Here is a 72089-nt window from a genome sequence, read left to right as displayed (position 1 = left end):
ACTTTATTGTTTCAGGTCATATATTTAGGTCTTTGATCCATTTTGAATTAATTTTAGTACACAGGGACAGGCTGTAGTCGAGTTTCATTCTTTTGCATGTGGCTTTCCAGTTTTCCCAACACCATTTGTTGAAGAGGCTTTCTTTTCTCTATTGTGTGTTGTTGGCCCCTTTATCAAAGATTATTTGACCATATATATGTGGTTTTATTTCTGGGCTTTCTATTCTGTTCCATTGGTCTGAGTGTCTATTTTTTTGCCAATACCATGCTGTTTTGATTGTCGTGGCCCTATAATATAGTTTAAAGTCAGGTATTGTAATGCCCCCAGCTTCATTCTTTTTCCTTAGGATTGTTTTGGCTATTCGGGGTTTTTTATAGTTCCATATAAATCTGATGATTTTTTGTTCCATTTCTTTAAAAAATCTCATAGGGATTTTGATGGGAATTGCATTAAATTTGTATATTGCTTTGGATAATATGGCCATTTTGATTATATTTATTCTTCCTATCCAAGAACAAGGAATATTTTTCCATCTCATTGTATCTTTTTCGATTTCCCTTAACAATGCTTTGTAATTTTCATTATATAGGTCCTTTACGTTCTTTGTTATGTTTATTCCTAGGTATTTTTTTTTTTTTGTTGCAATCGTGAAGGGGATTATTTTTTTGAGTTCGTTTTCTAATATTTCATTGTTGGCATATAGAAAGGCTATGGACTTTTGTATGTTAATTTTGTATCCTGCGACCTTACTGTATTGGTTTATTGTTTCTAATAATCTTTTTGTGGAGTCCTTCGGGTTTTCGATGTATAGGATCATATCATCAGCAAAAAGTGATAGCTTTACTTCTTCTTTTCCGATATGGATGCCTTTTATTTCTTTGTCTTGTCTGATTGCTCTGGCCAGAACTTCTAGCACCACGTTGAATAAGAGTGGAGAGAGTGGACAACCCTGTCTTGTTCCTGATTTAAGGTAGAAAGTCCTCAGTTTTATGCCGAATAAACGGCTTTATTGAGTACAGAGTGCACACCCCGCCCGGCAAGGTTCCCTGGCCCTGAGAAAAGATGGAGGCCAGAGAAGTTGCACGGATTAAACCGCGTGGGAGATATTTAAAGGGTCCCTCTAGGGAAGTGGAGCTACTATGACGTGGTGAAATTTCACTGGCTGGCAGACGATAGCTTCTTTCCAAATGGTTCCTGGGAAGTTTCCTTTGGCGGGCTTGATTGTGGGCGGTCCTAGCCAAAGTGGGCGGGTCTGAGTTACCCACATGACCATCCCTCCATCCACCGACCTTACAGTAGCCTTTCCACTCACGTCACTGTATGGCCAGTAGTTGTGGCCATCATCATCATGGCCATTCACATGCAGGTTCCCATTAGATTTGGGCAGACTGTAAAGAAACAGTGGAGCCAAAAAATGTTGGGCCATTCCTTTACTCAAGGCTTGCACCAGCTGAGGAGCAAACACACAGAGAAAACACTTCCCTTTTCATTCATTCAGAGATCACAAAGCCACTGACACATTCTCTGGTTCCACAACCAGGAGAATCTTCTCCAGTTCCTCCAAGAATCAAAGGCCCCACCAGTCTCAGCAGAGCTCACAAAAGCCCCTCACCTCTGTTCCCCATCTCCCTCTCTCTGCTCTCACTGTCTTCAAAATTTTCTGGCACAAAACCCCTCCTCCAGCAAACATTAGCAAGACAATGGCCCTTCCCAAGCAGGAAAGGTAATTTGCAATTTCAGAGATCACATACTTGGTGCAGCCCAGCACCATTTTTTAACACTAAAAGTGAGCAAACTCAAAAAATACAAATTTTACAAACTCACTTGCCCAACAGTCAACTTCTCTCATCCTGGACCATGACATTTTGGCTATGACGTTTCACATTCTCACGCCTGTTTTGGAACCTGCAATTTCATCTGCTTAGTAAATCATTTTTTATTCTTTAAAGACACCTTCTTTTTGAAAGCCTATCTTAGTCCCATACCCAGAGTTCCTAACACCTGCCTATACCTCTATTCTAGACTATATACTTTTTTATTGTGACAGCTATCACTATAGATACCTACCTGTTTTGGCTGCCCAACTGCATTACCAACTCCTATAGAAATTTATCCAGGAACTATGTCCTATTTAGTGGTCACCCCTTCCCCAGCATCCAGCACAGTGCCAACCACTTTGTATAAACTCATTCAGATTACTCTTGGGAAAAAGGCATTGTCACAAAACCTATCTATAAACTAGATGCCTGTTTGCAACCATTTTGCAATTATAGAATCCATCATAAATGAAAAGTTATATTTTACTGGTTCCTGAGAAAGCAGGGGAAAAGATAAAGAGCTGCTGTATCTTACATAATATGTTGTTTGTATTACAAATGTAACTACCATGCCCCAATCCCTGCCTATTTCATGCATTTAAAATCTTAAGGATCAAGCCAGGCAGAGAAAGAAAAATATCATATGACCTCACTCATTCGAGAAATCCAAGGAATAATGAGAACTGAAGAATGGAATTGAGACAGAGGAGGGATCAAAGGGACCAGAGGAAAAGAGAACAGAGGGAAAGGGGATGATAGGATGGGATAAACCTGAAGGGAAGGGGGTAGGGCACTGTAGGGAGGAGGGCAAGCGAGACATTGAGAGGAACATGGGGGAGAGGGGATGCATTCAGGGTGACCCTAGAATCTATGTAAACACAATTAAATAAATAAATAAGTAAATATTTTAAAAATAAATAAATAAATAGAATCTTAATTAAGGATCTCCACAGACCACTACATTCCTACACTCATCCACTTCAGTTAGGCTCTGTAACTTATCAGTCCCCACTCCATGAAGACGTTATCATGAGGATTTGTTTATTCTTCTAGCCTGCAGAGAAAAGATAGTGGGCATATTAGAGCAACACTTGAAGTGCTTCTTTGTTTGTTTTGTTTGTTCACTGCCTTCCAAAAGTTCATGAATCAAAGAAAAATTAGAGTTTTTCTTAGCTTGACAATTAACAAAGAGCAGGCTGCCCACTTAGAAAATCTGCTGGGGAGCACTACATTTAAACACCGATCACTGATAATGGTAATAATAAGTGAACAGAACCATAATCTTCCCCTGATAACATTGTGCAGAAGAGGTGGTAGTTTTAGTGAGAGGATGGGAGATAGTAAGACAGATTCCCACATGGGCCCTGACCAGGATCTATCCAGCAACCACCATATGGGGCTGATGTTTGAATCTACTGAGCTATCTTCAGTGCCTGGGGCCAATGCTCAAACCAATGGACCCACTGGCTGCAAGAGGGGAGAGAGAGTAGGGGGAGGGAAGAGAAGCAGATGGTCGCTTCTCCTGTGTGCCCTGACCGGGGATCGAACCCAAGACGTTCACACACCAGGTCAATGCTTTATCCACTGAACCAGCTGGCCAGGACCAAGTCAGTGTCTTTCAAGACAGAACACTTGTGCTTCAATCCTCTTTCTGCCTCTTAGCAGTACATGATCTTGAGCAGGATATTTCATTTCACCTAGCTTAATTTTCCTCCTCTATTAGATGACAATTATTCCTAACTCCTGTGAGAATTAACTAGACAGGTCAAATGTGAGAAGATGCTTAGTCCAGGCTCTGACATCATTGAGGCCACAAGAACTCTTCATTCAAAGCAATGAAAATGTTTTCACCAAAAGCATTTTCTTTATGTGCTAAAACCAAAGCACCACAGATCAGAAGAAATTGGTCCTATGGACTAATATTATCACTCTATCCTACATGAGTTCAAGATATACTGATTTTGAATTTCTCATTTCATTCTTATTTCTACATGATCAGAAAGTCAGTTCATTTAAGAAACTATAATCAAACTGTCAACCACATATACTAGGTTTTAGAACATTGGACTTCTTTTTCCCAAATAAGCTTTTGAAGAATGATAGCTAGAGTATAAAAAATAAAGTCAAACCCTCCAGAAAGTTAGTAGCTTTATCACTTTTATATCCCAGAAATACCTAAGCAGATTAAAACCTTTCTGCATTTCTTAAAAACGCATTTTGATCTGACCACCTGCATGCTGAACTCTACAATAATGGAATTTAAAAAGGTTAAGCCAGTAAATTCCTCCAATCAATGTTTTACAGAAACCATGCTGCCAAAAAAGTTCACCTCTCCATCACAGTATTAAAAAGCAACCACTCTGATCTGATGGGTCTAAAAAGTTCAGCTAATTTTTTAAAACACATGATTTAAAAAAAAAAAACTCAGATGTAAGGTTGATAATAATAGAAAATACAATGCTTGAACCAGGAAGAAATAATCTACTACCTTTGTGTCTTTTGATATGCAAAATGTTAAGTCCTGTCAAGTGGACTAGAGGCCAGAGCATATTTTTATTTAAAAATAAATAAAAAACTATTAATAAGACTTTGGTGTAGCCCTGCTTGATGCAAATTATACTGCTTGTCAAGACTATTGTTTAGTGACAAATAAAAAGTTTAGTAGATCAAGGTTTGGCCTTTCACTACTGGTTTTCTGCCAAACTGTGACCTGAAATGAATGAATTGGTATTGAGTTGGGCCTCCTGACTCTGTAATTTAATGCTGACAGTAATTAGCTAAGAAGAAGGTGTTATAATGAAAGCCCAGGGCACAGGTGTTTATGAGATTTTGCAGAGCTGCAATAGATGGCACCTTCTTTTTCAGTCTTTTTCATTTACTACCTCTGAAAAAGAAGAAGGTACAAGTCATAAAAGAAACTGGCTGCTTGACTCACTGATAAATCTCTGGACAGTGAAGACCTTGGGTTTAAATTAGCTGTCAGGCTTCAGCCATCTCACTCACTAGTTCACTCCGGTGTTAGCAACAGTGCAAAGACATTATAAATGGATTCATATGTCTTGATTAATGCCTTCTTTTGTAAACAGACTTTTGGGCATGGAGCTGTCCCATAGTAGATGTGCTGTTTTAAAGGTTAAACTTTACATCAGTGGCATATTCAAGACATCCTGCCTTTTCACAGTTCTTCCCTTTTCTCTTTGAATTTCAAATTCTCTTAGAATAAAGGAGAAAGAGGAACCCTAATAGCAGAATCAGAATCTATTGTTAGGAACTTCCTGTGTAAATAAAGAATCATTCCTGCACATTTGACTATTTCATAGAACAAAGGAAATCCTCTGTAGAAGTCCACATGAAAGCCTTTCCTTCTTGGTCCTTAAAAATTTGCGTTAACAGGGGAGGTCCACACCTCTGTGCCTTGAGCTTGGAATAATTTGCTTGATGGAATGGCGCTTTTTATAAAGTATTCTGATGTATACTGGTGCTGGTGAGTATCCAACTGTATAACCAAACACTGAAGTCTTGTCCTTTTCTAACTGCTGCCAATGTTGGTGTTACCGGAATATCACTTCACTACTAATAGAGGGGAGAAATGGGGAGAAATAAGGATGCAAGAAGACAGAGGACAAAAAGCATGCTAGTACATTTTTACTCCACCCAAAGCTTTTGTTCAGGAAGGATTAGTGATATTAATTTTTGTCATCTCAATTATTCACCATGAATTGGAAGCAAATCCTCGTTTCAATTGTTTATTGACATTGTCATTTACTCAGCTTTGTAAAGTGTTTCATTGACATAAATTAGACCTTTGTTTATTCTATTCCAGAGAGGAGCAAAAATAAATCCTTTTGATAAAAACAACTATTTAATGATTTTACTATCCTAGAAAATCAGCAATTCTACCTAAGATTAGTAGGTTACATTAGTCCATTTCTAAGAGTAAAAGAGTAAGGAGCAAGAATTATGTACAGAAAATCGGTTATGAATTCCAGGTAGTTTTTCAGGGTCTTTTATAGTTTATATACAGACTCTGCATAATTTAATTTGGATTTCCAGAATATCTATCCTCTCCATGCTCAAATGAAATTGACCAGATACTCCCCGCAAATTAAGGGCATTCTGGCCACTTGCTAGCATTCATCCCCAAATAGTGCATATTTTTACTTTATCCATACTGTCTTTCTTCTTCTGATATAAAATCCTGCTCTAATAAAGAGACTTCTATTTTGAGTGAAATCACTGGTCAGTTGATAAAAACATTCATCAAGATCCATCTACTCTTGTCTTTATGATGGAAAGCTAAGGAAGGAATTTTTGTTGCCACGAAAAGAACTGCGAGAACTAGAAATTTGCAGGAGACAAATGCACTGGGAGGCCTCCTTTTGGGGGAAAAATAGGGAACAGTGGGGTAAGCAAGATCCAAGAATGTGGAATAAAGGGAGCACATTTTGGGGTCTGAGGAGTAAAAAAACTCAGCCCTGGTTCTGGTCCTCTTACCAGGCTCTGACTATAGCACAGCTGTAGACTGTGCTTGAACAAACACAGAGAAAGTCGTGACACTTTCTAAATGGAATTTGAGCCCAGAATCAACCAGAAGCAGAACAAGCAAAGTGTGCCACAGAAAAGAGATAATACTTCTTTTGGAGAAAAATTAGGGTATGACATTTGAAAGAATTAAGGATTCTTTTTAACATATCCATGGCTCCAGAACTCTTTGTGCCCAGAAAGCTGAAGCGCTTAGCGATATATAAATAAGAATCATCCCCAAAAGGGCAATAGATGCCAGAGTATCTTTTCTGTAAAATTCCAGGTTCAAAATTATAGTGATAGGATAGCTTACATTTTAGACAGTAAAATGTTGGGGAGGAAAAATTTTCCTTCTATTCTTTTAGGCTCTTTGGCTGGTCTAATAATTAAATTAACATAAAACAGATTTAAAAATTCATTACATGAAGACCTCATAAGAATATGAGAGCCAAGGAGAAGTTGGACAATTGAAACTTATACAGGACGGGGCAGAGTAGGTTTACAGTTGTTTGTATGGAAAATAATACCATAAGTAGCCTGACCAGGTGGTGGCGCAGTGGATAGTGTTGGACTGCAATGCGGAGGACCCAGGTTTGAAACCCCGAGGCTGCCGGCTTGAGCACGGGCTCATTTGGTTTAAGCAAAGCTCACCAGCTTGAGTTCAAGGTCACTGGCTTGAGCAATGGGTCTCTCACTCTGCTATAGCCCCCAGTCAAAACACATATGAGAAAGCAATCAATGAACAACTAAGATGCCACAATGAAGAATTGGTGCTTTTCATCTCTCTCCTTTCCTGTCTGTCTGTCCCTACTTGTTCTTCTCTCTGTCTCTGTCACAAAATAAAAAATAATAATAATAAAAACTATAACTAGAAAGAAAAACCATAACTAATAAATAATAACACAAAAATAAACTGTGTTTTACATACTCACAATTGTAAACCTACTTTTGCCCTACCCTGTATGTTATCCTGAGCTAAGAAATGGAATAAGTACCTGCAGAATAAAAGGAGGGGAAGATAATTCACAGGATTATAAGAACAGATATTTTATATTTAGATGTTTGTCCTGACATACAGGTAGGTCATTCAAATAATAGTCATTTCTGGTAACAGCTCTCTTTCTGGGCCATCCCCCCCCCAATCTAAATTCTTTTAGGTAGTTAAGGGACAGGTAAATGTTATTTAGAATCTGCTGGGTCTTGATTGTCTTAAGCTCAAAATGATCCACATACCAAAGTGGCACATTTTGAAGTCAGGAATCTGTTCCCCCTCAAAAACACTGGCACAAAACAGGAATAGGGGTAAGTGTCTTTGAAAAGAAAAGCACATGTTTGATTTTTCAGGTTTTTTTTTTTAATATTGTGATAGGCTCAGTGATGATCCCCAGAGACCTCCAGGTCCTAATCCCTGGAGACTGTAAATGTTTCTTTGTGTGGCAGAAGGGACTTACTGCAATTGTGATTAAGCTAAGACTCTAGTGAAGTGGTTCTCAAAGTGTGTGCCAGGGTGCACTGGTGCACCCTAGAAGATTTCCAGGTGCACCCTATGGTATTCCAGAGAAATATGTGCCTGTTGGGGACCAAAAACCAACAGGTTTTTGGAGTTTAGATTTTTGGGGGACAGAGGTGTGGGGAATTGGCTGTAAGCTGACAGTCTACCCAACCCCTAACCTCATTTGCCTGATTAGGTTGCAAAGGCTGTTAAGCTATGGTGCTGGATTGTTTATCCTCCCCTCCATGATCCCCCGAAGACTGGAGGCAAGTTTCTTCTATCCTTTGTTTGGTGTTAAGATTTGCTAATGGCCTCACTTTGCCCTATAAATAAAGCAAGACACGGTTTTTGGACTCACTTTGTTCTTGCCAGCAATAATTATAGGGCCTTCCTGTCCCTGTATTTTCTTAATTCTGCACCGTTCCCACTTGGGACCTGGAATTACTAGCTGCGCTGGTTCGCAGCATGTGCCCAGATATAAAAATAAATATAGTTACTCTATTATACCATTTCATTATGAAAATACCGCTCTTTTTGTTAACACATCATTATTATATTTATTATTAACACATCATTATATTATTTTTAGATAAATACACACAAATGAAACGAATATATTTCTCAAAAAGAAGTGCAATATTGGCCTGACCTGTGGTGGTGCAGTGGACAAAGCATCAACCTGGAAATGCTGAGGTCGCCAGTTCGAAACCCTGGGCTTGCCCAGTCAAGGCACATATGGGAATTGATGCTTCCAGCTCCTCCCCCACTTCTCTCTCTCTGTCTCTCCTCCCTCTCTCTCTCTGTGTCTCCCTCTCCTCTCTAAAATGAATTTTAAAAAAAAACAAAAAAGAAGCACAATATTGAAGAATTCGATTCTGGAAGTGAGTAAAAGTTAAGTGCAAGTAAGAAAGCAAAATCGCAGCCTACTCGTAAATATAATGAAAGTTATTTAAGTTTTGGTTTCACTTGGACTGGAAGTGAAGATCATCCTTTACCACTATGTTTAGTACGTGGATATAAAATGGCAAATGAATCATTGCTTCCTCATAAATTGAGCAAACATTTTAAAACTATAAACTCGAATTTACAAGATAAATCTGTAAGTTTTTTCAAGAGATTGTCTGAACAGCAAACAAAAGCGGCAAATTCTTTTAAAAGTATAATGACTGTTTCTGATAATGCTCAAATCACTTCTTATCAAGTCTCAGAACTAATAGCAAAAAATATGAAAGCTCATACTTTAGGTGAGTAACTTATTTTGACTGCATGCAAAAAAATGGTCATGGCAATCCTAGTAAATGAAGCAGCAATGAAAATAAGCAAGATTCTTCTGTCCAACAATACACTTCACAGGCATATTATAGAAATGTCTTCTGATACCGAGGAAAATGTATACAGTAATTAATAAGCTTCAGTATTCAAATTTTGTATTGCAAGCTGATGAGTCAACAGACATTACCAACATGGCACAACTCTTAGCATTCATCCATTTTATTAATGAAGATCAAATAGTAAATCAGTTTCTTTTTTGCAAAGAATTAGGTGTGTCTACAAAAGGTGAAGATGTTTTAACATTTTGAATAACTATCTTGATAAATGGCAATAAACATGGAAGTCATGTGTAGGCATTTGTACAGATGGCACCCCTTCCATGGTAGGTTGTGTTACAGGTCTTACATCTTTTGTAAAAAATCAAATGAGATAGAAATGGTGCCGTGAGGAGCACGACCGAAAAATCTCCCCAAAATTTCAACAAGTTCATCAACCAGAGACAGAAAAATCTATCCTTGGAGCATCCGGGAGTTCCACACCCTGAAGGCAAAGGTAGGGTTGAGCGAAAAATTGACTAAATATATAATCAACCCTGAAGGAAATAAGTCGAACAAAGAAACACTCTGCCTTCCCCACTAACCTGAGCAAAGCCTGCTTTCACTTGGAACTGAGAGTCGGGAGGAGCTAAGGGTGTGGAGGTAGCTAGGCTGCGGCATGGACGTTTGTTCAAGCCGAGGAAAGAGTGTGCCTGTGGTGAATCAGTCCATGCGAGAAACAACCCGCGGCCGCCACGCCATGAGAGGCCCAACCTCCAGCACGCGAGCAGCCCAACAGCCCACGCACACCGAAAGCAACCGCCCACGCCACAAGCAGCAGCTGCCAGAGGCACACAGGGTGTGCGCCAAAGCAAACTTCCCTACACCCGAGCTTCTCTAGATGGGTGGGGCACCTCACCCAGCCATTCAAGCTAACAATCAAGCATTGGGGGAGGGGCACGCAGGCAGCTTGTAGTTCATTCTGGAGAAATTCGGCGGATCCAATCGCTGAAGTTAGCTTAACCCACAGGCTGCTCACCTCCCAACTGACCTACGCAGCTCTAACTGACAATATCTCTCTCAGTTCAGCAATCCAAGACAAGAGGCGTGATATTCTTTAGTGCCTCTTGCTAAAGGGGTGGGGGCAACTTCTGATTGGCAGAGCTTTCATACTCAGGGATATATGCTAAAAAGAGGAACTTGGCAGTGTTAAGACCTCCTGTACTGCAGGCAGTGACTAGGGCATCTTCTTCCCAGCCAAAACAGATTACAAAGTGTGGAAAGCCAGGCGAGAGTGGTCCCACAGAGTGCTAGGCATGCTGAACAGGCCTGGAAGCTCATAGAAAGTCACCTTGAGAGCAATTGGCTCCCAGCCCCGCTCGATTATGCTGGCAGCTCTGACTGCCAGAGCCTTACCCAGAGCCCTGCATTGAGTGGGGATAGAGTGGGGATTTGCCAGCTCTTTGAGCCTCTTACTCCCCAGGCAGAGGCAGCGGCAGGGGCAGCCTCATAGCTGAATCATTAGGCTGCTAATTCAGGAAGGAGAGACTAGGAGAGAGGCTCCAGGAAAACGGACTCTCTAATTGTTGGAGCCTGCAAACGCTAACAAGCCTTGACTACCAACGAGACTGAAGCCAAATATATGACATTGCCGTAGAGTCTCATCAACTGCAAATCCCTACCTAAGTGTGCCACAGGGGCAGAGCCTGGGGTACAGAGTCATTGACCAGGAAGAGGGAGAGGAAAGAAAAGTTAAGAAGAAGTTAAACTCTCAAATTCAAGAAAAATCCACAGACTTTATAATTTGTTCCACTATTTTTTTGTTTGTTTGTTTCTTTTTGCCTTTATTAGTATTATTTCTATTTCCTCCACCTTGGTCCTTTTATTCTCTGCCCGTATTACTCTTTCCTTTTCTTGAACGACATTACCCAAAAGTGTTTCATTTTATTTCTTTTCTTATTCCTTACTCTCCATGAGGATTACATTCCAAAACTCTTAACTCTCTATCTCTCTCTTTTTGTTTTCTTTTTCTTTTTCCTTCCTTTCCTTTCAAATTTTTCTTGTTTCTCCCTTTCTATTAGTTTCTTCTTTTCTCCTTTTAATTTTCCTCTCATTCAATACTCAATCACGAACAACTTATTTAATTTGGACTCAAGTTTTTGTTGGGCTTTTTTTGTGGCATTTTGGGTGCTTTTTACTTTGCTTTTTAACTCATTAGCATTCCTCCCAACCCAGGATCTCCATTCCATTCAGTCTTTGCTCCACTTAATACAATATTTTCCCCCTTTTTATGTTTCCCTCTTATCCCTCCATTATATCTCTTAGTTGACCATCACTTACAAGCAAATCATTTTATACTTGATCCAAATTTTTTCCTTTTTTGCATTTTATGGGTCCCTACTTCCTTTTTTGCCCATTGAACAGTTCCCCCCAACTCAGGTACTCCGTTATAGGCAGTTTTTGTTCCATTTAGCATAATATAATTCACAGCTTATCACAATATTTTCCTAAGGAGGAGGGAAGAGGAGGGGAAGAGAAGAAATAAAAGGGAGGGAAATAATAAATTATTATTGTTTTTTGGGGGGTTTCTTCCCATTTTTTTTACTTTTTTTTTTACTTTTTATTCCTTATTAATTCTCATTAGTGCTATCAACAAGACCACCCTCAGATGCCATTGAGAAAAAGGAAGTCAAATATCATGGATACAAAAGATAGAGAAGTAACACAGATAGATGTGGAAAAATATATGGAGAAAAAATTCAATATATTGGAAACCTTGGAGCTAAATGACAGAGAATTTAAAATAGAAATCCTAAAAATACTCAGAGATATACAAGAAAACACAGAAAGGTAATTTAGGGAGCTCAGAAAACAACTCAATGAACACAAAGAATATATTACCAAGGAAATTGAAACTATAAAAACAAATCAAAAAGAGATGAAAAACTCAATTTATGAACTGAAAAATGAGGTAACAAGCTTAGCTAATAGAACAGGCCAGATAGAAGGTAGGATTAGTGACATAGAAGACAAGCAACTTGAGGCACAACAGAGAGAAGAAGAGAGAGACTCAAAAATTTAAAAAATGAGAAAGCCCTACAGGAATTTTCTGATTCCATCAAAAAGAATAATATAAGAATAACAGGTATATCAGAGGGAGAAGAGAGAGAAAATGCTATGGAGAATATATTCAAACAAATAATAGACGAGAACTTCCCAAGCCTGTGGAAAGAACTAAAGCCTCAAATTCAAGAAGCAAACAAAACACCGAGTTTTCTTAACCACAACAGACCTACTCCAAGGCACATCATAATGAAAATGGCACAAACCAACGACAAAGAAAAAATTCTCAAGGCAGCCAAGGAAAAGAAGAATACAACATATTAAGGAAGGCCTATTAGATTATCATCAGATTTTTCAGCAGAAACTCTACAAACTAGAAGAGAGTGGACTCCAATATTTAAAGCCCTAAAAGAGAGGAACTTTCAGCCAAGAATACTATACCCATCAAAGTTATTCTTCAAGTATGAAGGAGAAAAAACATTCACAAATACAGAAAAGATGAGGGAATTTATCATCAGAAAACCCCCACTCCAGGAAATACTAAAGGGGGTTTTCCAACCAGATCCAAAGAACAAAACAAAACAAAACCAAAGCAAAAGCTCCACCAAGAACAAAATAAAACCAAATTTAAACTGTGACAACAAAAGCAAAAAAAAAGGAGGAGAGGACGGAGTTTAACAGTAGCAAAGGACGATGAAGTGCAGAAACACTCACAAGATAGGGTACTACAATAAATATGCTAGGTACCCTTTTCATTACTTAATGGTAACCACCCTTGAAAAAACCACCACAGAAGCACATGACTTAAAAAAGGTAGCAACAAAGGAAAGAAGTATGGAATACAAACAAACAAAAACAAATGCTAGAAAAACAAAAGAGAAGAATCAAACGATACAAAACTGACAGAAAGTAATTTATAAAATGGCAATAGAGAATCCACAAGTGTCAATAATTACACTAAACGTAAATGGATTAAACTCACCAATAAAAAGAAACAGAGTAGCAGAATGGATTAAAAAAGAAAATCCAATGTATGCTGCCTACAAGAAACTCATCTAAGCAACAAGGATAAAAACAAATTCAAAGTGAAAGGCTGAAAAACAATACTCTAAGCAAATAACATCCCAAAAAAGCAGGTGTAGCAATACTCATATCTAATAATGCTGACTACAAGACAGCAAAAGTACTCAGAGACAAAAATGGTCATTTCATAATGATTAAGGAAACACTGAATCAAGAAGACATAACAATCCTTAATATATATGCACCAAACCAAGGAGCACCAAAATATATAAGACAGCTACTTATTGACCTTAAAACAAAAACTGACAAAAATACAACCATACTTAGAGACCTCAATACACTGCTGATGGCTCTAGATTAGTCATCCAAACAGAGAATCAATAAAGATATATTGGTCTTAAACGAAACACTAGAGCACCTGGATATGATAGACATCTAAGGACACTTCATCCCAAAGCGAAGAGTATACATTTTTCTCTAGTGTACATGGAACATTCTCAAGAACTGACCATATGTTGGGCCACAAAAATAACATCAGCAAATTCAGAAAAATTGAAATTTTACCAAGCATATTTTCTGATCATAAAGCCTTGAAACTAGAATTCAACTACAAAAAAGAAGGAAAAAAAAACCCACAAAAATGTGGAAACTAAACAATATACTTTTAAAAAATGAAAGGGTCAAAGAAGAAATAAGTGCAGAGATCAAAAGATAAATATAGACAAATGAAAATGACAATATAATATATCAGAATCTCTGGGATGCAGCAAAAGCAGTAATAAGGCCTGACCTGTGGTGGCGCAGTGGATAAAGCGTTGACCTGGAATGCTGAGGTCACCGGTTCAAAACCCTGGGCTTGCCTGGTCAAGGCACATATGGAAGTTGATGCTTCCTGCTCCTCCCTTCTCTCTCTCTCTCTCTTTCTCTCTCCTGTCTAAAATGAATAAATAAAGTCTTTAAAAAGAAAAAAAATCAATTCCCGGCCAGGGCAAACAGGAGAAGCGCCCATTTGCTTCTCCACCCCTCCGCCGCACTTTTCTCTCTGTCTCTCTCTTCCCCTCCCGCAGCCAAGGCTCCATTGGAGCAAAGATGGCCCGGGTGCTGGGGATGGCTCTGTGGCCTCTGCCTCAGGCGCTAGAGTGGCTCTGGTCGCAATATGGCGACGCCCAGGATGGGCAGAGCGTCGCCCCATGGTGGGCGTGCCGGGTGGATCCCGGTCGGGCGCATGCGGGAGTCTGTCTGACTGTCTCTCCCTGTTTCCAGCTTCAGAAAAATGAAAAAACAAAAAGAAAAAAGAAAAAAAAGAAAAAAAAAGGCAGTAATAAGAGGGAAGTTCATATCACTTCAGGCCCACATGAACAAACAAGAGAAAGCCCAAATGAACCACTTAACTTCACACCTTAAGGAACTAGAAAAGGAAGAACAAAGACAACACAAAACCAGCTGAAGAAAGGAAATAATGAAAATCAGAGCAGAAATGAATGAAATAGAGAACAGAAAAACTATAGAAAAAAATTAATAAAACAAGGAGCTGGTTCTTTGAAAAGATCAACAAAACTGACAAACCCTTGGCAAGACTTACCAAGGAAAAAAGAGAAAGAACTCATATAAAAATCCAAAATGAAAGAGGAGAAATTACCACAGACACTGTAGATATTCAAAGAATTATTGTAGAATACTATGAAAAACTATATTCCACCAAATTCAACAATCTAGAAGAAATGGATAAATTCCTAGAACAATACAACCTTCCTAGACTGAGTCATGAAGAAGCAGAAAGCCTAAACAGACCGATTAGCAGGAAGGAAATAGAAAAAATTATTAAAAACCTCCCCAAAAATAAAAGTTCAGGCCTCGACAGTTATACTAGTGAATTCTATCAAACATTCAAAGAAGACTTGGTTCCTATTCTACTCAAAGTCTTCCAAAAAATTGAAGAAGAAGCAATACTTCCAAACACATTTTATGAGGCCAACATAACCCTCATACCAAAACCTGGCAAGGATGGCACAGAAAAAGAAAACTACAGACCAATATCTCTAATGAATACTGATGCTAAAATACTAAACAAAATACTAGCAAATCGAATACAACAACATATTAAAAAAATAGTACATCATGATCAAGTGGAATTCATCCCAGAATCTCAAGGATGGTTCAACATATGTAAAACGGTTAACGTAATACACCATATCAACAAAACAAAGAACAAAAACCACATGATCTTATCAATAGATGCAGAAACGGCATTCGATAAAATACAACACAACTTTATGTTTAAGACACTCAACAAAATGGGTATAGAAGGAAAATATCTCAACATGATAAAGGTCATATATGATAAACCATCAGCCAACATCATATTAAATGGCAGCATAAAACTGAGAATTTTCCACCTTAAATCAGGAACAAGACAGGGTTGTCTACTCTCGCCACTCTTATTTAACATGGTGCTAGAAGTTCTGGCCAGAGCAATCAGGCAAGAGAAAGAAATAAAAGGCATCCATATCAGAAAAGAAGAAGTAAAGGTATCACTTTTTGCAGATGATATGATCCTATACATCGAAAACCCCAAAGACTCCACAAAAAGATTACTAGAAACAATAAACCAATACAGTAAGGTCACAGGATGCAAAATTAACATACAAAAGTCCATAGCCTTTCTATATGTCAACAATGAAATATTAGAAAATGAACTAAAAAAATAATCCCCTTCACAATTTCAACAAAAAAAAATAAAATACCTAGGAATAAACATAACAAAGAATGTAAAGGACCTATATAACAAAAACTACAAAGCACTGTTAAGGGAAATTGAAAAAGATACAATGAGATGGAAAAATATTCCTTCTTCGTGGATAGGAAGAATAAATATAATCAAGATGGCCATATTACCCAAAGCAATCTATAAATTTAATGCAATTCCCATCAAAATTCCTATGACGTTCTTTAAAAAAATGGAACAAAAAATCATCAGATTTATATGGAACTATAAAAAACCCCGAATAGCCAAAGCAATCCTAAAGAAAAAGAATGAAGCTGGGCGCACTACAATACCTGACTTCAAACTATATTATAGGGCCACGACAGTCAAAACAGCATGGTATTGGCAGAAAAATAGACACTCAGACCAATGGAACAGAATAGAAAGTCCAGAAATAAAACCACATATATATGATCAAATAATTTTTGATAAAGAGGCCAACAACACACAATGAAGAAAAGAAAGCCTCTTCAACAAATGGTGCTGGGAAAACTGGAAAGCCACATGCAAAAGAATGAAACTCGACTACAGCTTGTCCCCTTGTACTAAAATTAATTCAAAATGAATCAAAGATCTAAATATAAGACCTGAAACAATCAATTACATAGAAGAAGACATAGGTACTAAAATCATGGACCTGGGTTTTAAAGAGCATTTTATGAATTTGATTTGAAAGGCAAGAGAAGTGAAGGCAAAGATAAATGAATTGGACTACATCAGACTAAGAAGTTTTGCTCAGCAAGAGAAACTGACAACAAAATAAACAGACAGCCAACTAAATGGGAAATGATATTTTCAAACAACAGCTCAGATAAGGGCCTAATATCCAAAATATACAAAGAACTCATAAAACTCAACAACAGAAAAACAAAAGTTCAATAAAAAAAATGGGAAGAGGACATGAACAGACACTTCTCCCAGGATGAAATACAAATGGCCAACAGACACATGAAAAGATGCTCATTTTCATTAGTTATTAGAGAAATGCAAATCAAAACTATAATGCGATACCACCTCACACCTGTTAGATTAGCTATTATCAACAAGACAGGTAATAGCAAATGCTGGAGAGGCTGTGGAGAAAAAGGAACCCTCATTCACTGTTGGTGGGAATGTAAAGTAGTACAACCATTATGGAAGAAAGTATGGTGGTTCCTCAAAAAACTGAAAATAGAACTACCTTATGACCGAGCAATCCCTCTACTAGGTATATACCCCAAAAACTCAGAAACATTGATACGTAAAGACACATGTAGCCCTATGTTCATTGCAGCACTGTTCACAGTGGCCAAGACATGGAAACAACCAAAAAGCCCTTCAATAGAAGACTGGATAAAAAAGATGTGGCACATATACACTATGTAATACTACTCAGCCAAAAGAAATGATGACATCGGAACATTTACAGCAAAATGGTGGGGTCTTGATAACATTATACGAAGTGAAATTAGTAAATCAGAAAAAACCAAGAACTACATGATTCCATACATTGGTGGGACATAAAAATGAGACTAAGAGACATGGACAAGAGTGTGGTGGTTACTGGGGATGGGGAGGAGGGGGGGGCATGGGAAGGAAGGAGGAGAGGGGCAGGGGGAGGGGGAGGGGCACAAAGAAAACTAGATAGAGGGTGACGGAGGACAATCTGACTTTGGGTGATGGGTATGCAACATAATTGAATGACAAGATAACCTGGACATGTTTTCTTTAAATATATGTACCCTGATTTATTGATGTCACCCCATTAACATTAATAAAACTTTATCTATAAAAAAAAAGAATGTTATTGTAATTCACTGCTTTCTTCATAGGGATGCCTTGATGGCAAAAACATTGGGAAAACCCTGGCTGGTTGGCTTAGCGGTAGAGGGTCGGCCTGGCGTGCGGAGGACCCGGGTTTGATTTCCAGCCAGGGCACATAGGAGAAGCGCCCATTTGCTTCTCCACCTGCCCCTCCTCCTTCCTCTCTGTCTCTCTCTTCCCCTCCCGCAGCCAAGGCTCCATTGGAGCAAAGATGGCCCGGCGCTGGGAATGGCTCCTTGGCCTCTGCCCCAGGCGCTAGAGTGGCTCTGGTCGCAGCAGAGCGATGCCCTGGAGGAGCAGAGCATCGCCCCTGGTGGGCATAGCGTTGCCCCTGGTGGGCGTGCCGGGTGGATCCCGGTCGGGCGCATGCGGGAGTCTGTCTGTCTCTCCCCGTTTCCAGCTTCAGAAAAATACAAAAACAAAAACAAACAAACAAAAAAAACATTGGGAAAAATTATGAGAAGTTTTAGATCAAGTGTTTTAGATGGTAAACTTTATTAAAACAATACCTGTCAGCCTGACCTGTGGTGGCACAGTGGATAAAGCGTTGATCTGGAAATGCTGAGGTTGCCGGTTTGAAACCCTGGACTTGCCTGGTCAAGGCACATATGGGAGTCGATGCTTCTAGCTCCTCCCCCGCCCCCTCTGTCTCTCCTCTCTCTCTCTCTCTCTCTCTGTCTCTCCCTCTCCTCTCTAAAATGAAAAAAAAAAAAAACACCTGTCAAATCACATTTATTTGAAAAACTTTATATCAATATGGATTCACAACACAGACGGCTGCTTTTACACACTGAGATGAGGTGGTTGTCAAGGGGTGAAGTACTTACCCGTGTACACAAACTATGACAAGAACTTCTTGCATTTTTTGAAGAGATGAAACAGTTACATTTTTGTAACTTCCTTCGGTGAGAATTTTGGATTGGCAGGTTACAGTATTTGGCGGATATATTTCAGCAGCTCAATATTTTAAATACTAGCATGCAAGGGAAAGAAGAAAATATTCTCATATCCACTGACAAAATGAAAGCATTTCAGAGAAAACTACAGATTTGGAAAAGAAAAGCTATTGAAGGTAATCTGGAAATGTTCCCATTGGTAAATAACACTTGCATAAATAAAACACAATAATAGTTGAACATTTAATAAGTTTAAAAGAAAAATTGGGTTTTTATTTTCCATCACTTAACACTGAACAATACGATTGGATTAGAAACCTATTCATGGAAGCTTCAAGTGATTTTGGTTTAACATTAACAGAAGAAGAACTGGCAGCTATATCCACTGATCGTGGATTGATGATTAAACCTAAGGAATTGTCTCTTGAAGTCTTTTTGATTTCTATAAAAGAAGAATATGTGGCAATATCTAAAAAAGCTTTGAACATTTTACTACAATTTTCAACATCCTATTTATGTGAATTAGGATTTTCTACCCTCAACACAAGAGTAAAATGAGAGGAATTCTTCAATGTATTGATGAGGAAATAAGAGTTTGCCTTTCAAATATATGCACAAACATTGAAGAAATTGCTAGGACACATCCGGCTCATGTTTCTCATAAGCACAAAAATGAAGAGACTTAACACATTTGCTCCGGGACCTACTGAATTGACTAAATCTTACTAAGAATGTATCTATATATATAAAAAGATAACTCTTTTGTCATTTTTTTATTTTTTAGCCCTTTTTTAAGAATTCTAAAAAGCATAACTCAAAAATATAACATAAAAATGTTTTTTAATGTCAGAATAAATTTAATTTTGTTATATTTATTTTGTTTAATTACCATAAAAGCACACTTGGACTTTATATTTTTTTCTTTAATATTTGACTTAATTATTACAACATATTTCTCAGAAATGTGTATATAGTGCACCTATAATTATTTGTAGGATTTTAAATATGCCCAACTTCAAAAGTTTGAGAACCACCCCTCTAGTGATATAGTATCCTGGATTTTCCAGGTGAACCCTAAATGTAATTACAAGTGTCCTTATAGGAAAAAGGCAGAGAGTTGTTGACAGAGGAGATGTGATGATGCATAAGAGGTTGGAGTGATTTGAGGAAGTGGCAAGAAGTCAAGAGACACAGGTAGCCCCCAGTAGCTTGGAAAGGCAAGAAAGTACATCCCTCCTGATAGCCTTCCAGAGAAGCCAGCCCTGATGACATAACTTCTGATTAATTTCAGACTTTTGGCCACCAGAATGGTAAGAAAATACACTTTCATTATTTTAAGTTACAAAGTTTGTGGCAATTTGTTACTGCAGAAATGAGACACTAATGCAAATATGTTCTGGGTTTAAATTAATATTAGGTAACCAGAGACAAAATAAGGTAAAATATAAAAATAGGTTGAAACATAATAATAAATTTTCTAGTCTTTTAAGGAACAAAGCTCCACTTGTAATCCTATTCACCCAAAGCAAAATTTGCCAGGAGTATATGGCTGAACATAAGAAAACAGTACAGTATTCCTAGTATTATTTTATCTGGTTAAAAACCATAAAATTTATTTTGACCAGTGTTTTGATTTCTGAAGGGATGTTATATTAAATATTGCTCAGTGATATTCCAATATTCTTCTGTATTCTCCTTGCATTGCAGGGGCTTTAAGTTTGGGAACTACATTTCCCAGAATCACTTGATTCCTAGTGAGGACTGGAATTGAAGATTCCAATTGAGAGTTCATCAAAAAGAAGCAGTTGCATGAGATTTGAAAGGCAGAAAGGGGCATAATCTACCCTTTCTCACACAAGTAATTCAGACTTCTACAGTAATGATAGCAGCAGCTGCTTTCTTCATGGTCTTTGTGGTCTACTGTCAGACTAGTTGGAATGTAGGCAGCAGCTTCCTACAATTTTCTGATTTCTGCAAACACCTCTACCCTCTGCTTTCTCTGGCCTTTCATTTCTTCTGGCCTTTCCAACAAATTTTGTAAAAACCTAATTCCCAGAAAACAAAATCTCTTCTTGAATATTCTGGAAATTTATTATCTAGGAGAATGCTTATTTTTCTTATTGAACCCTGATGTATATGAGAAGTTAGAAAAGGAAATTGTCCAGTTTTAAATTATTTAGTTATGTTTCTCAATTAAAAATAACTATAAAATCTGTTGACATATTTAAATTTCTGAAACATTTCTAAATTATAATAATTTAGAATTAAAAAGAAGTTTTCTTTCATGAGTCTTGAGATATGTGTGTAAAAGCAGTAAAGAATAATATGGAGACTATAGGGTTAGTGGGTGTGGTGGATGAAGTCACCTTATAAATTTTGTATTATGTAGGACCATTTGCACATGTCTGTGCTACTGGGTAGAAGAAGGGAAAGGCTGAGCCCTGGCAATATGTAAGAGAACAAGAGGCACTGAAGCAGCATCTTGTTTTTCTACTCCTCTCTTGAGTATTCTTTGATTACCTTTAAGTAAGTGGGGGTTGTGGTATTTTATGTCTAAGGTATCTGATACAATTAACAATTAATCTTTTATTCATATACCTCAGTAGCTCTATACTCAAGTTAGTTATCATCCTAATAGTATAACATTTATATCATGTTATGTATATTATTTTTATTTAATTTTATTTTTTTCGAGAGAGAGAGCAAGAAAGACAAAGAGACAGACAGGAAGGGAGAGAGATGAGAAGCATCAACCTGTAGTTGTGGCACTTTTAGTTGTTCATTGATTGATTGCTTCTCATATGTGCCTTGACTAGGGACTCCAGCCAAGCCAGTGACCCCTGCTCAAGCCAATGACCTTGGGCTTCAAGCCAGCAACCTTTGGGCTCCAGCCAGTGACCATGGGGTTATGCCTATGTTCCCATGCTCAAGCCAGCAACCCCATGCTCAAATTGGTGAGCTCACACTCAAGCTGGCAAGTCTGCGCTCAAGCCTCTGAGCCTGTACACAAGCCAGCAACCTCAGGGCTTCAAATCTAGGACTTTAGAATCCCAGGTTGACACTCTATCCACTGTACCACTGCCAGTCAGGTAGTTTTCTTGATATTTAAAAAATAAATCTCTTTGATAGATTTCTCTATTATATTTCTCTTCTCTGCCTATTTATTTGTATTCTAACTTTATTTCTTTTACTAATGCTCATTGTTTCTTCAAGTAGATTGAGTTACTTTTCAAGGTCCTTTCATTTCAGCCAAAGGGATTCCCTTTAGAATTTTTATTAAGGCAGTCTGCTAGCAACAAATCCTCTCAGTTTTGTTTATTCTGTTAATATCTTAATTTCTCCCCTTTTTTAGAATACTTTTGCCAAATATAGTATAGTATTTTTGGTTGATAGTCTTCCTTTCACCACTTCGAATGTCATACCACTACCTCCTGGCCTACATGGTTTCTTTTAAGAAATCAGTTGTTATTCATATTATTAAACATCTCTTGATACGATTGTTTCTCTTAGTGATTTCAATAGTCTTGTTTTTGTTTTTGTGGGGTTTTTGATTTTGGGGTGTTTTTTTTGCTTTCAAAAGTTTGATTAGAATGTAGACGTTTGGTTAGAATGTAGAATCTAGATGTGGATCTCTTTGAGTTGATCTGCTTGGATCTTGTTGAGCTTGAATGTGTTGATTTAAAATTTTCTTCCAATTTGGGATGTTTTTGAACATTATTTTCTTAAATATTCTTTAAGACCTTTTTTCCTTTTCCTCATCTTCTGGTAGTCTCATTATATATCTGAGTCTCTGTCCATTCTTTTTTCTTTCTGTTTGTCAGACTAGAAAATATTAATAGATCTATTTCAAATTCTCTGATTCTTTAGGCTACCAGTTCAAATCTACTGCTATTGAGTTCCTCAAATGAATTTTTTCATTTTTAGTTGTTCTTTTCAACTCCAGATATTCTATTTGATTCTTATTATTTTTATCTCATTGATATTTCCTTTAGTTCTATAGATATGGTTTCCTTTAGTGCTTTGATAATATATACTTATAACAGCTGACTTAAAAATCTGCCCAGTAATTTACAGTGTTCTAGTAATATCTGGGCTTCTTTGGGGTCAGTTTTTACTGACTTCTTTTTTTTCCATGTGCATAGGCCATACTTTCTTTTTCTTGACATGCCTTAAACTTTGAACTTTTGGTCAAAAGCCAAATATTTTAAATAATATGGCAACTCTGGAAATCATATCTTCCACCTAAGGTTTGTTGTTGTTGCTTTTTGTTTGATTAATGACTTTTCTGAATGAAATCTGTATTTGTTACACATGATAACTGATGTCTCTGCTTAGTTAACTTGGAATCAGCTAAGAACTGGATAGAGATTTTCTTAAATATCTAGAACCAAGAAATCTCCCAGCATTTGCTAAGGGGCTCTGTGTAGGTTATGCCTTCAATGCCTGGCAGGTAGTTTACTACACTGCCTTAGTCTTTATTTTCTGTCTGAACAGAACTTCAGGTCAGTCAGAAGTGAGAGATGAGAGCTTTCTCAGGTTATTCCTAGATATGAACAGTTTTGTACATATGCTGACCTTCTAGGTCCCTAAAAATATATTCAGGCTTTTCAAACCCCCATGAACATTTCATTACCCAGCTTTTTTTTTTTTTAAGTTTTGGGCCAGCTTCTTGTGGCCCAAATATTATTGTACAACCACCTCTGGCAGCTGCAATGCTAAATAATTACCACTAATTATTTTCAACAAATGCCTCAGGGGTAAAAAATGTTAGCACTGAGCCTGACAGATCAAATAAAGTAGACCTTGACAATGAGATTTCCAGAGAACTGACAGACAAGCCAAATAATGATAACTGTCAATGAATTGGGGCTTTTGAAGGATCTTCAAGCCCACCCTGCCCTTTCCTGGCTATAAGGCTATTGATTTTCTTGGTTACCATTATTTCAAGGCTACTGGGAAGGGGATAAGATAAGGCAAATTAAAATACCACAAAGTTCACACATCTTACCAAGATTTAAATAATTTTCTTGAATAAATGGTCCTCAAATTATTGCAAGTCTTTAATTACATTTTCAGGGTTCTGGGAATGTTGATTTTGACAATTGCTTTTATGGAGGAGTAGAGTTTCAAGGGTTCTTCACTACTTTAGAAGTGCTCTCCTAGATCATATTATATTTAAAAAGCATCTGTCTCCTTCCTGATATTAAGTTACATCACCAGGCCCTCTCCTATCCTTTTTGGCTTAGAAGGTACCAAGATCTGTCATCCCTTTGTGATCTCTGATATTTTTATTTTTTATTTTACTAGAGTAGACAAAGGAAAAGCAATTTAAACACATTTATTTTTTGTCTTTCTTATTTCTCAGCAGTGAAAAAGTAAATATAGAGAAGAAGGAAAAAGGCAAAATCTAAATTCAAATAGCCTTTCTTCTGCTGTAGCTTTGAGGCTTGCTTTTTATGAAAATTTGCCCAAAAGTTTTATTTACATCACTGATTTTCTCTCATCAGCCCCAAAGTGTAATTGGACCAAACTTTGCATCTATAATTATATATACTATACATAGTGAGTACATGTAGGGTTAAATCAGAACATACCTAAGGACCTGATGAATCTGAGGGGGTAATTATAGTAGGACAGAATCTAATGACATGAAAATTAGGCACTTTACATTTTGCATCAGTTAAAAACTACAGCATTAAGCCTAACAGTTTGATGTTGCCTGCCTATATTTTATGACATCCATGTCAACATTGTTTAATTTATTGCATATTTGAATTAATTTATTTTTGTGAGGCTGTATTACATATAGTATCCTTGTAAACTCGGAAAGTATAAAACACTGTGGTTTTATGTGTGTCAGAACCAGTACGAGCTAGACAGGACAGCCTGTCCTGACTTTATATTGTTCACTAAGACATACAGCATGGTATATAGACAAACAAAGGCAGGCTGAGTTCATTCATTCTATATCACTTTTCAAGACAGAACAAAGAACCAGATTTTTGTTATTCAGCTGAGGAAAGATGGTATTGATCATCACTAGGGAATATGAATGAAGTAAAATAATGCTATCCTGACACTATGAATTTTTATCAAGATGAATACATGAATATAGCTTCCAAGAGTAAACAGATACCAGTCCCATAGTTAAACCTAACAACATATAACAAATAAAAATAAATATGTTGGCTAAACAGTATAAAATATTTCTAATGATTACCTGTTATGATGATTCATGCAGCTTTAAAATGTCCATACAAAATACCATAAACTACCCTTTCAAATCATGCTTTTTTTTTTTTACTGAACATATAGCCTTTTTGTCTTATTAGGTTTTTTGTTTACTTACAATTCTTTCCATTCACAGCTGACTTTTTTTCAAATTTCACATCATAAATATACATTTATCACTATGAATTGTGTGATACTGGCTAGATATTTCACAAAGCAAAATATAAGGTAGAACATCTCTCATCAAGAAAATGAAAATGAAGTGGAGAAGAAGGTGGCGGGGGGAGGGTGGTATTTATTCTGTGTACTAACATTTACTACCCCACAATCTTGATCCAGGATATCTGTGGTGTCAATGGAATAAATGTAGTGCAAACCTATAAGAATTTTTATGAGCTAATTTGAACCAAACTGATGGCAATTGCTAGAAAGCAAAATCTCAATGGACTAAGAAAATGCTCCCGAGAATGGCAGCTCTGTACCTTACATTACATAGTCTAATCAAAGGCGGGGACAAAGGGGGCCATATGAAATTCATTGGTGATAAATTAGAGAGGCAGGAGAAAATAAAGGGAGAAATCTCTGGGATTGGATAAAAAGTAAAACAAATAGACACATACTGTATTTCTTTTACATAGGTCCGTATAGGATAGTGACAATTAACATAATAGCCCTGTCTGGGTAGCTCAATTGGTTAGAGTTTTACCCCATTAGCCAAAGTTGTGGGTTTGATCCCTGGTTGGGGCACATACAAGAAATAACCAATGAATGGATGAATGGATGAAACAACAAATTGATGTCTCTTTTTCTCTCTCTCTCTCTCTCAATAAATTATTTTTTAAGGGGTTTTTTTGTTTTGTTTTGTTTATTTTATTTATTTATTTTTAGAGAAGAGGGAGAGAGGGAGAGAGAGAGACAGAGAGAGAGAAGGGGGAGGAGCTGGAAGCATCAACTCCCATATGTGCCTTGACCAGGCAAGCCCAGGGTTTCAAACCGGCGACCTCAGCATTTCCAGGTTGACGCTTTATCCACTGCAACACCACAGGTCAGGCCTCTCAATAAATTATTTTAAAGAATTATTTGTTTAAAAAATTAACACGATAATAATGAGGAGCTTTGTGTTTTATGTTATCATAGATTTTTTTAAAAAGACAACAGACGGGGCCCGGGCCAGTTGGCTCAGTAGTAGAGCGTTGGCCTGGCGTGCAAAAGTCCCGGGTTCGATTCCCGGCCAGGGCACACAGGAGAAGCATCCATCTGCTTCTCCACCCCTCCACCTCTCCTTCCTCTCTCTCTCTTCCCCTCTTCACTGGAACAAAGTTTGCCCGAGCGCTGAGGATGGCTCTGTGGCCTCTGCCTCAGGCACTAGAATTGCAGCAGAGTGGCTCTGATTGCAGCAGAGTGATGCCCCAAGATGGGCAGAGCATCGCTCCCTGGTGGGCATGCCGGGTGGATCCCGGTCGGGCGCATGCGGGAGTCTGTCTGTCTGACTGCCTCCCCGTTTCCAGCTTCGGAAAAATAGAAAAAAAAAAGACAACAGACGAGCTTAATTAAGGTAAAGATCAACATTTTTTAGGGAGAAGCACTGGCCTAGGACATGACTATCCACCATAAACTGCTTTTAGTTAAAGGTTTTAATTTCAGCCCTTTTTATGTGGTTACTTTAGGTGTCTGAGTTTGTAAGGCCACCAGGTAGGCCTCCCCTAAGCTTGTCAGATTTAGTGTGTGGCCCCTTTTTCATCCACACTGGTCAAAAAAACAAAATAAAACAAAAACAAAAAAAACAGTGGGCATTTTTCTCTCCCCACTCTCTTAAAGTGACCTCTGTCTGACTCTCAGTTATATCCATTATAAGTTAATTATTCCTAAGGCTATGTTTCAAGTTATGTTTACTGAAATAGACAGCAGAATTAGCAGAATTCTAGTTTCTTAGCAGAATTCTCACTCAAACACGCCCAACAAATGCTTGAAAAGCCACTAAAAGACAAGAGACTTCAGGTCCAAGGAGGGCACTGTTGTAACCAGTGGTCCAAAGACAGAAAGGGGGCCTGTGTATAATGCTGGTTGAAAAAATGGAATTTCAGTTATATATGAACTTTGTGTCTAAACATCTAAGAAAATGAGGAAGAAAATACTTACATGTAGGAGGTTAAATCTTTAGGACAAGCCATTATTTAAATAAATTCATTCACATGTAAAGTACAAAATATTCTAGTTACTTATTGACATACTTGATGAAATCATAACACTATAGGAGAACCAAGAAAAAAAATAAGATGGAAAAGAAATGTAAGGTACCAACAATAAAGATGTACAGTTGAGAGGAGTTTATTTAAATATAGAAGGACAGAAAGAAAGAGAGAGTAAAGGGCACTGCAACACTGCATTTCATCCCATTTGCGGTCTCCTTTCATTCTTATTTTGCTTTGCTCAAAGGAGGAAGTGGAAGCCAGACTGTCTAACCTGATCACGTGCCTGGCTAAAAGTTCCAATTATTTGGAGTTATCCATCCAAATTTTAATATACATATTAAAATACATATTACCTAAGCATCTTATCAAAATGCAGATTCTGACTCAGTAGCTCTAGGTTGGGGCCCTCAGGTGATGTCCCTGCTGCTGTGCTGCAGACCCACACCACTAATAGGTACAGGCGATTCTCTCCATTGGGGAAACCTTAATTATCAGCCTAGTTAATGTCAGAAATTCCCATATTTTCTAGTATCAAAGTAAGAATATCATTATACTGCAATATGTTTGATCTCAAATACACTACAATATGTTTGATCTCAAATAGATCATGTGATATTACACACTCACTGACATTCATTTCACAAGTAATTATTAAGTACTTACTTACTCCGTGCTACGCATAGTTCTCCACTCTGAGGATAAACTTAAAAACAAAGCAAAGTCTCTCCCCTAGGATGATAATGACATTTTGTTAGCACAGGTAGGTAGCTAGATATTAATCAGGGAAGGAAGCAGAGGGAATCAGACATTAAGTATAATAAACTAGAGAAAAGGGAATAAAATATTAAGATTAATAAAACTGGGAAGCCCACTTCAGTAGGAAGTTACAGCATGCCATTTACTAGGAAGTTACAGTTTCAGATACCACAGGAAATTGCAGCCTTGCCCCAATAAGGAGAATTAACCTCCCTTCCTCCCCAGGGTAGAACTGGTCCATCTCCAGACTACAAGAAGAGGTGCTTCTGTGCTTCCATTTTAAGGCGTGCACAATGGAAGCCAAGACTGTGGCCAAAGAGGCCTGTCAGTCTAGCCTACAAGGAAGATCTGATTGGTTAGTGGGAGGGACCATGAAAAACCCATGAAGGATTAAAACAGTGATAAATTGGTTTAAAGAAACACTAGTTTCCCAGCCCAAAATATAAACACAAGCCTAACAAAGAACCTGCCTTTCTCTCATCCTGCTTGGAAAACATATGCTTGCCCCATTCCTTTGCAGCTCTAATGACCACCTGGAGCCCAGCAGCAGCATGGGCTCCAAGCAGGTGCTTTAAACACAGCACCAGCCCCGGGCACAATTTACAAGACTATGCTAATCAGATAAGATCAGGAACAAACTGAGTTGAACAAAATTTTTGCACACTGGCCTTCCTCCTGGGCTTCACGAAGACAAGACTGGATTTTTTCCATGGCATTTCGGAAATGAGATACTAGAACCTGTGGGCAGCCTTCCATTTCAACCCCCCCATAAATTTTACTATGAGAACCCCATCAATTCCATACATGAGCTCTGTGAAATGTTTTTCCTGAGACTGTAAAAGGACACTATTTTCACAGGCAACAATTGTAGTTGGGGGAATAGATTAAAAGCAAATAAATACACACTACAAGGCAAGATTGTAAAAATAAATAAAAGCAAGGCAAAGCAGGATAAGAGGGGGGTGGTACTATTTTGCGAGCAAAGACATCTGTTTGTTTGTTTTAACCTATCAGTCTAACCCATTTTTTGACAATACCAAAGTTAATCAATACAAAACTCCTTCCCAATTCACTACTACTAATCTTACAACAAGTATAAAAATAAACTCCCAAATTTACCAGCTGTGTAGAGCCAACCAAATCTTGAATATTCAGCCATACCAGGAAAAGCTTACCAATTTGTACAGAGTATGTAGTTTTTATCCCAAAGCCAGGCTGGAAACCAAACAGAAAGATCAAAGGAATAATTAAAACCTATAAGTTTCACTGGCCATAGTCCCAACATACTCCTGACTAAAGATGACACTAACTTTTCATGTCTCCAGATGGCTCAAGAGACTAAGTGGTTTTACATAGATAAAAAAAAATAGAGGCAGACAAATAAGTCAATACATCTATAAGCCTTTATTTCTATTGCTTTTTCTCATCTGTTTACAACATGCTGTTTATTTATTTCTATTTATACAAGACACTCCACAATATACTTTAATTCAGGCTTTCCTAATATGAGAACTTAGTATATGGAAACATAACAACACAATAGCTTTTTCCTTTAAACATGCCCTGGGGGGGGGGGATACTAGTTCTGTGAGCTGCACTGTTTATATCTTTATTTGTCAGAGGTATTCATAAACTGCAAAAAAGTCCTTACTCTTTCCTTGCTGTCTCTTAACATGGATGAAAATCCACCATATGATGGACATGTATCTTCAACCAAGGAACAAATAATCCCAGAAGGCAGGAAGCCTTTGGTTTTATTTGCATCTGTCAAGTTTGACTTATACAGAATTGTGCCCCCTCCCACCACAATATTTTAATGTGTTTACATGTTACAGCTCCCTAAAGACTCAGCTGATAAAATTCTGCCTTGGAACTAATTATACTTGGAGACATTCCTACTCTCCATGGACAGATACACTCTTGAGATAGAAACTTCAAATCCTGATGTTTAAATGAGTTCAGAGCTCCCCCTTGTGGTTTTTATCTGTGAATGCTCCTCCTTCCAAAACTGATCAATTTACAAGAGAAAAAAATAATCTAAGTGCCACCTTTGTAAAAAGATCCTCAGATTTGGGAACATATGTGTGTAAAATTCAAATGTCTGTTTAAAGTATAAATTATACTACCAAATAAGTGAATGTGTAACACAGCCATTCATGAGAAATGACATAATGTTATGCTTTCTTTCCTATTCTTGGAGGCTTCGCTAGCTTGGTCTGAAATACTACGCTACATAACAGCCAAGTTTCAGGAATTGCAGGAAAGAAAGGCTGCCACTATGGGCGTGTGAGCCACACAGGTACTCACACTCAGAAGAGCCCTGTACTTGGAGTTTAATGCACTGCAGTCCTTGTCTTAAAATTCTTAATAATTTTATCTTTGAATTTGTCTGGTGAGACAATGGAGCGTGTGCCAGCACCTGGAGTTTGGGTGGGTGCAGCCCCGCCTCTCACCGCCTCCCTGGCATGGGCTCTCAGCTGCTAGGTCCTGACTCCATGACACTGTAGTTCCCACTCAACTTCCCTGACTTACCCCCACCCAGCTACTGCTGCCACCCTCCTCCCCCTGGGGTGTGGGCCTGGGGAGAGTCAGGTGATACACACAAGAGCACACAGGCCCCTGTGTCAGTGAGGGGCATGGTGGTGGTGGCTGTTGCCTTTCTAGGCTGGCAGTGCCACTGCACACTTAATTAGCAGAGGACTTGGCCAGGCCAAGCTTTCTGCTTGCCCCTGATCCGGGTACATAGCACATCCTAGTATGGCAGGTGCAGTCAGGTGAGGATCATCTGTCCACTGTTGGTTAAGACAGAAACCCCATGGGAAATGGACAGTGATTCCCCATGGAGCTCCAGTGCGGACACAGAGGGATCCTGGGAGCTGGTGTTGCCATGTCCCAAGTTTGCAAGTCCCAAGCACCTGTGAGGGTCTACACTCATCCAACAAGCATCACAGGGCCCAGGGGACCAGGACATTAAGCAGCAAGAAAAATACACTATGGCAGGTCAAAAGAGACTAGAAGAGCCTGACCTGTGGTGGCGCAGTGGATAAAGCGTCGACCTGGAAATGCTGAAGTCGCCGGTTTGAAACCCTGGGCTTGCTGGTCAAGGCACATATGGGAGTTGATGCTTCCAGCTCCTCCCCCCTTCTCTTTCTCTGTCTCTCCTCTCTCTCTCTCTCTCTGTCTCTCTCTCTCTCTCTGTCTCTTCCTCTCCTCTCTAATATGAATAAAAAATTTATAAAAAATTTATAATAAAAAAAAAGAGAGACCAGAAGAACACGACAGTTTTGTAAAGGGGCTGGCAAAAGTAGGTTTACAATTGTGTGTCCATGAACGTTTATTCTTGTATTATTGTTTATTAATTATTGTATTATCTTCCATACAAATAAGGGTAACCCCACTTTCGCCCACCCCATATTTTAGTACCTACAACGGCACTTTGTTCTTGCTTTTAAACAAGGACCCCACATTTTCATCTTGAACTGGGTCCTTCAGCTTGTGTAACAATAACAAATGCTTGTGTCTTCCTCTAATTCATATGTTGAAGCCCTGTCCTCTACTGTAATAGTACTTGGAGAGGAGGACCTTCAGAGGTGACTAGTTTAAATTAGGTTCCACCCCCATGATGGGGTTAGTGTGCTTATCAGAAGAAGGAGAGAAAGGCCAGGTGAGCACACAGTGCAAAGACGATTTCCATAAGCCAGGAAGCCGGCCCTCACCAGGAACCGCACCTGCTAGAACTTTGATCTTGGACTTTCCAGTCTGTAGAACTGTAAGGGTTAAATCTCTGGGTTTTTTCTTCTTTTTTAAACACTGGAAACATTTTTTCATTTTATTTATAGATAAGAGAGAGAGAGAGAAGCATTGATCTGTTACTGTACGTGCCCTGAGTGGGGACTGAACCAGCAACCTTTGCACATCAGGACAATGCTCCAACCAACCAAGCTATCTGGCCAGGGCAAATGTCTGCTTTTTAAGCCACCTAGTCTATGATATTTTGTTATAGCAGTCTGACCAGCCCTCAACATATGCTTTAACCAAAATGTCTTTTTTAATTTCCATAACTCCATATCATTTTTGTTGTTGTTATTGAATTATTCATCTAACTGGATGTAGGGTAGCTGCTAAAAATTAAGAGTATTTGAAAAGAATAATTCACTATTGGCCAACCCAGGGGATGTAGTCTATAACTCAACTCATCAACATGTAATTCTAGCTTCAGAATTCACTTTGGTAGTTTTTGATAAAATATTTCATGGGGTATATAGAACCAGTTGTACATAAAGAAGCCACCACTCATGTGTATATAAATAAGCCTGGTCATGTTTCTAGAGCATCATGAAAAGGAAATACTGGAGAAAGTCTGAACAATGGCTTACAGATGAAAGACTTCCGGGGGATGCAGAGAGAACCGGAAAATGTACCTTAGGACCTGGGAAAATATTTATAATATTGACAAAACACTGACTGCAACTAAGCATTGCTAATGAAGGGGGAAATAGGGAGCCACTGAAGGATTTTAGGAATTAACATGACATAAACTCAGTAACAATCAAGATGGCTAGCATTGCCTTTAGTACGATGAAGGGAAAAGGAATGAATGAAGTGAGAATGATGCATGGTGTGACTGGAAGTGAATGTGGTGAGATTGAATTCCAGAAGCCATGAGGGAAAAGCTGTTCTGTTGTTCTATGGCCACATTATATACATTATACAGGGTCAGAAATGACCAGGGACTGGAGAACTAACATGGCAATATAGAACAAGAGGTGAAACAAAACCTATCTGACCAAGATAGAAGGGATGAGTAGACAGAGTGGTGTAAATATAACATTAACACTAACTCAGAGGTGTATTACTAGAGGAAGAGTGGTGCCCCTGAGACACTGAGGAGACAGCTTCTAAGAGAATGAAGGAAAAGCTTGAGGGAGCAGAAAGAGATCTGCCCAGTGAGTGGCTCAATAGCTGAACAGGAGACTTTGGGGCCCTAGCTGCAGACCTGGCGACCCTCCACATGCAGATGAAACCATGTTAAACAGCAGGCTCGAACTCACACTGCCTGACTCCTCCAGTGACATCCCTCCTGGATGAGGAACACTGACCCCACACCCAGAAGCTCTAACTCTCTCTCTGATGAACTGTGCAGCTGAGGAGCACTTAACAACATCAGCCAGCCATTCTTCCAACACAGAGACAGTCACTTCCACTTAACAGATAAACAAAATGTAAAAGCCTTTACAAGATCAAGAAAAACGTGCTGTAGTATTTTCTACAAAGTAGGCAAATCGTTAATCTCCCTTCTTTCCTTTTTCAATTCCCCTGAGTTCTTAAAGTTCATTTTAAATACATTGTTTAATCTAAACTAGCATTTTTAGTAAGAAATAAAGAGAACAAGAAAAACACACTGGACTTTTTAGTGACATAAACCTTTGCCAACATTCATAGTTAAATGGAAATGAGATGTGGTGATAAAATACATTTAATGTGTTAGCCATTGCTAATAGTTACTATGAATATATGAAGTGTCCCTGCGGATAAATAATATTTACAGATGAGTCTACCAAATTCAAGTAGTCTGATTATAGTTTAGCTTTATTCTGTTTCCTTTTATATTTTTAGGCTATTGTATTATATTTTACCTTTTGATTCTATTCTGGGTAGAAATTTATTTAATGTCTCTTAATTTCTGAAACTTACCTAAGCTGTATGTTAATTAAGATGTGAACATCAGACTAATTTCCCAACCTCTGAATTGCTTTGGGGAAGGTGAATACTAAGCAACAAGGTTCCTGCCTATTTAATTCAATTCTCCATCCCATTTGCCAACAGAAAATATAGTCTACCGCTTTGCATTTTAAAAACTTTACTTTCTAATTAATTTGGAAATCCTGAATATTCTCTTATTTGAAGTAGTCACCTTCTAAGCTCCTATAGCTAAATGGAAGAGTAATCATTGATTTTATTTAAGGTCATCCATCCTCCTGGTGGACTCAATACACTTACCTAACAGCCAAAGGATGTAAGAATTTTATTTTAAAGGAATAAAGCTATGCACAACTTTGCCAGAATGTTCTCTCAAAGTATAATTTAGGCCAGGGTTTCTGAACATTATTGTATATGAATCCCTTTGGTGGTCTGGTTTGTAAACCTTGTGTACCTCCTGTTAGAATAATATTCCTAAATGCATAAAGTAAAATGTATTGGATTATAAAAGAAACTAATTATATTAAAATATGATCATCAAAATACTTCTAAACTATTATAGAATAACACATATATTTCTTTATTAACAACTTAATAAAAGCTAGCAAAGAGTCTAATAACCACCATAACTCTAAAGTAATAATAAACAATAAAGATAGTTCAAGATGCTGAAACAACTATAATATGATATGAAATGTCTATGATTTCTGTTGATGTCCAAAGCAAAGATGCTGATGATATTTCCATGGTTGGTTGTCTATAGTGCTGAATTTCAGGCGGTTGTGATTTTTCCAAAGTTCCTGGGCCCTATTTTCTATCTTTGAACATGCAAGGAGCCCATGGACCAGGTTAAGATCTCCTGAGTTACATGGATTTAATAGCTTAAGGGGGAAAAAATGTAATTTAGCTTACTCACTTTGTTATATGTCACTTAGAGAACACTTTCCAGTGTTAAATAATTGTAGTAACTTTTGTGCTGACATATGTAATTGCTGCTTTTAATACAAATACAGAATTATCCTTTACCTTCAAACCTTTGAATTCTCCATACGTAATTTATTACTTTGGTGATTTAAGAGACTCTGTTATAATGATACTATGAAGTACATTTTATATGAAGCAGATTCATTTTGAATTACTTCCAAGGATCTTCAGGTATCAAAATGGCTTGCTTTCAAATGGCCCTAAATCCATGGTAAATCCACAATATGAACTCCATGGAAAATATTACAGGGAGGAGTCCATGAAGCTGCTCAGCTGAATGAAATCTGCTTTTAATTGAATAGTGTGCAATGTTTAGACTTTCCCAGATTAGTGGTTGATTTCCTGGCAAAACATTGTAAACACCAAATAGTCAATAAATTACCATCTACAAAGCAGAGATTTTTAAATGCATTCCAAATGCAACTCCCTTCTCCTAAGCACCAAAATGTTTTTCTGAAAGAAGCTCTGTTTTCAAACACAGCATGTTATAGTTCACGATTTTCTGTGCATTACAACTGACTAGAAGACTGCTAATTGATTGCCTCGCTCATTTACTTCACAAGTAACTTACTATAAATCTTAATAATGACAATTTACTTCCTTACTCTAGACCAAGTTACACTATTAATCAAGCTGGCTTAGTTTGAGTTGAAAAAATATTTCAGTGAGCAGCTGTTTAACGGCAAAGAAAATTTCATTGTGTTCTTCCAAGTAGGATCACTTATGTAACAGTACCATCTAGTGGATCTTCATGTATAATACAGAAAACTAGTAAATTCTATGTTCTGATTTGGGCCAAGTATGAATCTCTCTTTAAAAAATGTTTTGTTATGTAAGAGCAATAAACTGTGCTTTGTGTTGGGCCTTGGGCACATAAACGGAACCTAAATTTGCTCTATTGAACTTCAATCACACAGAAAGCTCTGGAACCTGGGAGCAGGAAACATTTTAAAAAATCTTTCTGGACCTGGTGGGGGAGCTTGGTTTATTATTATTATTAGTAGTAGTAGTAGTAGTATTAGTATTGGAATTTTTCCGAAGTTAGAAGTGAGGAGGCAGTCAGACAGACTCCCACATGCGCCCGACCAGGATCCACCCAGCATGCCCACCAGGGGGCGATGCTCTGCCCATCTGGGATGTTGCTCCTTTGTGGCCAGAGCCATTCTAGCACCTGAGGCCGAGGCCACAGAGCCATCCACAGCGCCCGGGCCAACTTTGCTCCAATGGAGCCTTGGCTGCAGAAGAGGAAAAGAGAGACAGAGAGAAAGGAGAGGGGGAAGGGTGGAGAAGCAGATGGTTGCTTCTTTTGTGTACCCTGTCTGGGAATCGAACCCAGGACATCCACATGCCAGGCTGACATTCTACCGCTAAGCCAACCAGCCAGGGTGAGCTTGGTTTATTGAACATTGTCCTGATAGGCCAAGGTTTCAGGTTTGATCCTTAGGAGAGCACATAGAGGAGTCGCCTAATGAATGTATAAATAAACAGAACAATTGATGTTTCTTTCTCTTCTTCTTTCTGTCAAATCAATTAAAATAGTATTTCTATTTCAAAAAAAAATGTTTTGTTATATGTATACTTGGTAGACATTTTTAGTAGACACCATACATCCTCAACAAAAGTGTCTGAGCAGACATCTCTCAGAAAACTACTTGAAAGAACTAGACAGCACATTGCTCACCATACCATGAAATTTTATTTTATAACACCTGGGATATATCCTGAGGGATATAAAACAAAGATTTCAGTTATTAAGTCATAATAAGTTCCTGTTATCCAAATTATAGCATAGGGTATTCCAAACAACCAATATCCAAACTGTGATAATTTCAGGGCACGAGAATTATGGTCAAATAAAGCCACAGATATATTCATGGAACAATCCGTAGTTGAGCAACCAGTGTGGCATGCATTTGTCCTAGGGAGACAAACGTGAATAAGGTAAATTCCCTGACTTTAAGGAGCTCAAAATACCATTGGAAAGCCAAATAAACAAAAACTATAAACAAATACCACCAGAGGTTTATAAAAGGCATAGTAATAGCAGAGGATCAAATAAGGCCGCAAAAAGGAGTAACAGGGAATTTGGCTCAAAATTGATAATAATACTTCACAAAATGAAAGGTCCCAAGGCACTCTGTTCCAGGGTAAGTTCATTCAGCAATTTAGTGACATCATCAAAAGTAAAGGATGCAGGCGAAGGCCAGTGGAAGCTGTCCACCATGGGGGAGAGCACTCCTCCTATCACTAACACGGTTCAGAATGCCTGCCTGCCACATGTTGATAATGAAAAGCAGGCTGACACTGATCAATTTTATTATTGTCTTTAAATTTTCTAAAGACAATATAGACCCATACTGCCTTGATGGCCCAATATCTAATAATGAAAAAAATGGAAAAATGTGATTTTTTTTTGTTAATTCAAGGAGAGGAACAACTAGAAAGAGAATTCAATCATCACTAATTGATAGTGCCCATCCTGTATGTCCTGATGGACAGAAATGCAAGGAACCCTTCCCATAGCATCAAAGAAAGAGGCTTTTGGTGGGTCTGCTCCCTGGGAGGGTCTTTCTTGTCCTTTGTCCTCCTGGGCCTCTGGCCTTACCCCTGAGATTACCTTCCTTGTCCACTGTCTTCATGACTACATCGGAGATGGGCAGGGGAAGTATGCGCACCGTGCATATCTCTGACAGCCTAATGCATCATATATCCATTTCGAATCCTATCATTGGTCAGGAAACATGATTTATAATGATTGACTAAGGGAAGAAATAGTAATGTGGGGCAGTGTGTATAACATCCCACAAATTGTGACTTAATAGAAGGAGAGGGAATGAGAAGTGGGTGATAGGTAGGCCAAAGGGGTGGGGGGAGAGAATTATGTATGGCAGCTAAAATTATTTTGTGGAGAATATTTTAAAGATAAGCATATATATCTTTATATGTAGCCACAATGAAAACAAAGTGGGTTTTATTTCAGAAACTCAAAGTATGTTATAAAAAATCATATCTAATCAGGAAAGTTTTATGTAACCACCTTAGATATTAAAATAGTAATAGATTGATACTTTCTGAATATAATATATATTATATATGTGTAACTATATTTTATGTAAGTACAAATATGTAAAATACATTTTATATTGCATAAGTATATGTAAAACTATATGTGTATAGTTCTATTTAAATCCCAGAGCCAACAAAACAGAACTAAAGGCAATCTTATTAAAGTCAATAATAAAATAAGAATTTCCACAATGACCATTAGTTTTTAACATTGTTCTAGTAGATACAAGCCAATTCAACTAAAAAAAAAAGAGGGAAATATAAGATATAAAAATTGGCCTGTCCTGTGGTGGCGCAGTGGATAAAGCGTCAACCTGGAAACATTGAGATTGCCGGTTCAAAACCCGGCTTGCCTGGTCAAAGCACATATGGGAGTTGATGCTTCCTGCCCCTCCCCCCTTCTCTCTCTCTCTCTCTCTCTCTCTCTCTCTCTCTCCCCCTCCCCCCTCTCCTCTCTAAAATGAATGAATAAATAAATAAATAAGAAATTAAAAAAATATTTTAAAAATTGGAAATGAAGTAATCATTAATAACACTGGGGAACAGTTTTTTTTTCATTTTCTGTTGCATGAGGTTTTAGAACTGTTTTTATATATTTCTGCATCGCGGATTCTAAATTTGAAATACGCTTTTTGGTGATGCTCTAGTTTTTATGCAATTTTAATTTATTTTTGTTACACTTCATGGCATACATTGGTTTTTAAATTGGAGTTAAAGGGCAATGACTCTTGGATTGAACATAACCACAAGGCAATTAATGTTTTACAAACATCACTTTTACATAATTGTAGTTGTTTTTAAATGTAAAAAAAAGTATTATCTGATAAAAACACCTTCTTATTTTAAGATTGAATCATGGCTTCTTCAAGTAGGTGTAAATGTAAGAATAGTACTGACACCTACTGTTATATATGTGGCTGTTACACACTTCAATGTCAAAGGCACAATATTTCATCATTTGTGACACGTGCATATATTGCCTATTTTCAAGTTCCCCTTGGCAATCAAGACAAGAATTGGGCTCCTCATATTGTGTGTCATAATTGTGAGGAAATGCTTTATGACTGGACAAAAGAAAAACACAAAGGAATGCCTTTTGGTATTCCCATGGTTTGGCGTGAACCTAAGGACCACAGCAGTGACTGTTATTTCTGTCTGATCCATACAAAGGGCATCGGCAAGAAAAAACGGCATATGATTGCATATCCTAATATTCCTTCAGCAATATGACCTATCCTACACTCTGAGACAGTCCTGGTTCCAGTTTTTAGTGGTTTTATTTTTTCTAAGGACAAAGAAAGTGAACATGGTGATCAAGTGTATTTTGATAATATGCATGAGGAAATGGTTGTAGAAACTGAAGGGTCTTCTTCTAATGCCAAGCAGTCATTAACCCCTCAGCAGTTTAGCCCACCCAAATTGAATGACTTAATAAGAGATTTGGGCCTATCAAAGAAAGCAGCTGAGTTATTAGCCTCCAGGCTTCAAGAAAAGAATGTACTTCACCGGTCAGCTAAAGCAGTGTTCTCCAACCCCTGGGCCGTGAAACCATACTGGTCCGTGGGCCATTTGGTACTGGTCTGCAGAGAAAGAATAAATAACTTACATTAGTTCCGTTTTATTTATATTTAAGTTTAAACGATGTTTTATTTTTAATAAATGACCAGATTCCCTCTGTTACAACCATCTAAGACTGACTCTTGACGCTTGTCTCGGTCACGTGATACATTTATCCGTGCCACCCTAAAGGCTGGTCCGTGAAAATATTTTCTGACATTAAACCGGCCTGTGGCCCAAAAAAGGTCAGGGACCACTGAGCTAAAGTATCCCATTTCAGGAAGTGTGAACAAATTTTTGTGGACTTTTTTCTGAAGACAAACACTTTGTTTGCTGTCATGATATCAATAGTCTTCTCAGCCAGCTAGGTGTTACCACTTACAGTCCAACAGAATGGCGGCTATTTCTTGACAGCTCTAAGCGGAGTCTGAAATGTGTTCTCCTATACAACAGTAATGTTTATGCAGTGGTTCCAATTAATTATTCAACTCATCTGCGAGAAGATTATAATGACATAAAAATTGTCCTTGACTTTCTGAAGTTGAGGAGCATAACTGGATCATTTGTGTGAATCTTAAAATGGTAACTTTGCTGCTATGACAACAGAGAGGTTTCACGAAGTATCCTTGCTTTCTGTGTTTGTGGGACAGCCGAGCTCAGTAGAAACACTGGACACAGAAGGAGTGGCCAAAACGTGAAGCTCTGGAAGTAGGGATGCAAAATATTGTGAATGAACCTGTAGTTAATTGAAACAGGATCATTTTTCCCCCACTTCACATTAAATTTGGCTTAATGAAGCAGTTTGTTCAGGCTTTGAATAGAGAAAGTGAATGCTTTCAACATATTATTTCTGCTTTTCCTGCCTTGTCTTTCGAGAAGATAAAAGCAGGTGTATTTGATGGACCTCAAATTCGAACCTTCATACGTGATGAAGAATTTGCCAGGAAGATGTATAAGGAGGAGAAAGCATCATGGCAGTCTTTTGTGGCAGTTACAAAGAACTTCCTTGGCAACAAAAACGCAGAAAACTATGAACTTCTGGTTCAAAGGATGTTGTCGGCTTTCCGCGACATTGGATGTAACATGAGCGTTAAGATTCACTTCCTGAACAGTCACCTTGATAAGTTTCCCGAAAATCTTGGAGCTGTTAGTGATGATCAGACTACTGCTGGAGCATCAAATGAGATTGTCCTCAACAAGTACACAAACTCAAGAGCTACAAACACAAATTTTTGCCTGAATAGAATTTAAATAAGTTTTGCACAAATTTTATGATTAAAGTGTTTTAATATGTTCTATTTTGAAATTGTAGGCAAAGTCTGATGCAATCATATTTTTTAGTGTATTAGTGTATTTACTGCATTATATAAATTATTATATTTTTACAAAGATGATGCCCAAGAAGACATTCTACTTCATTATGTTAAAGTAAATGTTGAAAATTTTACAATAAGATGAAAACCTAAAATCTTGAATTGCAAAAGAAACTGTAGCTTACAGAGAAAAACTAATGTCAAATTTGAGATCAGCACACTCAAATTAGGTAAGAACAAGTGTCTTTGTGGATGCAAGAAAAATTTTGTTTCCCAGTGAAATGATATAATTTGATATAACTGTGTATCTAGAGAAACCAAAAGAATAGAAAAACCATTACAAATAATAAAGTATCTGTAGGGTAGCTAGGTACAAAACTAATGTACAGTTAGTTGTCAATAGCCTTTAATTGATCAAATAACCAATTAGAAGTTATAATGAAAAGTGTGGGAGACAGGCTGTAAGCTGACAAAATCCTTACAGCCTAGGGCTTAGTTTAAAACTAAGCTCTTCTCCACCCTTCTAATACTAAGATCTTCCACACACCCTTATAATACTAAGATTTTCTCAACACTCTTCTCAAAACTAAGCTTTTCCCCACAGCGGTGATTGTTGCATGATGTGGGGTGGTGTGCTCTTATGAGGAATCCCATTTATGCCTCAGATAAGTGGCTTTGTAGCAGAGACTTCCTCATTTGTATATTGGCTTAAAGGCTTTAATTGCCTATGCTATATAATAAAGCAAGCTCTCGCTCTCTGATCTTGCCATCAGCATTGCAGAGGCCTCCCAATCCCATCCTCTTTTCTCAGTGAATCTATTTTCTTAAGTCCATGCAGTTCTCCTTCAGGATCTGGATTTACTAGCCGCACTGGTTCGCGGCAGAAAAGAAAGTCTTCACTTAAAATAATAACAGAACATATTATATTTGTAGGAACAAATTTAAGAAATGTGTAAATTTATAGGAAGAAACTATAATATGCTCACTGAGGTTAAAAAGACTTGAACAAGTGGAAAGATGTATTACATGCTTGGTTAGAAATACTATCAAAAAGGTGTCAAATCTGTATAAATTAATCAAATTTTAACATCTTATCATTTAAATACCAAAAGTACTTTTAATTAAACAGATTCTAATTCACACTAAAAATTAATTAAATGATATGAAAAAGAAGAGTGATAAGGGTAAACTTGCCCTGTCATGCTGGAATACTATACAGCCAAAAAAAAAGAATGACCCTGGCCGGTTGGCTCAGTGGTAGAGCATCAGCCTGGCGTGCGGAAGTCCCGGGTTCAATTCCCGGCCAGGGCACACAGGAGAAGCGCCCATCTGCTTCTCCACCCCCGCTTCCTCTCTGTCTCTCTCTTCCTCTCCCGCAGCCAAGGCTCCATTGGAGCAAAAAGATGGCCCGGGCGCTGGAGATGGCTCTTTGGCCTCTGCCCCAGGCACTAGAATGGCTCTGGTTGCGGCAGAGCGACGCCCCGGAGGGGCAGAGCATCGCCCCCTGGTGGGCAGAGCGTCGCCCCCTGGTGGGCGTGCCGGGTGGATCCCGGTCGGGCGCATGCGGGAGTCTGTCTGACTGTCTCTCCCCATTTCTAGCTTCAGAAAAATACAAAAAAAAAAAAAGAAAAAGAATGCAAGAGGCCCTGGACAGCTGGCTCAGTGGTAGAGCATCAGTCCAGCATGTGGATATACTGGATTCAATTCCTGGTCAGGGCACACAGGAGAGGTGACCATCTACTTCTTCATCCTCTACCTCTACCCTTTCTCTCTTTCTCCTCCCCTTGCAGCCATGGTTCAATTGGTTCAAGTGCATTGGCCCTGAGCATTAAGGATGGCTCCATGAAGCCCCTGCCTCAGGTGCTAAAAATAACTCAGTTGCAACCATGACCCCAGATGGGCAGAGCATCGGCCCCAGGTGGGAGTTGTCCAATGAATCCTCCTTGAGGCACATGTGGGAGTCTGTCTCTCTATCTTCCCTCCTCTCACTTGGAAAAGAAGAAAAAACTAAAAAATAATAATTAAAAAAAAAAGAATGCAAGAGGATTTATATGTATTCTTCCAAGATATATTATTAAGGAGAGAAAGCAATGGTCAAAATAGCATCATTGTGTGCTATCAGGGGAGCACTTATAAACCACCATTTTAAAAGATATCAAAAAACCATTTAGGAGGGAATTGGGTATCTAGGAAACAAACTGACATATGACTATGAATAATGAGATAAGTATTTATTAAATAAATCAAGTCCTGAACTGTTTCAAGCAATACATTTTTGCTTTTCTTTATTAATATATTATCCTACTTTTCACAAGATGTTTATTTTTTCCCTAGCTCCTTGAATATTTAATTTATTCATTTTGATTTTTCCAAGCATTTGATACTATATACACATTTTCTTCTGTGTGTACCTTTTGACATACTTCCTAACATTTTATTTTACATATTCTCTAACATTTTATGTTAGATTTCTCAATTTTTTTCTCTTTTATTTAATTTATTGATTTTTATTATAATTTTATTTTTTTAATGGGGTGACATCAATAAATCAGGATACATATATTCAAAGATCAACAAGTACAGGTTATCTTGTCTTTCAATTATGTTGCATACCCATCACCCAAAGTCAGATTGTCCTCTGTCACCTTCTATCTAGTTTTCTTTGTGCCCCTCCCCCTCCCCCTTTCCCTCTCCGTTTCCCCCCTCCCCCCGTAACCACCACACTCTTATCAATGTCTCTTAGTTTCACTTTTAGGTCCCACCTATGTATGGAATAATGCAGTTCCTGTTTTTTTCTGATTTACTTATTTCACTTCGTATAATGTTATCAAGATCCCACCATTTTGCTGTAAATGATCCGATGTCATCATTTCTTATGGCTTAGTATTCCATAGTGTATATGTGCCACATCTTCTTTATCCAGTCATCTATTGATGGGCTTTTTGGTTGTTTCCATGTCCTGGCCACTGTGAACAATGCTGCAATGAACATGGGGATGCATGTGTCTTTACGTATCAATGTTTCTGAGTTTTGGGGGTATATACCCAGTAGAGGGATTGCTGGGTCATAAGGTAGTTCTATTTTCAGTTTTTTTAAGGAACCACCATACTTTCTTCCATAATGGTTGTATTACTTTACATTCCCACCAACAGTGTATAAGGGTTCCTTTTTCTCCACAGCCTCTCCAACATTTGCTATTACCTGTCTTGTTGATAATAGCTAATCTAACAGGTGTGAGGTGGTATCGCATTGTGGTTTTGATTTGCATTTCTCTAATAACTAAAGAAGATGAGCATCTTTTCATATATCTGTTGGCCATTTGTACTTCCTCCTGGGAGAAGTGTCTGTTCATGTCCTCTTCCCATTTTTTTATTGGATTGTTTGTTTGTTTGTTGTTGAGTTTTATGAGTTCTTTGTATATTTTGGATATTAGGCCCTTATCTGAGCTGTTGTTTGAAAATATCATTTCCCATTTAGTTGGCTTTCTGTTTATTTTGTTATCAGTTTCTCTTGCTGAGCAAAAACTTCTTAGTCTGATGTAGTCCCATTCATTAATTTTTGCCTTCACTTCTCTTGCCATTGGAGTCAAATTCATAAAATGCTCTTTAAAACCCAGGTCCATGAGTTCAGTACCTATGTCTTCTTCTATGTACTTTATTGTTTCAGGTCTTATGTTTAGATCTTTGATCCATTTAGAGTTAATTTTAGTACAGGGGGACAAACTGTAGTCCAGTTTCATTCTTTTGCATGTGGCTTTCCAGTTTTCCCAGCACCATTTATTGAAGAGGCTTTCTTTTCTCCATTGTGTGTTCTTGGCCCCTTTATCAAAAATTATTTGACTATATATATGTGGTTTTATTTCTGGACTTTCTATTCTGTTCCATTGGTCTGAGTGTCTATTTTTCTGCCAATACCATGCTGTTTTGATTGTCGTGGCCCTATAATAGAGTTTGAAGTCAGGTATTGTAATGCCCCCAGCTTCATTCTTTTTCTTTAGGATTGCTTTGGCTATTCAGGGTTTTTTATAGTTCCATATAAATCTGATGATTTTTTGCTCTATTTCTTTAAAAAATGTCATTGGAATTTTGATGGGAATTGCATTAAATTTGTATATTGCTTTGGGTAATATAGCCATCTTGATTATATTTATTCTTCCTAACCAAGAACAAGGAATATTCTTCATCTCATTATATCTTTCTCGATTTCTCTTAACAATGGTTTATAGTTTTCATTATATAAGTCCTTTACATTCTTTGTTATGTTTATTCCTAAGTATTTTTTGTTGTTGTTGCAATTGTGAAGGGGATTATTCTTTTGAGTTCATTCTCAGTTGTTTCATTGTTGGCATATAGAAAGGCTATTGACTTCTGTATGTTAATTTTGTATCCTGCGACCTTACTGTATTGGCTTATTGTTTCTAGTAGTCTTTTTGTGGATTCTTTGGGGTTTTCGATGTATAGGATCATATCATCTGCAAAAAGTGATACCTTTACTTCTTATTTTCTGATATGGATGCCTTTTATTTCTTTGTCTTGTCTGATTGCTCTGGCTAGAACCTCTAGTACCACATTAAATAAGAGTGGAGAGAGTGGACAACCCTGTCTTGTTCCTGATTTAGAGGGGAAAGCCTTCAGTTTAGTGCCATTTAATATGATGTTAGCTGATGGTTTATCATATATGGCCTTTATCATGTTGAGATATTTTCCTTCTATACCCATTTTGTTGAGAGTCTTAAACATAAAATTGTGTTGTATTTTATCGAGCCTTTTCTGCATCTATTGATGATCATGTGGTTTTTGTTCTTTGTTTTGTTGATATGGTGTATTACGTTAACTGTATTACGTATGTTGAACCATCCTTGAGATTCTGGGATGAATCCCACTTGATCATGATGTATTATTTTTTTAATATGTTGTTGTATTCGATTTGCTAGTATTTTGTTTAGTATTTTAGCATCTGTATTCATTAGAGATATTGGTCTGTAGTTTTCTTTTTTTGTGCCATCCTTGTCTGGTTTTGGTATGAGGGTTATGTTGGCCTCATAAAATGTGTTTGGAAGTATTGCTTCTTCTTCAATTTTTTGGAAGACTTTCAGTAGAATAGGAACCAAGTCTTCTTTGAATGTTTGATAAAATTCGCTGGTATAGCCGTCAGGGCCTGGACTTTTATTTTGGGGGAGGCTTTTAATGGTTTTTTCTATTTCGTCTCTACTAATAGGTCTGTTTAGGCTTTCTGCTTCTTCCTGACTCAGTCTAGGAAGGTTGTATTGTTCTAGGAATTTATCCATTTCTTCTAGATTGTTGAATTTAGTGGCATAAAGTTTTTCATAGTATTCTACAATAATTCTTTGAATATCTACAGTGTCTGTGGTAATTTCTCCTCTTTCATTTTGGATTTTTATATGAGTTCTTTCTCTTTTTTCCATGGTAAGTCTTGCCAAGGGTTTGTCAATTTTGTTGATCTTTTCAAAGAACCAGCTCTTTGTTCTATTAATTTTTTCTATAGTTTTACTGTTCTCTATTTCATTTATTTCTGCTCTGATTTTTATTATCTCCTTTCTTCGGCTGGTTTTGGGTTTTCTTTGTTCCTCTTTTTCTAGCTCCTTAAGGTGGGAAGTTAAGTGGTTCACTTGGGCTCTCTCTTGTTTGTTCACATATGCCTGAAGTGATATGAACTTCCCTCTTATCACTGCTTTTGCTGCATCCCATAGATTCTGATATGTCGTATTGTCATTTTCATTAGTCTGTACATATCTTTTGATCTCTGCACTTATTTCTTCTTTGACCCATTCATTTTTTAAAAGTATGTTGTTTAGTTTCCACATTTTTGTGGCATTTTTTTCCTCCTTTTTGCAGTTGAATTCTAGTTTCAAGGCTTTATGATCAGAAAATATGCTTGGTACAACTTCAATTTTTCTGAATTTGCTGATGTTGTTTTTGTGGCCCAACATATGGTCAATTCTTGAGAATGATCCATGTACACTGGAGAAAAATGTATACTCAGTCACTTTGGGATGAAATGTCCTGTAGATGTCTATCATATCCAGGTGCTCTAGTGTTTTGTTTAAGGCCACTATATCTTTGTTGATTCTCTGTTTGGATGACCGATCTAGAGCCGTCAGCAGTGTATTGATGTCTCCAAGTATGATTGTATTTTTGTCAGTTTTTGTTTTAAGGTCAATAAGTAGCTGTCTTATATATTTTGGTGCTCCTTGGTTTGGTGCATATATATTAAGAATTGTTATGTCTTCTTGATTCAGTGTCCCCTTAGCCATTATGAAATGGCCATTTTTGTCTCTGAGTACTTTTGCTGTCTTGTAGTCAGCATTATCAGATATGAGTATTGCTACGCCTGCTTTTTTTTCGATGTTATTTGCTTGGAGTATTGTTTTCCAGCCTTTCACTTTGAATTTGTTTTTATCCTTGTTACTTAGATGAGTTTCCTGTAGGCAGCATACAGTTGAATTTTCTTTTTTAATCCATTCTGCTACTCTGTGTCTTTTTATTGGTGAGTTTAATCCGTTTACATTTAGTGTAATTATTGACACTTGTGAGTTCCCTATTGCCATTTTATAGATTGCTTTCTGTTAGTTTTGTGTCTTGTTTGATGCTTCTCTTTCGTTTATCTCTCTTTTGTTTTTATTTGGTTGTATTCCATACATCTTTCCTCTGTTGCTATCTTTTTTATCTCATGTGCTTCTGTGGTGGTTTTTTCAATGGTGGTTACCTTTAAGTAATGAAAAGGGTTCCTACCCTGTTCATTGTAGTGCACTATTTTGTGAGTACTTTTGCACTCCATCGTCCTTTGCTCCTGTTAATCTCCATTCTCTTCCCCCTTTCTTTTTGTTATTGTCACAGTTTAAATTTGGTTTTATTGTGTTCTTCTTGGAGCTTTTACTTGTGGCTCTGGGTTTTTTTTGTTTTTTTTTTTGTTCTTTGTATCTGATTGGAGAACCCCCTTTAGTAATTCCTGGAGTGGGGGTTTTCTGATGATAAATTCCCTCATCTTTTCTGTATCTGTGAATATTTTTATTTCTCCTTCATATTTGAAGGATAGCTTTGATGGGTATAGTATTCTTGGCTGAAAGTTCCTCTCTTTCAGGGCTTTAAATATTGGGGTCCACTCTCTTCTAGCTTGTAGAGTTTCTGCTGAGAAATCTGATGATAATCTAATGGGCCTTCCTTTATATGTTGTATTCTTCTTTTCCCTGGCTGCCTTGAGAATTTTTTCTTTGCTATTGGTTTGTGCCAATTTCATTATGATGTGCCTTGGAGTAGGTTTGTTGGGGTTAAGAAAACTCGGAGTTCTGTTTGCTTCTTGAACTTGAGGCCTTACTTCTTTCCACAGGCTTGGGAAGTTCTCATCTATTATTTGTTTGAGTATGTTCTCCATTCCATTTTCTCTTCTCCCTCTGATATACCTATTATTCTTATGTTATTCTTTCTGATGGAGCCAGATAATTCTTGTAGCGCTCATTTTTTTTTTTTTGAGTCTCTTTCTTCTTCTCTCTGTTGTGCCTCAAGTTGCTTGTCTTCTATTTCACTAATCCTACCTTCTATCTGGCCTGTTCTATTAGCTAAGCTTGTTACCTCGTTTTTCAGCTCGTGAATTGAGTTTTTCATCTCTGTTTGATTTGTTTTTATAGTTTCAATTTCCTTGGACATATATTCTTTGTGTTCATTGAGTTGTTTTCTGAGCTCCCTAAATTGCCTTTCTGTGTTTTCTTGTATATCTCTGAGTATTTTTAGGATTTCTATCTTGAATTCTCTGCCATTTAGGTCCAAGGTTTCCAATATATTAAATTTTTTCTCCATAGATTTTTCCTCATCTATCTGTGTTACCACTCTTTCTTATGTATTCATGATATTCGATTTTCTCTTCCTTAATGGCATCTGAGGGTGGTTTTGTTGATAGTATTAATGAGATTTAATAAAGAATAAAAAGTTAAAAAATAAAAAATCGAAAAAAGTGTTTTTTTAATTAATAATGAAATAAAATTAAATTAAATTAAAATTTTAAAAAAGGAAATTATTCCCTCCCTCCTTTTTTCCTCTCCTCTCCTTTCCTCTCCCCTCTTTCTTGAGAAAATCTTATGGTGAACTGTGAATTATATTGTATTTAATAGAACAAACAATGCTTATAATGGAGGGCCTGAATTGGGGGAAAGTAATAAAGGGGCAAGAAAATAAAATAAAAAAAATAAAATAAAAAATAAAAAAGGGGGGTATGGACCCACAAAAAGCAAATAATGAAAAAATTTGGATCAAGAATAAAATGATTTGCATTTAGGTGTTGGCTGACTAAGAGTTATGATGAGAGGAATAAGGGAAACAGGAAAATGGGGGGACAAATTAAAAAATTACTATTGTATTTAGTGGAACAAGAGCTTGATAAAATGGAGAGCCAGGGATGGGAGCACTGCTAGTGAGTTAAAAAGGTGAAGTAACCCCCCCCCAAAATGCCACAAACATAAGTTTGAGTCCCAGATAAGATAATTTGTTCGTTATTGAGGTTTTAATGAGAGGAGACGTAAAGGAGAAAGGAAGAAACTAATATAGAGGGAGAAAAGAAAGAGAGAGAGAGAGAAGAAAGAGGGAACCACTAAAAGAAGAAAAAAGAAAAAAGAGGAGAGAGAGAGAGAGAGAGTTAAGGGTTTTGGAGTGCAACCCTCATAGAGAGAAAAGAAGAGGAAAGAAAAGATAATGGGAGATGTAACACTTATGAGTAGTGTAGTTCAAGGAGAGGAGAGAGTAAGACCAGTAGAGAGTTAAACGACCTAATTGGAGGAGGAAAAAAAAAATCAAGGATGAAGATAAGAGAAACGAACAAATATAATAAAATGGGATAGGTTATAAAGTCTGCGGATTATTCTTGATTTTGAGAGGTTATCTTCTTGCTTTTTATTTTCTCTCCCTCTTCCTGGTCGGTGACTCTGTACCCGGGTTCTGCCCCTTTGGCATGCTCAGGTAGAGGTTTGCAGTTGATAAGTCTCTATGGCGATGTCATGTATTGTGCTTCAGTCTCATTGGCAGTCGAGGCTCATTAGCATTTATAGGCTCTGACAGTGCGAGAGTCCGTGTTCCTGGAGCCTCTCTCCTAGTCTTTCCTTCCTCAATTAGTAGCCTGATAATCCAGCTATGGGGTTGCTGCTGCCTCTGCCTGGATAGTAAGAGGCTCAAAGAGCTGGCAACTCCCCACTCTATTCCCACTCAGCACAGGCCTCTGGGTAAGGCTCAGTCAGTCAGAGCCACTAGCATAATCAGGTGGGGTTTCTGCCCACTCAAAGACCTCTGGCTCTGCCACTCTGTCCGGTAACACGGACGGACGCCCACTCCCGCGGCGCTTGGAGGAAACTCTCGCTCACTATCTGCGTGCGCAGACCAGGATGTCAGGCCGGAAGTCTCGCCCTCTGAGTGAAACCCCCCGCCCGCACGGAAAAGTTCCAGCGTTGGAATTGGCTCTCACTCTGTCCCTGTGTGCAGCTTTTTCAAGGCACTGGGGCAGCCTGAGACTCTGCCCTCGGCCCACACAAAGGCCCCCGACTCTGCCCCTCTGTGGGACAACACGGGCTCCCACTCCCGAGGTGCTGGGAGGAGTCTCCTGCCCACTCTCCGTGCGCGCAGACCAGGATGTCAGTCCGGAAGTCTTGCCCTCTGAGTGAAACCCCCCACCCGCACTGAAAAGTTCCAGCATTGGAATTAGCTCTCGCTCCCTTCCCGTGCGTGGCTCCCTCAGGGCACTGGGGCAGCCCGAGATTCTGCTTTTTGGCCCACACAAAGGCCCCTGACTCTGCCCTTCTGTGGGATAACATGGGCAGGCACTGCCAAGGCACTCGGAGGAAGCTCTCGCTCACTATCTGCACGCACAGACCAGGATATCAGACCAGCGGCCTCACCCTCTGAGTGAAACCCCCACCCGTACGGAAATGTTCCAGCATTGGAATTAGTTCTCGCTCCTTCCCCGTGTGTGGCTCTCCCAGGGCGCTGGGGCGGCCCGGAGGCTTTTGGCCCACACAAAGGCCTCTGACTCTGCCTCTCTGTGGGGTAACACGGGCGCACCCTCCTGGGGCTTTGGAAGGAATCTCTCGCCCACTATCTGCGCACGCCGACCAGGAGATCGGGTAAAATGGCTGCCCCGCTTGTCTTTCTTTGTCTGGGTTTGGCATGAGTGTTAGCTGTATTGCCCGGGTTGTCACAGGAACAGTTTTTCCTCGGCTTGGATCTCCGTGCCACAGCCTGGTTCGGCCGTTTGTGCCGCAGCCTGGATCTATTCACCCCCTTTGCCCGCCTTAGTTTCTATATTCTCAGTTTCTAGTGAAAGCCGCCCTGTTTAGGTTAGTGAGGAAGGCAGAGCATTTCTTACTCCCTATTTCCTTCGTTGGTTATATATTTAGCCAATTTTTCACTCGATCATACCTTTGGGTGTATTGCAAAACATCTGGAGGCTCCAAGGATAGGTTTTTCTGTTTCTGGTTGAAGATCTTGTTGAGTTTTGGGGGAGATTTATCGGTATCGCTTCCCACCCCGCCATTACTCTGACATCATCCAATTTATTGATTTTTAAAGAGGGCGGGGGGGAGGCGGAGAGGGAGAGTGGGAAGCATCAACTCATAGTTGCTTCTTCTATGTGCCTTGACCTGGCCATCCCGGGGTTTTTAACGGGTGACCTCAGCATTCTAGGTCCACACTTGATCCACTGTGCCTCCACAGGTCAGGCTATCCACTATTCATCCAAAGTTTCAGTTAGAGACTCAAGGAATGTAGTTAAGTTTTCTCAATTTTTTAAGTAAACTATAATAGCAGTTTGAATCTCTCTTTGACCCTAATTCAGAGGCTTACCATATGACATAAAATTGGTATAATTTAACCTCCTTTAAATTAATTATAAAGTGCTATATTTGTACCTATGGATGTACCTGAGGAATATAGTAGTAAGTCTTAATCACTGAACCTCACTTTACTGAAAAAGTTTCTAATCACCACCGATTTTTCATCATCTGCATCTGTCTCACAAAGTCAGTTTTGATAAACATGGGGTAGAATCTCTGGGGTAGTATAACATGGCTAATTTTCTGCAAAATGAATTATTAAATCAAAGAACAAAACAATCCTATCCTGAGTAATGACAATGTCCCCAGGCTATCTTCTTCTCTGTTGTGGTTACCAGAGTCTTTGACCTGACAGCAGTATTATAAACATCATCTATTATTTATAAGTCATTCACACAATGGACCATCAACAGTTCTTTATAATTTTATCCCCAGAGGATGATTTTTTCCACAGGAATGACACTTGAACAAAATATCCACCAAATTCCCCTTAATGACTGAGTTTTAACATGACTCCATAGGCAAGAAAAAGGTTTTGATTTTATTTCGAATGTTTTACTTTTTTACAATTTTATTACATTGGCAAGATAAGCTGAGATTATAAATCTCTTTTCAAACAGCACTTCAAAGTCCAGATAATACTCTGACAGATAAGTTAAATTAATGAGTTAACACTGACAGGCAAGGAGATGACAGGAATATAGATAAATTATGATGATGATGATAGATAGATGATTGATAGATAGATAGATAGATAGATAGATAGATAGATAATAAACAAGTAGACAATTACCAGACACCAGCAGGATTTCCCCTAAATAGTCTCTGCAATTGTTTTTGCAATAGAATAGCTTCCTCGGGTCAGCCTGGGCCTCTCTCAAATAATTCTCCTTGGAGTTCCAAAAATACTCCTTCCTCTATTAATGTATTAGCTTATTCTCCCCAAGTGCCAGCTAAACATATGGTTATAATTTCCAACTATTGTAATTTTTTATTTGTGAAAGGGCATTCTTGCCTCACCCTTACCCTGGCCCTGTTGCTAAGGTCGAAGGGATTGGGTATAGTTCTGTGCTGTGGCCAAGTGGACATTAACATACTTCCCTCCTGGTAATCACATTCTAGTGAACCCCACTCATGCCAGTTACACTTTATAGAAACACATAAAACCAGCACATGTAAAAATAGTCAAATCTTACAAAAAAAATAGTCAAATCTTTTCAAAGCCCTTTAATTATTTTCAAGTGTCATCAACAAGGCCTAATATAATCAGTCACTGTTAGCGCATAGCCAAGATTTAAAAATGATATCTTGGGGGGGGGTGTTTTCTGCAGTCTTTTTTTTTTTTTTCAGTTGAGAGGAGGAGAGATCGACAGATTCCCACATACACCCTGACCGAGATCTACCCAGCAACCTCCATCTGAGGGCAATGCTGGAATCAACCAAGCCAGTGGCTGCAAGATGGGAAGAGAAAGAGAAGTGGGAAAGGGAGGGGAAGAGAAGCAGATGGTCACTTCTCCTGTGTGCCTGACTGGGGATCAAACCCAGAATGTACACACGCTGGGTCAATGCTCTATCACTGAGTCAGCCAGTCAGGGCCTAAAGTCCTTTGCTCTGATGATAACATCTCGATGTTTAGATCTAATATGCAAATATAGGTTCTGTTTTGAAATAGTAAAACCTCACAAGAAAATGGTCAAACAAAATAAAAAACTGTAGTTCAGGAAAAAAAGCATTTCTTCATGAACTAGTTTAAAAAATAGCCATTTTCTATGCTATTAATTTTTTCTATAGAACTATGAGTATGTTCTGATCTTACTGGAGGAAATCTGAAAGCAACTGCTCTATTCTGATGCTGTTAATAATAGTAATAGCTGTCATTCATTCAGAGTGCACTTTTTTTTTTTCTTTTAATAAATGTAGTTAACAATATACCTTTGTCATCTCTCACCCTCTGGATAATCATATAAAGAAGTTAATCTCCCCTTTTCAGGACCAAGGAAACTGATGCTCAAAGAGTAAAGTAATTGGCCCAGAGTGGCAGAGTTAGAAAATGGCAATGCTGTTTGCTAGTGAAAATGCAGATTCATGCAGCCACTATGGAAAACAATAGGAGGGTCCTCAAAAATTTTTAAATGGAATTGCCTTAGGACCTAGCAATTCTACTTTGGGGTATATATCTAAAGAAATTTAAAATACTAATTCAAAAGAATATATGCACCCCTCTGTTCGTTGCACATTATTTATAATAACCAAGCCATGGAAGCAACCCAAGTCCCTATCGACAGATGAGTGAATAAAAAAAGTTTGTGGTGCCTGACCAGGCAGTGGCACAGTGGATAGAGCGTCGGACCGGGACACGGAGGACCCAGGATCGAGACCCTTAGGTCACCAGCTTGAGCATGGGCTCATCTGGTTTGAGCAAAAGCTCACCAGCTTGGACTCAAAGTCCCTGTCTTGAGCAAGGGGCTACTCAGTCTGCTGTAGCCCCCAGTCAAGGCACATATGAGAAAGCAATCAATGAATAACTAAAGTACCACAACAAAAAACTGATGATTCCCTGGCCGGTTGGGTCAGTGGTAGAGCGTCGGCCTGGTGTGCAGGAGTCCCGGGTTTGATTCCCGGCCAGGGCACACAGGAGAAGTGCCCATCTGCTTCTCCACCTCTCCCCCTCTCCTTCCTCTCTGTCTCTCTCTTCCCCTCCTGCAGCCAAGGCTCCAATGGAGCAAAGTTGGCCTGGGTGCTGAGGATGGCTCTATGGCCTCCACCTCAGGAGCTAGAATGGCTCTGGTTGCAACAGAGCAATGCCCCAGATGGGCAGAGCATCACCCCCTGGTGGGCGCATGTGGTAGTCTGTCTGACTGCCTCCCCGTTTCAAACTTCAGAAAAATAAAAAATAAAAATAAAAAAACTGATGATTGATGCTTCTCATCTCTCTGTGTTCCTGTCTGTCTGTCCCTATCTATCCCTCTCTCTGACTCTTGCTCTGTCTCTGTAAAAAAAAAAAAAAAAAAAAAAAAAAAAGCTGTGGTATGGAATATTAGCCATCAAAAAGAATGATATTGTATCATTTACAACAGCCTGAATGACCTAGAGTGAATTATACTAAGTGAAATAAATCAAGTCACAGAAAGACAAATATCATATGGTTTAACTTATATGGAACCTAAAGAACAATATAAACAATATATATCTATCTATATCTATATCTCATAGATAGAGAACAGACTGATGGTTGACAGAGGGGAGGGAAGTTGAGGAACAAGGTGAAAAAGTAAAGGGATTGAGAACTACAGATTTGTAGTTACAAATAGTCATGGGGATATAAAGCACACTATAGGAAATACTGCAATAACTATGGTTCCAGGTGGGTACTTGTAAAGCCAGTCACCAGGGCCACCATCATAGACACCTGGCCCATGCAGGTTCACATTAGATTTGGACAGACGGTAATGAAACAATGGAGCCAAGAACTGGTGGGCCATTAGCTTTAATCCTAGCTTGCATCTGGCGGGCAAGTAAAACACACACTGGGCTCGAAAACCCACTCATTCAGTGCTCACAAAGCCACTGACTTATCCTAGTTTCCTAGAATCAAAGGTTTCTAGCTCACTAACCTTATTCACCTCTGTTCCTTATCTCCTTCTCTCTGCACAAACTGGCTTCTCCTTCAACACTCTGCCATCTTGGCTGCTTCTCCTGGCCTCCTCCATGTGGCCTCTCTCTGCTCTTCTCTCTGCTCTCTCCTCTTATGCTAATCTCAGGAACCAAGAGAGAGCAAGCTCCTGGTCTGCCCAACTTTATAGTGCAAAAATCAAAACATTTAATCCAATATACAAAATAGGGAAGTCTCTAATATAAAGTCACTTATCTGAGGCATGATGGGATTGAACCACCCTACATCAAAAAGGGTAGGAAAGGCTTAGTCCTAAAACCAAGCCTCATGCTACAAGGATCCTTCCTGCCCACAGCCCACCCCCAACACACATTAGTATCACCTGGGCAATGGGCTTCCACGTGGGCAGCGCCATCATTAACAAAGTGAGCATAATATATTTTATCTGCCCAGCAGCACTAGAAACATTAGGCAAACACTTTATAAAGTATATGGTTATCTGACCACTATGCTGTATACCTGAAACTAATACAAAATAATATTGAATATAAACTGTAATTGCAAAATAATTTTTTTAAATGGCAGTGCTATGTCACATGGAGGCATGTCCAATGCCAAAGCTCTGTTAACTTTGCCATTCCTTCCACTCTGGTAGAGGCAGTGACCCTACAGATCTCATCTGAAGTATAGCCTATAAAAGATGATGCTCATATGGAGGATACACTTCCATTGGGTTCTAATGCAAAAATATTTATAGAAGCCTGACCAGGTGGTATTACAGCAGATAGAGCATCAACCTGGGATGCTGAGGACCCAAGTTCAAAACCTCACGCTTGAGCATGGACTTACCAGCTTGAGGGCAGGGTCACCGGCTTGAGCATGGGAACACAGACATGACCCTATGGTCACTGGCTTGTGCCCAAAGGTTGCTGGCTTGAGCCCAAGGTCACTGGCTTGAGCAAGGGGTCACTTGGTCTCCTGTATCCCCTGGTCATGGCATTTATGAGAAAGCAATCAGCGAACAACTAAGAGGCTGAAGCGAAGAAGTGATGCATCTCATTTATCTCCCTTCCTGTCTGTCTGTTCCTGTCTGTCCTCTCTCTTTAATAAATATATATATATATTTATAGAAAAGTAAAACAACACACAAAGATATTGTAGACAATACAATAGGGTTCTATGGAAAGTAAGCTCACAGGGTGATTTGATCATAAAGTCCTAACTATGGAATCCATGGTGGGTAGTCACACCTCATATAGCTTTTTAGTAAAAGGTTGATCTTTCCCTTAAACAAGCCCTGTCCATTCTTCTTGTGCAACTAGATTAACCCACCTTTGAAATAAACTGTAACCACCCTCAAGAAAGCATATAATCTTAACTATCCTATAGCCCAATCCCCACCTTGCTTTTTCTCACCTCCATGTAATCTTCTTTACTTCCCTCCTTCATTTCAGCTGATCAAATGAAGCTGTAAAACTCATTCTCCAGAGCATTTGAGATCTTGCTTCCCAGCATATGTCATCAATTTGGCTCAAATAAACTTTATAAATATTCTCTATAGGTTTGAACATATTTAAATTGACAATATGATAACCTACATTGTACCACATTTTTTCATGATCGACTAGTATCAGTCACTTACTCTAGGTTAACCTAAATTTGATATGACATATGTTATAATTAATTTCACATGTTTTAGCTAATAACCCACGTCTCTTTCTTCCATTCAAATAAGCATCACAGAATACAGAAGAATGAAAGTGACCAAAGTATAGGTTGAACACTGAATCCACTCTAATTTGGTACTCATTTTAAAGCAAATCATTTTCAAACTTTAATAATGCATTAATAGAAATTAATTTCTTGTGACATACTTAACAGCTAATTGTGATACATCTCTGTCAACACTGTAGTTAGGAACCACTCATGTGGCATATAGCAGGTACTCAAATTTTAATTTTATTTGATGAAAGTTATAGGTTAACTTAAAATGAATCTTCAAATCAAATGGATGAGGAAGAAAGGAATGATAAAGGAAATAAATAAGTCGCTGTCATCTAACCAATGACTTATCATCTGCAGGGACTGGAAACTTGTTAACTCCGAGGCAGCCCATTATAATACTACAAATTTACTTCTTAAAGTGAACCAAAAGCTTTTTCCCTGAAGCTTCCTATCATCCAATGGCACATGTTCTATTTTCTGCAGCTACATAAAACTAAGTCATTCCTGCTTATATGTGACAGTCCTAAAACTATTTGAAGACATCACACTTTTTCTCTCTGGGCTAATCATCACGAGTTCTTTCACTATTTCTCCCACAGTGAGGTTTTCAAACTTCTCACTATCCTGATTACCTTCCTCTACTTTTCTTACACTTGTCTCCTTTCTTTGATGTTTCTCACACATCTAGTCACTGAATGTGTTGGCTTCCATACCCTTGACTGTGCCAACCTAAATCAAAAGGTAAACTGAGACAGGCTGCTTGAAGTGCCAGAGACTGAGTTTATTCCTGAACAGCAGAGGAATTGGGGTAGATTGTATTTGTGAGGGAAGTCCGGAATCTGACCAGCAAATCCATTGGCTTGAGAATATAAAAAGATTCTTGGCAGATGTTCATTGGTCAGAAGATAAATCTTAGTCTTCCGTAAGGCAAGCATTTATGGGAAATCAGTCTCTCAGTTCTTAAGTTTCATTCTCCTGAGAGCACATATGTGAGAGTCCCCATTTCATAGCCTCTCTTTCCATTTTAGATTGAAATCATTTCACAACTACTCAATGAGAGTAGCCTTGTTATGCTGGGCCAAACAACTCATGAAACTGTCTAATACTATCTTCCATCCTTTATGTTGCTGCTATCATCCTAAAGTGGTCATTTTCAATCTGTGTTTCTAGAAGCCCTAGGGTCTACAGAAGTGCCTCAGGGCAGGAGGAGTGAATAGTTGGTAGTAAAAACCTCCTGCATCTCTGCCTCAACTAGAACAACTACACTTTTATCCAACTCTACATGAAATTTCACTTGAAAAGATGGTGGGGGGGCAGGGGGAGTGATTTTAAAGTTTGAACAGCACTGACTTTTAACAGAGATGGAATAGTACAAAGATGTCCAGAAGACAGCTGGAATTCAGGGGTCCAAAAATCTATTCAGGGAAGAACACCCTGTCTCAGGAGTTCAGCTTCTTCTAAGTCATGTATCAACTTGAGATGAATATAACAATTACATCCAGAGGATGTTTCTGCTGTACTCTTTTCTCTATTTTTATTGAGATATAATTGACATACAGCAGTGTGTAAGTTTAAGGTGTATAGCATAATTATTTGACTTGAATATATCATGAAATAATTATTGGTTAGCATTCTGTTAACTGGAATAGTATTTCAGAACCTCGGTTTTAACAGCTGTTAATGAAAATACACATTATATAACTATGGAATTGAATATGTAAATCAAATAAAAATAAACATATTTTATAAGTTTTATATATTCTAACTGAGAAAAAGAATCACAGGCAAATCAGATGCTTTTCTTAAGACAGGGTTTGATTCTTTCCTATTTCTCCTGAGTCTGATATAAAAAAAAATTAGCATCCTTTATAATCAGTACTACTGGCAGAAATCAAATAAGAAAGCAGGGGAGAGGTATATTTAATATTTATTTATTAAACTATATTAAGAACAAGGGCTATCCAGAATAAATTACAAACTCTCCTTGCATCTTTTTTAGACCATGATGGAACACCCATACATATCACAAAGTAAACTTTATAAACCTCTTTTCTTTCATTCTTCTTCCTAATTCTGTCATTTCCTCCCCTCAAACTTTCTCTCCATTCAACTAGCTAGGTTTGCCCCCCAACACACACACACACACACCTCTAATATACTTCCAACTAACTCTCAGCGTCTCTATCTAACTCTTCCCTTTTCCTCAATCCTTTCTGGTATTATCTTTCTCTACCAGTTTTCTCAATTGGAGGTAATTCTAAAAGCCTAGAATTAGGTTGACAAAGATAGGACTCTCTTTCGAGATTAAAGGGGGGGAGTAATCTGGGTGAGCAAAAACATAGTTACCTTTAGCTAGTAAAAGGGTGAGAGAAGGCTGAGAACACTCATTTCTATTAATAAATCTTGTTCCCACCACATTCATTTATAGTATGTAGCTGAATTATAACATCCATACCATCTGCCCAATGACTGCTAAGTCTGGAGGGAAGGAAAGGAACGAAGAGTTTTATGTCTCCTCCATAAACGTAAACTGTTTCTATCATATCTCTGCTACAACACACGTAGAGCTATGGATACTTTGAGGAAGTCCCTCCAACATTTCCACCAACACTCAAAGTGGAGGACAAGTACCAGAATGGTGGTATGAGATGAGCTTGACAGACCTACCCCCTAGCAAACAATCATTTAATGGGTACTAATTATAAAAATACAACCATTTAAAGTCTCTTAAAATGGCTCTAAGGGCATACAACAAATGACAAAACATTTATTTAAAAATTCTACCAAATCTTGGCAGGAACAGTGAGAGTCTTTGGCATTAGAGCCACGACCTGCTCCCTCCTTCGTGCCGTGCCCTAGCTCAGCATAAGGAAAGTTAACACTCTGGGTGAGTGTAACCAAGACTATCAGGCTTCCTGTCCCCCAGTTCCTAGTAGGAGGCTACAACAGTCTCTATTGTTATCTCTGGAGGAGGTGGGGGATGCTGTCATCATTGCTCACTCCTAGTGGCAGAGGCCTAATTCTAGGTGAGGGCAGCTGAGAGGTTGAGGGCTCCCTGCCTTTGCCCAGCCCCCACTCCTAGGGGGAAGGCTCTAGTGCAAGCACAGCAGGCCGAGAATACTGGGGTCCCGATCCCCATCGCCTACTCACGGGGTTGCAGTTTTGTGTCAGGAGACACAAACCAAGAAGACCATGCTACCATGCTACTGCCCCTCCCAACACACAGCTCATAAAGCCGGGGACAGGGGGTCACACTGAGAGAAGAGGCAGCTATCCTGACCCCCAGCTTGGAGCAGTAATGCAGATGCTGCCCGCTGCAGAGAGACCACAGAGATTAAAAGCCAAACGTCAGTGTCTATTAAGTCTTTTCTCCCAGGCTCTTAACTTCCCCGGGGATGAACCCTTCCATTTCCCTTCTGAGTTATATCCACCTGGTTCCACTATTCTGGGGTCATGAGGGTAAAACGAGGACAATTCCAAATGCCGGCTTCACGTGGTCTCCACACTGCCTCATAGAATGTCTCCAGAGACCAAACTATTTTCTGTGTATAGGGGTTTAGACTGGAAACTTAGCAGTTTTCTCTGTATGTGTACGGCCACCAATGCTTTTCCCATACCCCACCTATTTAGTGCCTGGTTTCTCCAAATTCTGAGACCAACCTTTTTCTCCTTTTGCTTGCCAGAGGTGATCCTCTCCCAGGATGCCTAGGCTGCAGGCTCTTCGTTAGGTAGTGATCACGCATTTATTCACTTTCCTGATTTTCCGTTCCGTTTTCTGGCATATGAAATAGCTTGGTCACCCAAAGGCCATTCACGTCTTGCTTCTGGCCTGTATCCTCTACCAAGGAGGCTGGACAGCTAGAATGCTTGACTTCTCATAACCCCCTGCTCCATCCAGGGCTGGCTGAAGTGCCCAGTTCTCACTTACAAGATAGAAGCAGATGGCTAGATGGGCCACAGGAGAGCTTTCTGAGAGAGACCGGCACAGTCCCCGGCCAGCCCTCCTGCTCTGTTCCTGGGCTGCAGGCTCAGCCAGGGGGTCTAGGGACACACGCCTCGTGCTCGTGTAGAATAGGATTTTAGAAATCATGATGAAAACAAAAAAATTGTCATTGCTTAAAAGCCAGAAATCACTAAAAATCCCAGAAATAGACGCAAGTCATGGAACAATACCAGAGCCCTCATTCATGGAAATTTCCAGGTTTCCTAGAGCAGCTAGCTCAGTGAAACACACAAGGATTTGCTTGAGGGATTTTTACTGCATTGCCTGTTGCTTCTCTGCCTCCATCCTCCTCTCTCCCGGGTTCTATTTTAGTTAATAAGTTCTGTTCAAAAAGAACAAAAAGAAGAAGAAAGGAAATATATGCCTATGCTCAAGCTCCCAGTTTGTCCTTCCTTTTTCTCAGGTTTTTCCTTTAGAAGCAGGGTAGGTATACCACTCGGACCCCCAGGAGACTGGCTCCCAGGGAACAGACCCTATTCTTCCCCTACAGCTGCTTCTGAATCAGGACTCACTGTCCCCAGAATATACCAACACCCCACACACACTCCAGCACATTAGTGAGAAATGGGTATTTATTAATGATTTCTTGAAGAAGGCTGGCAGTTGGGTTTACATGGAACACCTGTGGTTTAAAAAACAAACAAACAAAAACCTTCATTCATTAAAATAAAATTACCTTTAAAGATCTCTAATCCACGGGTCACCTTGCGCATCTTCTCCCCCTCCCCCTCCCCACCGCAGGCACTTCCTCCAGCCTCCCCGCCACCCCAGCCTTGCTATTTTATGCACAGTTAATTTACCTCCTGTCTGCTTCTCATCTTCACATGTATCAGCTATTCTCTTAAAACAAAGATCTATTTTTAGGACACATCCTTCTTAGAAAGGAGTTTTTGAGAGGGCTGTAAATAAGAATTGTTTCCTGTCATACCACAGCTATAAATTCTGTTGTTGCTGCTGAATTTATCGCCCTCATACTCCCTCTGCTTATGGCTACATTTCTCCTACCTCTAGCACTTCCTTAATTCCTCAGTCCTCGTTTCCTGCCCTCACAGTCCCTGCTTCTTTCTCTTTTATTATTTCTATCTCCCTCACACTTTCTTAACATGCCCCTCCTCTTCTCTTTACAGTAGGGGTCAGCTAGGGAAGGGGGTGACGGTGCAGGGAAAGACACTGCTGAAGGAGGGGACCCCGGCTACTGGGTAAGGGCACTGTCTTGGCAGGCTCCCAAGAGGCAGAGTCTGAGACTGGGCTTGGGTGCAGGTGATTTGTTGAAGGGATGCGCTCAAAAAAAGCAGGTAGGGGAGAAAGAAGCAGGAAAGCAAAGAGAAAGAGCAAACAAGGATGTGGTCTCGGGCAAAAGCCGACTTTGGCTTGATTCACAGGGAGAGAGCGCTGGAGCAGAAACTGCGCAGGAGAATGGTCTGCTTGGAGGCCAGGGGCCAGCCTTTTGTATAACGAATCAGTCCGTCATTGGCTGTCTGTTGTCCCCGCAGCAGGGGAATATAGGGCTAAGTCCCAGAGTAATGCCCTGCCAAGGCAGGGCTCTGGAGAAAGAGCAGTAGTGAGCTCAAGCAGCCGACCCTCAGAGGGCCGGGGGAAGACTAACAGGGTTCCAGGTAGGGCTCCACACAGTCTGTTACAGGAACTGACATCTGTGCAGGAAGAGCTGGCTGTCAGTGGTAATATGGCAGGCATGGTGCTCAAAACCGTCCTTGCATTTTCTCATTTAATCCTTGCAATAGTATAAAGGAGGAGATAACCTTCTTTTTTTGCTAATGAAGAAACTAAAGCAAAGAAATATTAAATAATATATGAAGTTACAGATAGTAAGAGACAGACCCTAGATTAGAATCTTAGCTTATTTACTCTAATGTCAGAGCTGTGAGCCACTATTTGGCCCTTATGATAAATATATGAGGTAGTATTATGTCCCTAATATACAAATAAGTTTGATTCAGTTCCATTAATGTACCTGTGCTTATATACTCTGCACACAGTAGGCAGTGATGACTGGCACAGACACAGGTTATTAAAACAGCATGACAGAAAAGATACACAACATCATTAGCCATCAGGGAAAGCAAATCAAAATCATATGAACTACTGCTTTACACCCACTAACATAGCTAAACCATAGCTAAAATTTTAAATGCACAGGCATCCCTGGCAGGTTTGCTTAGTGAATAGAGCATCAGCCTGGTATATGGACATCCCAGGTTCAATTCCCAGTCAGGGCACACAAGAGAAGTGACCATCTGCTTCTCTTCACCTTTCTCTCCCCCATCTCTCCCTCTTTCCCTCCCACAGCCAGTGGCTCAGTTGGTTTGTGCATGGTTCTGGGAGCTGAAGATAGCTCTGTTGGAGTGTGACAGCCTCAGGCACTAAAAATAAGCCAGTGCTCAAGCATTGGCCCCAAATGGAGTTGCCAGGTAGATCCTTGTTGGGGTGCATGTGGGAGTCTGCCTCACTATTTCCCCTCTTCTTACTTAAAAAAATAAATAATAAAATAAAATAAATAAATCACACAGGCAATAACAAGTGTTGGAGAGGATGTTGAGAAATTGGAATCCTCCCACACTAGTGAAAGGATTGTAAGATGGTGCAGCCACTTTGAAAAACAGATTGGCAGTTCTCCCAAAATGTTAAACATAAAGTTACACGTCAGAAATTCTACTCCTAGTTATATTATATGCTCAAGAGAAATAACAACCCATGTCCATGCAAAAATTTGTTCACAAATGTGCTTAATAGCACATCATTCATAATAGTCAAAAAGTGTAAAAATTTCAAAGGGCCATTAACTTATAAATGGATAAACAAAATGTGGTAAGTGAAGAACTAACACATGCTACAGCATTAATAAACCCTAAAAACATTATGTTAAGTGAGGAAGACAGTCACAAAAGATGTAGTAATTGATTTTAGTTATATGTCCAGAATAGACAAACCCATAGAGACAGACAATAGATTATGATTGTCTAGAGCTGGTGAGATAGGGGTGAGACTACAGATGAAGAAGTTTCTTTTAGAGGGTAATAAAATGTTTTAATATTAGATGATGGCAATAGTTACCCAATTCAGTGAATATACTAAAAGCTATTTAATTGCACAGTTTATTCTTTTAATTTTTATTTTTATTTTTATTTATTGATTTTAGCAAGAGAGGAAGGGAGAGAGAAAGATAGACTGAAACATCTATCTGTTCCTGTAAGTGTCCGGACTGGGGATTGAACTGACAACCTCTGCACTTCAGGACAATGCTCCAACCAATTGAACTATCCAGCCATGCAAACTGCATACTCATCCAGCTTGAGCATGGGCTCACTAGCTTGAGCACGTGGTCGCTGGCTTGAGCATGGGATCATAGACATGACCCCATGGTGCTGGCTTGAGCCCAAAGGTCACTGGCTTGAAGCCCAAGGTTGCTGGCTTGAGCAAGGCGTCATTCACTCTACTATAGCCCCCTGGGTCAAGACACACATAGGAAAACAATCAATGAACAACTAAGGTGCCGCAATGAAGAAATGATGCTTCTCATCTCTCTCCTTCCTGTCTGTCTGTCCCTCTCTGTCCCTCTTTCTGTCTCTGTCACACAAAAAAATATAAATAAATAAATAAATGGGTGACCTTTATGAGTGAGAATTATGCATCAATTAAGCTACTTTAAATACAAAAGCATGATAGAAAAATGTACGAGGTTCTAAAGGAAGTATAGATAAGGGGTATGGTGGGTATCAGTAAGGAAAATTTCAGTTGCAAATAACAACAACAAAAAATTTAAGCCGGCCCTGGCCGGTTGGCTCAGCGGTAGAGCGTCCGCCTGGCGTGCGGGGGACCAGGGTTCGATTCCCAGCCAGGGCACATAGGAGAAGCGCCCATTTGCTTCTCCATCCCCCACCCCTCCTTCCTCTCTGTCTCTCTCTTCCCCTCCCGCAGCCAAGGCTCCATTGGAGCAAAGATGGCCCGGGCGCTGGGGATGGCTCCTTGGCCTCTGCCCCAGGCGCTAGAGTGGCTCTGGTCATGGCAGAGCGACACCCCGGAGGGGCAGAGCATTGCCCCTGGTGGGCGTGCCGGGTGGATCCCGGTCGGGCGCATGCGGGAGTCTGTCTGACTGTCTCTCCCCGTTTCCAGCTTCAGAAAAAAATACAAAAAAAAAAATTTAAGCTGGATTCAACAATACAGGGATTTATTACTATATATCAAGGAGTCCAGAAGAATTGTCCAGGGTGGTTAAGTTGTCAAATCAGTGGCATCTTCAGGTTTTCAATTCTTTCTATCTTTCTGTTTTTCCATCCTCAGACTACTACCTTTTGCCCTTAGTCCTGTTCTCTCCTGATCACAAGGTGGCTGCCACAGCCCCATATGTTGCTTCCTCACTAGCAGCATTCTTGGACTAGAAAAAAGAATAAACCTTTTGGCTGCCTCTTTAAGAGTGAGATACACTTTCCCAGAAGCTCCCAGCCACATTCCCTCATATGTTGGTAATCAGATTGCATCACTTGGTTATTCCGAAAAAAGTCACTGGTGCCCTGGCCAGATACCTCAGTTTGTTAGAGCATCATCATAGAGGTTTCTGGTTTGATCCCCAGTCAGGGCACCTAGAAAAAGATGTTCCTATATCGCTTCTGCTCTCTCTCTTTCTCTTCCTTTCTCTATAATCAATAAAATAAATATTTTTTAAGTCACTGATGCCTTGGCCAGTTGGCTCAGTGGTAGAGCGTCGGCCCAGTGTGTGGAAGTCCCTGGGTTCAATTCCCGGCCAGGGCACACAGGAGAAGCACCCATCTGCTTCTCCACCCTTTCCCCTCTCCTTTCTCTCTATCTCTCTCTTCCCCTCCCACAGCCAAGGCTCCATTGGAGCAAAGTTGGCCCGGGCACTGAGGATGGCTCCATGGACTCCACCTTAGGTGCTAGAATGGCTCTGGTTGCAATGGAGAAATGCCCCAGATGGCAGAGCATCACCCCATAGTGGGCATGCCAGGTAGATCCTAGTCAGGTACTTATGCGAGTCTGACTCTCTACCTACCGGCTTCTCACTTCAGAAAAATACAAAAAAAAAAAAAAAGAAAGTAACTGGTAAAGGGAATAGAATTATAACTATTGGCATAAATCAAAATTCAAATCCTGGGTCCAGAAAGAGACCCAATCCATTCATGACGCTAAGAAGAAAAAAAAAAAAGAATGGAGGATATGTGAAAGCAACTGTTGGGCAAATGAGTTACAAAATCTGTATTTTCTGGGTTTGCTCACTCTTATTGTTAAAAATGGCTGCTGTTCACATGATGATGATCAGCTGGTTGCTTTCATGCTTGGGAAGGGGCTTGGTTATGCTAATGTGTGCTGGGGGAGGACTTTTATGCCGAAAAGTTTTAAAAGGAGCTAGGAGACCATTTTGGGAGAGAGACCACAGTGTTGGAGAGATAGAAGGAGACCACGTTTTTCCAGGAGAGAGAGAGGCCATATGGTTGGAGGAGAGGAGACACTCAAGATGGCCGAGTGCTGAAGGAGAAGCCAGTTGTGCAGAGAGGAGAAGGGAGATGGGGAGCCAGAGGGGGTAAGACTGGTGGGGGCCTTTGATTCTAGGAAAACTCGGATGTGTCAGTAGCTTTGTGAGCACTAATTGAGTGGGTTTTGGAGCCCAGTGTGTTGTGTTTACTCGCTTGCTGAGCACGAGCTAGGAATAAAGGTAATAGCCCACCAGTTCTTGGCTCCATTGTTTCATTACCGTCTGTCTGAATCAAATGCGAACCTGCAAAAGCCTGGCGGCTGTAATGGTGGAGATGGCCCCTGGCCATACAGCAACCAACATCTGCCACCATGTGAAACAAGGACGCAATCTTGGATAAGGTAACCTCTAAGCGAAATTTTAATGTGCTAGCCAAGATTTGGCAGATAGGGTGAGCCCAGGAAAGAATAGCTTGAGGAGCAGGCAGGGAGAGTGAGCATTCTAGGAAAGGAAGCAGAATAAACAAAAGCATAAAGATCAGGAAGAGAATGAAAAACTAGTAGCTATTTATTCACTGAAGTTTAAAATGATGAAAGATGGGATCATGAGCCAGCAAATAAATAGGTTTGTCCATCTATAAGCAAAAGTTTATGAAACTAGAAGAAGGAGGTCAAACCTGCTTTGAATTTCTCTATCACAGAGGTTCAATAAATGATCGATGCTTCCATAAGAGATCAAAATTAAAGTGGGAAAATAAACAGCTCACAGGTTTAACTTTACACTAATGCTCCTGTTCTTTCAAAGCATCTTCTCTCTGTCTCTTTTTCTCTCTCTCCCTATCTCTTTTTTCTTTTATTTTCTCTTTTAAATTTTTTGTTTTATTGTGTTTTGGTTTTTATCTTTTTCTGTTTGTTTCTTTTTCTTTCCTTTTTGTTTTTTCCCCTCTATCTCTTTTAGGCAGCAAAGGCCTAGAAGTCAAAGCCAGACCTTTCGTTACTTTGGTAGCCTGTGTTTACTGAACTATTTACTCACTTCATGAAACAATTTGGGATGGAGTGGAGACTCTTGCCATAAGATACTTCTTTATATGTGAGCTTTTCCTCTAAAGCAGTTTTGATGTAAGCTTTCCTGGTGTGGCTCTATGTTCTTTCACTCTGATTACATGGTTTTGACGGGGAAATGGAGATGCCCAAGATACATGCAGAAGGGAGAGGTGAAGGAACTTGTCAGTGAAACTGAAGCCCATCACTAATAGGTGCCTGTTAGACTCATGGTGCTCCTATAGAATTGGATTACTTGTCTTAAAATTCACCAATTCAGGGGTGGTCTCGAACTCCCTTCCTCCCACACTGACATAGTCTAACAATGTGATCTGTGACTGGGATCCCACTCCTGAAAATGAGGAACCATCTCTAACCAACGGTGGCACTGTTTCCTATTGAGTCTAGATGTTGCCTCATCATCATCTGGGCTCAATGCTACACAAAGCCAAAAATTATCTGTCAGACTTGGTATAAAAGAGAAAATTAATTTTCTGCCCTATACCAGTCAAATTTAGGCAGCCTCATCTGCAGGCATAAAGAGGTAAAGAGGGCGGGAATCAGCCATAGTATAACAGAGGCCTCCCTGGTAAGGAAACTTCATTCACAAAGTGCAGACAAAGAGTGATGACATAGTACCAAGACGGAAGAGCTCCTTTCTGGTCAGAGTTACTAGGAACCATTGTTTTGACAATAGTGAGGATGACTAATCTTTTTATTCTAGGCCAAAAATGTCATTTACACCACAAAAGTATTATACTAAAACTAATTCAAATTGTATCCCAGGTCAATCCAGGCAGCATTGCAATTGCATCTGAAAATAGGAAAGACGGATATAAAAATCTAATTCCAGTTTCCCCACAAGAGAAGTAAAAACTTATAATCACTGAAAAATTCTAATTTAATAAAGAGAAAAAAGCAATTGAAAACATGTTTACAGCTAATATCCTGCCAAAGAGAATGAACTACTATGCACTTTAAAACTCTTCTTTCGGTGGGGGATTAGATGCAATAAAGCCCAGCACATTTTATCTCAACCATGAAATAAAATGATCATCAGTTTATCTATCGTTTATTTCACACAGAGGGCTCACACCAGTAAAGCTCTGATTTTATAGAGCTATGAAGGAAGATAAAACCCATAAAACATACTCAACACTTTTATAGCTTAAAGATATGTCTCTCAGAAAGGTGAACCAAATATTTACAAACAAGCCTATCTCATTATCTTGTTTATTCAGAGTAAGTTTTTCCAAAATATGGTAATACCCTGAATAACTGAAGGTTAGATTACAGCAAACTTTTTTAGGTATCTGAGCATGATCATTGCAATCAGAATTTCCTTATTAGGAGGAAAATGTTCTTGGCACTGTTGTATGATGTCTGCTGGATGGAGGCAGCCCCTACTCACAGAAACAGGAGGAAAGGATGGAGCCAGAGGTCACAATCTGGAGTGGGAGATGTTTTCTGCAAATAGACAATCAGCTTTTATTCTGGAATCAGCATTCACTTTAGGGAATTCTTTTGTTGAATCTTTAATATTTTACCCTTTGAATTCTGTCAGTTTAATTCAACAGAAATTTATTTAATACCATTATAATCCAGGAACTGGAGAGACAATGAGGCCCCTCAAGGAGTTTATTGCTGCCTGACGGGTAGTGGCGCAGTGGATCGAGTATTGACCCAAAATGCTGAGGTCCCTGGTTCAAAACCCTGAGTGTGGGTTTATCAGCACAGGGCCGCTGGCTTGAGTGAAAGAAATTGTCTATGTGATCACCAGCTTGAGCCCAAAGGTCACTGGCATGAGAAGCCCAACATCACTGGCTAGAGCAAGGGGACACTGGCATGGCCCCGGTCAATGCACTTATGAGAAGATCAATGTACAACTAAAATAAAAGCAACTAAAAGTTGATGCTTCTCACACTCTCTCTCAAAAAAAAAAGTTTATTGTCTCGGAGGGAAACAGACAATCAAACACATGGTTCCAATATACATAGTCCATTTTGAGTAAAACAGAAGTATAAGCTGTGGTGGAGGATGTGACGAGGTCAACTCTTGAAAAAAGGTGGGGAAATAGAGGTGCTTCAACATAATTGAAATGGTGTATTATGATTGTATTAATGTAAAGCCAATAGCCACGGCCACCATCACAGCCACCTGGCCCGTGCAGATTCACATTTGATTCAGATAGATGGTAATGAAACAACAGAGCCAGGAACTGGTGGGCCATTACCTTTAATTTTAGCTTGCACCCAGAGGATGAGAGATACACACAGTGGGAAAACACTTCCCTTTCTATTCAGGGCTCCCAAAGCCACTGACTTATCCAAGTATTCCTAGAATCAAAGGCCCCACCAGCCTTATTCACCTCTGTTCCTCATCTCCTTCTGTCTGCACAAACTCTGCACAAACTGGCTTCTTCTTCAGCACTCCACCATCTTGGAAGCCTCTCCTTTGCAGTGCTGATGACAGGATCTGAGAGAGAGTGCTCTGGTCTGCCTTATCATATAGTGTAGAAATTAAAGCCTTTAAGCCAATATACAAATAAGAAAGTCTCTGATACAAAGTCCCTTATCTGAGGCATAAATGGCATTCCTCGTAAGAATACACCACCCCACATCATGCAACAGTCAAGGGTGTGGGGAAAAGCTTACTTTTGAGAAGATCTTAGTATTAGAAGAATGTTGAAAAGATTTTAGTATTAAAAGGGTAGAAAAGGCTTAGTCTTAAAACAAGTCTTAGGGTATAAGGGCCTTGCCAGCTTATAGCCTGTCTCCCACACCCAATGCAAACTATAAGCAAGCAAACATATACAGTATATCATATTTACAAACATATTTGGCTAACAATTAAACACGAATATTTTATATCTGTTAATGAGGTTGTAAAAAAATATAAACTACTTAATTAAAAATAATGACTAGCCTGACCTGTGGTGGCGCAGTGGGATAAAGCGTTGACCTGGAACACTGAGGTTGCCAGTTCGAAACCTTGGGCTTGCCTGGTCAAGGCACATATGGGAGTTGATGCTTCCTGCTCCTCCCCCTTCTCTCTCTCTCTCTCTCTTTCTCTCTCACTCCTCTCTCTCTAAAAATCAATAAATAAATTTAAAAAAATCTTTTTAAAAAATGACGTTTTTTTTTTATAAAATCATATAGAAAGTATTACCTACAAGAGACCTACACATTGTCCCTGCTGTCACCATAATCAGGTGTCGATAACTCCTTCTCCACTATCCCTTCATAGGATTCCTACCCTAGGGGGAATGTAGATCAGAAAATGTGATTAGAATAATGGGAAGAAGGACCAAAAGTGCCAGGTATAATATGGAGAAAAGAAGTAGACTACACTCTCCCTTTCCTGACTTCAGATTTCCCATCTGCAACAGCCTAACCTGAAGAAAGAAAAAAGATTTATCTTTAAATCAAGATTAAACATTTAACTATGACAGGAATGGAAAGCATCTTGGTTATCTAAAAATGATGAGAAAAGTTATGGGAATAGCCTTAAATTTCATTCAAGGGCAAAGAAAGAACCAGCCCTACAGAATAATAAAAGGAGACTAGGAGACAAAAATAAAATTACTTTATAATTTAACTCCAAAACAGTGCTTGTTCAACATAAGAGATATAGCTAAAGTCCAAGAAAGACAGGGAAGAAGGAAAGAAAAAAAGAAGGAAGAGAAGAAAGAGAAAAAGAGGAAGAAAATTAGAAGGAGAAACAAGTTAAAAACCACAGTAAAGGAAAACTCCTAAACTTCTAGCATAAAATGGAAAGTCAAATGGGAGGAGAAAGAAAGATAGGAAAATTAGAGAGAGAATCAATCTAAGAATTCCAATATCCAACTGTTGGGCAGATAAAATGTATTATGCTCACTTTGTTAAAGATGACGCTGCCCACGTGGAGGCTGTTGCCCAGGTGATATTAATGTGTGTTGGGGGCTGGCTGTGGGCAGGCAGAATCCTTGTAGCCTGGGGCTTGGTTTTAGGACTAAGCTTTTCCCACCCTTTTTGATGTGGGGTGGTACAATCCTATCATGCCTCAGAAAGTGACTTTGTATTAGAGACTTCCCTATTTTGTATATTGGATTAAAGGTTTGGATTTCTACACTATAAAATGGGGGCAGAACAGGAGCTTGCTCTCTTGGTTCCTGGGATTAGCATTAGAGAGCAGAGCAGAGAAAGGCCACGTGGAGGAGGCCAGGAGAAGCAGCCAAGATGGCGGAGTGTTGAGTGAGAAGCCAGTTAGTGCAGAGTTTTTGAGGGGAGAAGGAAGGAGATGGGGAACAGAGGTGAATAAGTCTGGTGAGCTAGAAACCTTTGATTCTAGGAGAACTAGGATTAAGTCAGTAGCTTTGTGAGCACTGAATGTGAGTGGGTTTTGGAGCCCAGTGTGTATTTTTACTTGCCCGCCGGGTGCAAGCTAGGATTAAAGATGTTGGCCCATCAGTTTTTGGCTCCGTTGTTTCTTTACCGACTGTCCAAATCCAATGCGAACCTGCATGTGAATGGCCATGATGGCAGCTCCTGGCTTTACATCAACTAATAGGTTTTCAAAATTATAAACAAGTAAAAACAAGAAAGCTATATGATTTAGTAATTCCATTTCTGTGTAGACACCCCAACACAACTGAAAGCAGAAACCTGAAGAGATGTTTGTATATCTAGGTTCACAGCACCATTATTCAAAACAGCCAAAAGATGGGAGCAACCCAAGTGTCCCTTGAAAGATGAATGAGTGAACAGATGTGATGTATACATTCAATGGAATATTATTAAGCTAATTTGGCCTAAGAATTATTTTGAACTAAAGGTAACTTAAAAGAAGTAGATACAGCCTTGGCTGAATAGCTCAATGTTACATCCCACGAGATAGGCCACAGCAGACACAAAGTGAATTTTATAAGTTTTATTGCAAACCTGCACAAGGACTGCAGGCAACCCATG

The sequence above is a fragment of the Saccopteryx bilineata genome, chromosome 3 (assembly GCF_036850765.1).
Source record: "Saccopteryx bilineata isolate mSacBil1 chromosome 3, mSacBil1_pri_phased_curated, whole genome shotgun sequence".
In the NCBI taxonomy this organism is placed as follows: domain Eukaryota; kingdom Metazoa; phylum Chordata; class Mammalia; order Chiroptera; family Emballonuridae; genus Saccopteryx; species Saccopteryx bilineata.
The sequence above is the reverse complement of the archived record's forward strand: the minus strand, read 5'-3'. Positions refer to the sequence as shown.